This window comes from Bufo bufo, chromosome 2 (genome assembly GCF_905171765.1).
Source record: "Bufo bufo chromosome 2, aBufBuf1.1, whole genome shotgun sequence".
Taxonomy (NCBI): Eukaryota; Metazoa; Chordata; class Amphibia; order Anura; family Bufonidae; genus Bufo; species Bufo bufo.
The window spans coordinates 413,806,762-413,878,850 of record NC_053390.1 but is presented as its reverse complement, the minus strand read 5'-3'; the positions used below and the strand labels follow the sequence as shown (position 1 = coordinate 413,878,850).

Genomic DNA, 72,089 nt, shown 5'->3' with positions numbered 1-72,089 from the left:
ACCACATAAAGTGACATGTCAGATTTGCAAAATTAAAGGGGTTGTCCAAGTTATATTTATTGATGACCTATCCTCAGGATAGGTCATGTCAAGCATTTTTATAAGTGTACAGTCTTATCTGAAGATATTATAGTCTAAATATCAATGCTCATTGCCTTTAAGAATAGAGAAAGACTGAACCAAAGTCTAAGATATTTCTGTAGGATTGAAACAGGCCGAGATGAGTTCATGCTGAGTTCAATTTGGGTAACATGTTTGTAACGGACATAGAGTGTATTGTCTCTTAAAATTATTGTGAGCAGATGTGGTGTATCTGTTAATACTATAATGCAGGGCCGGTACAAGGCAGGGGCCGAAGGAGCGGGTGCCCTGGGCGCTACCATTTGCGGACAGGAGGGGGGCGCAGGTGAAGTGCCAGCAGCAGTGGCGTCGCCAGGGGGGGGCCAGAGGGGGCCACGGCCCCCCCTACATCATGCTGTGCCCCCCCATATGCCCCCCCAACTAAAATGACCCCCCCCCCCCCCAAGTGAGCAGCCGCCGCCGGGCACAGGGAGATGAGCGCTTCCATTGCGCTCATCTCCATTGTAAACTGTCTGTGCCAGCGGAGGTGCAGGGGAGGGAGAGGCGTGTCCCTTCCCTTTCCTCTGATAGGCTGCAGGCAGGCACCGAAGTGGAGGAGAGGCCCCGCCCCCTAATTACTCCTGTTTACCTTTCTAAAGCTAAAGGACCTTTGATGATGTCATCACAGGTCCTGTAAGGGAACTGCACAGTGTAAAGTGTAGTTCCCAGGTTAGAACAGTGCATCTGCCAGGACCTGTGATGACATCATCTTCAACATCACAGGTCCTGCAGAATCTAGCAAAGGAACTGCACCAAAAATGGTGTAGTTCCTAGGTTTCAAAGGTACATCTGCCAGGACCTGTGATGACATCATCACAGGTCCTTCAACCCCTAACAGCAAGTATTAAAAGTTCACCAAGCAGCTCTGTATTGATCCATACAGACTGGAATGGAGAGGTAAGAGGAGGTCCTCCACTTTTCATCATTTACCCCCCCCCCCCTCCATGCCCTGTTTTTACTCATTGCTCACTCATGTATACTACTTCAGACAGTTACCACTACCTCATGTACCTCACAGTGACTATAATGCATAACTGACCACATATTTCTATAAACACTGCATCTACAGTATTATACCTTCTATGTGTCACATCAATACACTGCTCTGTATATATATATATATATATATATATATATACACACACATACATGCACACACACTGCATATATTACACAGTATTATACATGCAATATGTACAGATATATAGTATATACCGCAGTGCACTGATATGTGAGGTATGAGGTATAATAGATGCTGTGTGTACAGATATCAGTACACTTCTGTATATACTATATATGTGAGGTACGAGGTATAATAGATGCAGTGTGTACAGATATATAGTATATACAGCAGTGTACTGATATGTGAGGTACGAGGTGTCAATACACTGCTGTATTTACTATATACCTGTACACACTGCATCTATTATACCTCGTACCTCACATATTACACTACTGTATATACTGTATACACTGCATATATTATACCCCGTACCTCACATATCAGTACACTGCTGTATATACTATATACCTGTACACACTGCATCTATTATACCGCGTACCTCACATAACTGTACACTGCTGTATATAATATACATCTGCATCTATTATACCTCTTTTGTGTGCCAGGGCTGTTTTGTAATCCCATTCCGGCCCTGATGGCATAAATTATAAAACGCAGCAGCAAGAATAGTTCATGGAACAAAGGGAGGGGCTATAAAAGGGGAATGGGGGCCCAATTTCTTGCAATTCCTGCTATGGGGCCCAGTGATTTTTATGTACGCCCCTGGCTGCAGGCACTAGGCCGGCAGCCTATCAGAGGCCGGCGCAATGACGTCATCGTGCCGCCTGAGCCTTACATTACAGCGTGGGACACAGGAAGAGGCTGCATCGCATCGCTGACACTTAGGTAAGTATAAGTGTTTTTTTTTGTTTTTTTTTACAATAGTGTTACTGGCACATTGGGGAGGCTTATTACAAAACTGGCACATGATGATGGGGGGGACTTTATACTGGCACATGATGATGGGGGGGAACTTTATAGTGTCTGTGACTTTCAAAGTCCCACAGTCCTTTGTTCTATTGCTTTAAGTATATTCTTGTTTTGAAACAACATTGATTCTTTCTTAAAAACGGGGGGGGGGGGGGGGGGGGGGGGGGGCGCAGTTTGCCATCTTCGCCCTGGGCACCAAATGGCCTTGTCCCAGCCCTGCTATAATGGGTCCTACAGACATGTATCTGTGAGAGACAACCATTTGAATAGCAATGTATAATTTTACTTCATTACAAAGTCATTAAGGAAGTCTACCTTATAAGAAGCATTGGGTGTGTGAATGTCCCATTCATGTCTTCATAATTATATTCTATATATTCCTGTGTGGTATATTTAAATTTGCAACATATCTTAGCCAATGAATTATATAATATGTAATCTATGTGTAACAGTGTGTCGATATATATGTGTATATATATATATATATATATATATACAGTTGCAAGAAAAAGTATGTGAACCCTTTGGAATTATATGGATTTCTGCACAAATTGGTCATAAAATGTGGTCTGATCTTCATCTAAGTCACAACAATAGACAATCACAGTCTGCTTAACCACCTCAGCTCCCCTAGCTTAAACCCCCTTAATGACCAGACCACTTTTTACAATTCTGCACTACACTACTTTCACGGTTTATTGCTCGGTCCTACAACTTACCACCCAAATGAATTTTACCTCCTTTTCTTCTCACTAATAGAGATTTCATTTGGTGGTATTTCATTGCTGCTGCCATTTTTACTTTTTTTGTTATTAATCGAAATTGACCGAAAGTTTTTCAAAAAAATGTCATTTTTCACTTTCTGTTGTAAATTTTTTCAAACAAAACTATATTCCTATATAAATTTTTCTCTAAATTTATTGTTCTACATGTCTTTGATAAAAAAAAATGCAATAAGTGCATATTTATTGGTTTGCGCAAAAGTTATAGCGTTTACAAACTATGGTACAAAAATTTGAATTTCCGCATTTTGAAGCAGCTCTGACTTTCTGAGCACCTGTCATGTTTCCTGAGGTTCTACAATGCACAGACAGTAGAAACACCCCACAAATGACCCCATTTCGGAAAGTAGACACCCTAAGGTATTCGCTGATGGGCATAGTGAGTTCATGGAAGTTTTTATTTTTTGTCACAAGTTAGCGGAAAATGATTTATTTATTTAAATTTTTATTTTTTTCTTACAAAGTCTCATATTCCACTAACTTGTGACAAAAAATAAAATTTTACATGAACTCACCATACCCCTCACGGAATACCTTGGGGTGTCTTCTTTCCAAAATGGGGTCACTTGTGGGGTATTTATACTGCCCTGGCATTGTAGGGGCCCTAAAGCGTGAGAAGAAGTTTGGAATCCAAATGCGTAAAAAATGCCCTGTGAAATCGTAAAGATACTCTTTGGAATTTGGGCCCCTTTGCGCACCTAGGCTGCAAAAAAGTGTCACACATGTGGTATCGCCGTACTCAGGAGAAGTAGGGCAATGTGTTTTGGGGTGTATTTTTACATATACCCATGCTGGGTGAGATAAATATCTCTGTAAAAGACAACTTTTCCCATTTTTTTATACAAAGTTGTCATTTTACAGAGATATTTCTCTCACCCAGCATAAGTATATGTAAAAAGACACCCCAAAACACATTGCCCTACTTCTTCTGAGTACGGCGATACCACATATGTGACACTTTTTTGCAGCCTAGGTGTGCAAAGGGGCCCAAATTCCAATGGGTACCTTTTAGGAGGGCATTTTTAGGCATTTGGATTCCCGACTTCTTCTCACGCTTTAGGGCCCCTAAAATGCCAGGGCAGTATAAATACCCCACAAGTGACCCCATTTTGGAAAGAAGACACCCCAAGGTATTCCGTGAGGGGCATGGCGAGTTCATAGAAATTTTTTTTTTTTTTTAGCACAAGTTAGCGGAAATTGATTTTTTTTTTTTCTCACAAAGTCTCCCTTTCCAAAAAGTTTAATCTTTCATGGACTCAATATGCCCCTCAGCAAATATTTTGGGGTGTCTACTTTCCCGAAATGGGGTCATTTGTGGGGTGTGTTTACTGTTCTGGCATTTTGGGCGGGGCTAAATTGTGAGCAACCCTGTAAAGCCTAAAGGTACTCGTTGGACTTTCGGCCCCTTTACGCACCTAGGCTGCAAAAAAGTGTCACACATGTGGTATCGCCGTACTCAGGAGAAGTAGGGCAATGTGTTTTGGGGTGTATTTTTACATATACTCATGCTGGGTGAGAGAAATATCTCTGTAAATTGACAACTTTGTATAAAAAAATAATAAAAGTTGTCATTTACAGAGATATTTCTCACACACAGTATGGGTATATGTAAAAATACACTCCAAGACACATTGCCCTACTTCTCCTGAGTACGGCGATACCACATGTGTGACACTTTTTTGCAGCCTAGGTGCGCAAAGGGGCCCAAATTCCAATGAGAATCTTCACGATTTCACAGGGCATTTTTTACGCATTTGGATTCCAAACTACTTCTCACGCTTTAGGGCCCCTAAAATGCCAGGGCAGTATAAATACCCCACAAGTGACCCCATTTTGGAAAGAAGACACCCCAAGGTATTCCGTGAGTGGCATGGCGAGTTCCTAGAATATTTTTTTTTTGGCACAAGTTAGCGGAAAATGATATATATATTTTTTTCTTACATAGTCTCATATTCCACTAACTTGTGACAAAAAATAAAATTTTACATGAACTCGCCATGCCCCTCACGAAATACCTTGGGGCGTCTTCTTTCTAAAATGGGGTCACATGTGGGGTATTTATACTGCCCTGGCATTTTAGGGGCCCTAAAGCGTGAGAAGAAGTCTGGAATATAAATGTAAACATTTTTTTACGCATTTGGATTCCGTGAGGGGTATGGTGAGTTCATGTGATATTTTATTTTTTTGTCACAAGTTAGTGGAATATGAGACTTTGTAAGAAAAAACAAAAAAACTATTTCCGCTAACTTGTGCAAAAAAAAAAAAAATCTATGAACTCGCCATGCCCCTCAAAAGTGATCTTTATAGCGCCGCAGCGATTTTACGGTGTGATTGCAGTGATCAGAAAAAAAATAATTCTGTCACTGCGGTGGGTCGGACTGAACGCAAGTGTGCGCACAAGATCAGGCCTGATCGGGCGAACACTGCGTTTTTTGTAAAGCCTATAGAACATTGCGGACAAGAAAAGGCATTTTCTATATAGTTCTGGCAATGTGCGGATCCGCAAAATGCGGAAAGCACAATGCCGGTGTCCGTGTTTTGCGGATCCGCGGTGTCCGTGTTTTGCGGATCCGCGGATCCGCAAAACACATACGGACGTCTGAATGGAGCCTTATAGGGGGGTGATCAATGACAGGGGGGTGATCAGGGAGTCTTTATGGGGTGATCACCCCCCTGTGATTGATCACCCCCCTGTAAGGCTCCATTCAGACGTCCGCATGTGTTTTGCGGATCCGCGGATCCGCAAAACACATACGGACGTCTGAATGGAGCCTTACAGGGGGGTGATCAATGACAGGGGGGTGATCAGGGAGTCTAATATGGGGTGATCAGGGGTTAATAAGTGATAGGGGGGGTGTAGTGTAGTGGTGTTTAGTGCTACTTACAGAGCTGCCTGTGTCCTCTGGTGGTCGATCCAAGCAAAAGGGACCACCAGAGGACCAGGTAGCAGGTATATTAGACGCTGTTAACAAAACAGCGTCTAATATACCTTTTTGGGGTTAAAAAAATCGCATCTACAGCCTGCCAGCGAATGATCGCCGCTGGCAGGCTGTAGATCCACTCGTTTGCCTCCCGATCCTGCGAACGCGCGCTCCTGTGACGCGCCGATGCGTCCAGGAATAATAACCCGGCCGCCCGCAGGACGCATCCCTGCATTAGGCGGTCGGGAGGTGGTTAAACTAATAACACACAAAGAATTAAATGCTACCATGTTTGTATTGAACACACCATGTAAACATTCACAGTGCAGGTGGAAAAAGTATGTGAACCCTTGGATTTAATAACTGGTTGAATCTCCTTTGGCAGCAATAACTTCAACCAAACGTTTCCTGTAGTTGCAGATCAGACGTGCACAACGGTCAGGAGTAATTCTTGTCCATTCCTCTTTACAGAACTGTTTTGGTTCAGCAATATTCTTGGGATGTCTGGTGTTAATCGCTTTCTTGAGGTCATGCCACAGCATCTCAATCGGGTTGAGGTCAGGACTCTGACTGGGCCACTCCAGAAGGCGTATTTTCTTCTGTTTAAGCCATTCTGTTGTTGATTTACTTTTATGCTTTGGGTCGTTGTCCTGTTGCAACACCCATCTTCTGTTGAGCTTCAGCTGGTGGACAGATGGCCTTAAGTTCTCCTGCAAAATGTCTTGATAAACTTGGGAATTAATTTTTCCTTCGATGATAGCAATCCATCCAGGTCCTGACGCAGCAAAGCAGCCCCAAACCATGATGCCCCACAACCATACTTCACAGTTGGGATGAAGTTTTGATGTTGGTGTGCTGTGCCTCTTTTTCTCCACACATAGTGTTGTGTGTTTCTTCCAAACAACTCAACTTTGGTTTCATCTGTCCACAGAATATTTTGCCAGTACTGCGGTGAACATCCAGATGCTCTTGTGCAAACTGTCAACGTGCCTCAATGTTTCTTTTGGACAGCAGTGGCTTCCTCTGTGGTATCCTCACATGAAATCCATTCTTGTTTAGTGTTTTACGTATCGTAGATTCGCTAACAGGGATGTTAGCATAAGCCAGAGACTTTTGTAAGTCTTTAGCTGACACTCTAGGATTCTTCTTCACCTCATTGAGCAGTCTGTGCTGTGCTCTTACAGTCATCTTTACAGGACGGCCACTCCTAGGCAGAGTATCAGCAGTGCTGAACTTTCTCCATTTATAGACAATTTGTCTTACCGTGGACTGATGAACAGCAAGGCTTTTGGAGATACTTTTATAACCCTTTCCAGCTTTATGAAAGTCAACAATTCTTAATCGTAGGTCTTCTGAGAGCTCTTTTGTGCAAGGCATCATTCACATCAGGCAATGCTTCTTGTGAAAAGCAAACTCAGAACTGGTGTGTGTTTTTTATAGGGCAGGGCAGCTGTAACCAACACCTCCAATCTCATCTCATTGATTGGACTCCAGTTGGCTGACACGTCACTCCAATTAGCTCTTGCAGATGTCATTAGTTTAGGAGTTCACATACTTTTTACACCTGCACTGTGAAAGTTTACATGTTGTGTTCAATAAAAACATGGTAACATTTAATTATTTGTGTGTTATTAGTTTAAGCAGACTGTGATTGTCTATTGTTGTGACTTAGATGAAGATCAGATCACATTTTATGACCAATCTGTGCAGAAATCCATATCATTCCAAAGGGTTCACATACTTTTTCTTGCAACTGTATATACAGGGCCGGTGCAAGGATTTTTGCCGCCCTAGGCAAGATAAAAATTGCCGCCCCCCCCCCCTTATCAGATGATCTACCCATATCATGACATCACATACAGTACAGACCAAAAGTTTGGACACACCTTCTCATTCAAAGAGTTTTCTTTATTTTCATGACTATGAAAATTGTAGATTCACACTGAAGGCATCAAAACTATGAATTAACACATGTGGAATTATATACATAACAAACAAGTGTGAAACAACTGAAAATATGTCATATTCTAGGTTCTTCAAAGTAGCCACCTTTTGCTTTGATTACTGCTTTGCACACACTTGGCATTCTCTTGATGAGCTTCAAGAGGTAGTCCCCTGAAATGGTTTTCACTTAACAGGTGTGCCCTGTCAGGTTTAATAAGTGGGATTTCTTGCCTTATAAATGGGGTTGGGACTATCAGTGGCGTTGAGGAGAAGTCAGGTGGATACACAGCTGATAGTCCTACTGAATAGACTGTTAGAATTTGTATTATGGCAAGAAAAAAGCAGCTAAGTAAAGAAAAACGAGTGGCCATCATTACTTTAAGAAATGAAGGTCAGTCAGTCAGCCGAAAAATTGGGAAAACTTCAAAAGTAAGGGCTATTTGACCATGAAGGAGAGTGATGGGGTGCTGCGCCAGATGACCTGGCCTCCACAGTCACCGGACCTGAACCAAATCGAGATGGTTTGGGGTAAGCTGGACCGCAGAGTGAAGGCAAAAGGGCCAACAAGTGCTAAGCATCTCTGGGAACTCCTTCAAGACTGTTGGAAGACCATTTCAGGGGACTACCTCTTGAAGCTCATCAAGAGAATGCCAAGAGTGTGCAAAGCAGTAATCAAAGCAAAAGGTGGCTACTTTGAAGAACCTAGAATATGACATATTTTCAGTTGTTTCACACTTGTTTGTTATGTATATAATTCCACATGTGTTAATTCATAGTTTTGATGCCTTCATAGTCATGAAAATAAAGAAAACTCTTTGAATGAGAAGGTGTGTCCAAACTTTTGGTCTGTACTATATGTTCCACCCCTTTCTCAGCATTTAAATTAAAAGAACTGCTATGTTTCCCTTAGGGTTAATCAAGCTTCTTGCAGCTGTCTCCCTGACAGCCGCTAGAGGTGCTTCCACGATTCTCACTGTGAAAATTACAGTGGGAAGACGCGGAACATAGTTTTGAATGCGTGCGCATGCACATTCGCAGCTGAGAGGAGGATCGGGGAGAAGAGTTCCCAGTGCCGGCGCTGGAGAAAGGTAAGTGGCTGAAGGGGTTTTAACCCCTTCAGCCCAGTGGGAGGGGGACAGGAGGGTGCCCCACTCCTAACAGCTATATAGTGCCAGGAAAATGAGTTTGTTTTTCTGGCACTATACTGCTCCTTTAACACCAGTACTGCACAGTGTCTTTTCTCTGCAGGAACAGGCTATAGACACCAGTACCACTACATTAAACTGTAGTGGTTCTGGGACTATAGTGTCCTTTTAATGTGAGGTAAATTAGTTTCCAATGTAGTATTAATAACTAAACAATTAAATAATAAACATATTGCATTGTCTACTTACCACCAGGACAATAAGATGATCTGGTCTCTGGCTGCAGTCTGGCTCTGGAGACTCCCTTGTCACTCTCTTCCACCCCCCTCCCTTGTCACTCTCTTCTCCCCCCTCCCTCCCTTGTCACTCTCTTCTCCCCCCCTCCCTCCCTTGTCACTCTCTTCTCCCCCCTCCCTCCCTTGTCATTCTCTTCTCTCCCTCCCTCCCTTGTCACTCTCTTCTCCCTCCTCCCTCCCTTGTCACTCTCTTCTCCCCACTCCCTCTCTTGTCACTCTCTTCTCCCCCCTCCCTCCCTTGTCACTCTCTTCTCCCCTCCTCCCTCCTCCCTTGTCACTCTCTTCTCCCCCTCCCTTGTCACTCTCTTCTCCCCCCTCCCTCCCTTGTCACTCTCTTCTCCCCCCTCCCTCCCTTGTCACTCTCTTATCCCCCCCCCTGGTCACTCTCATTCCCCCCCTCCCTTGTCACTCTCTTCTCCCCCTCCCTTGTCACTCTCTTCTCCCCCCTCCCTCCCTTGTCACTCTCTTCTCCCCCCTCCCTTTTCACTCTTATTTCCCCCCTCCCTTGTCACTTTTTTCCGCCCTCCCTTGTCACTCTTTTCCCCCCTCCTCCCTTGTCACTTACTTCTCCCCCCCTTGTCACTCTCTTCTCCCCCCTCCCTCCCTTGTCACTCTCTTCTCCCCCCTCCCTCCCTTGTCACTCTCTTCTCCCCCTCCCTTGTCACTCTCTTCTCCCCCCTCCCTCCCTTGTCACTCTCTTCTCCCCCTCCCTCCCTTGTCACTCTCTTCTCCCCCTCCCTTGTCACTCTCTTCTCCCCCCTCCCTCCCTTGTCACTCTCTTCTCCCCCCTCCCTCCCTTGTCACTCTCTTATCCCCCCTCCCTTGTCACTCTCTTTCTCCCCCCTCCCTCTTCACTCTCTCCCCCCCTCCCTTGTCACTCTCTCCCCCCTCCCTTGTCACTCTCATTCTCTCCCCTCCCTTGTCACTCTCATTCCCCCCCCCTGGTCACTCTCATCCCCCCCCCCTGGTCACTCTCATTCCCCCCTCCCTTGTCACTCTCATTTCCCCCCTCCCTTGTCACTCTCATCCCCCCCTCCCTTGTCACTCTAATTCCCCCCTCCCTTGTCACTCTCTTCTCCCCCCTCCCTCCCTTGTCACTCTCTTCTCCCCCCTCCCTCCCTTGTCACTCTCATTCCCCCCTCCCTTGTCACTCTCATTCCCCCCTCCCTTGTCACTCTCATTCTCTCCCCTCCCTTGTCACTCTCATTCCCCCCCCCTGGTCACTCTCATTCCCCCCTCCCTAGTCACTCTCTTCTCCCCCTCCCTTGTCACTCTCTTCTCCCCCCTCCCTCCCTTGTCACTCTCTTCTCCCCCCTCCCTCCCTTGTCACTCTCTTCTCCCCCCTCCCTTGTCACTCTCTTCTCCCCCTCCCTTGTCACTCTCTTCTCCCCCTCCCTTGTCACTCTCTTCTCCCCCTCCCTTGTCACTCTCTTCTCCCCCTCCCTTGTCACTCTCTTCTCCCCCCTCCCTCCCTTGTCACTCTCTTATCCCCCCTCCCTTGTCACTCTTATCCCCTCCCTTGTCACTCTCTTTCTCCCCCCTCCCTCTTCACTCTCTCCCCCCTCCCTTGTCACTCTCCCCCCCCTCCCTTGTCACTCTCATTCTCTCCCCTCCCTTGTCACTCTCTCCCCCCTCCCTTGTCACTCTCATTCTCTCCCCTCCCTTGTCACTCTCATTCCCCCCCCCTGGTCACTCTCATTCCCCCCTCCTTTGTCACTCTCATTCCCCCCTCCCTTGTCACTCTCATTCCCCCCTCCCTTGTCACTCTAATTCCCCCCTCCCTTGTCACTCTCATTCCCCCCCCCTGGTCACTCTCATTACCCCCTCCCTTGTCACTCTCTTCTCCCCCATCCCTTGTCACTCTCTTCTCCCCCCTCCCTTGTCACTCTCTTCTCCCCCCTCCCTTGTCACTCTCTTCTCCCCCCTCCCTCCCTTGTCACTCTATCTCACCCCGCCCCTTGTCACTTTCTCCCCCCTCCCTTGTCACTCTCATTCCCCCCCTGGTCACTCTCATTCCCCCCTCCCTTGTCACTCTCATTTCCCCCCCTCCCTTGTCACTCTCATTTCCCCCCTCCCTTGTCACTCTCATTTCCCCCCTCCCTTGTCACTCTAATTCCCCCCTCTCTTGTCACTCTAATTCCCGCCTCTCTTGTCACTCTAATTCCCCCCTCCCTTGTCACTCTCATTCCCCCCTCCCTTGTCACTCTAATTCCCCCCTCCCTGGTCACTCTCATTCCCCCCCCCTGGTCACTCTCATTCCCCCCTCCCGGTCACTCTCATTCCCCCCTCCCTTGTCACTCTCTTCTCCCCCATCCCTTGTCACTCTCTTCTCCCCCCTCCCTTGTCACTCTCTTCTCCCCTCTCCCTTGTCACTCTCTTCTCCCCCCTCCCTTGTCACTCTCTTCTCCCCCCTCCCTCCCTTGTCACTCTATCTCACCCCGCCCCTTGTCACTTTCTCCCCCCTCCCTTGTCACTCTCATTCCCCCCCTGGTCACTCTCATTCCCCCCCTCCCTGGTCCCTCTCATTTTCCCCCCCACTCCCTTGTCACTCTCATTCCCCCCCCACTCCCTTGTCACTTTCATTCCCCCCCCACTCCCTTGTCACTCTCATTCCCCCCCCCCTCCCTTGTCACTCTCATTTCCTCCCCCCACTCCCTTGTCACTCTCATTTCCTCCCCCCCCTCCCTTGTCACTCTCATCCCCCCCCCCTGGTCACTCTCATTCCCCCCTCCCTTGTCACTCTAATTCCCCCCCTCCCTTGTCACTCTTATCCCCCCCCCCTGGTCACTCTCATTCCCCCCTCCCTTGTCACTCTCTTCTCCCCCTCCCTTGTCACTCTCTTCTCCCCCCCTCCCTCCCTCCCTTGTCACTCTCTTCTCCCCCCCCTCCCTCCCTTGTCACTCTCTTCTCCCCCCCTCCCTCTCTTGTCACTCTCTTCTCCCCCCTCCCTCCCTTGTCACTCTCTTCTCCCCCTCCCTTGTCACTCTCTTCTCCCCCCTCCCTCCCTTGTCACTCTCATCCCCTCCCTTGTCACTCTCTTTCTCCCCCCTCCCTCTTCACTCTCTCCCCCCTCCCTTGTCACTCTCATTCTCTCCCCTCCCTTGTCACTCTCATTCCCCCCTCCCTTGTCACTCTCATTTCCCCCCTTCCTTGTGACTCTAATTCCCCCCTCCATTGTCACTCTCATCCCCCCCTCCCTTGTCACTCTCATTCTCTTCCCTCCCTTGTCACTCTCATTCCCCCCCCTGGTCACTCTCATTCCCCCCTCCCTTGTCACTCTAATTCCCCCCTCCCTTGTCACTCTCATTCCCCCCCCCCCTGGTCACTCTCATTCCCCCCCCTGGTCACTCTCATTCCCCCCCTCCCTGGTCCCTCTCATTTTCCCCCCCACTCCCTTGTCACTCTCATTCCCCCCCCCACTCCCTTGTCACTCTCATTCCCCCCCCCCACTCCCTTGTCACTCTCATTTCCTCCCCCCACTCCCTTGTCACTCTCATTTCCCCTCCTCTCTTGTCACTCTCATTCCCCCCCCACTCCCTTGTCACTCTCATTCCCCCCCCCCCCACTCCCTTGTCACTCTCATTCCCCCCCCCCACTCCCTTGTCACTCTCATTCCCCCCCCCCCCACTCCCTTGTCACTCTCATTCCCCCCCCACTCCCTTGTCACTCTCATTTCCTCCCCCCACTCCCTTGTCACTCTCATTTCCTCCCCCCACTCCCTTGTCACTCTCATTTCCTCCCCCCACTCCCTTGTCACTCTCATTTCCCCACCTTGTCCCTCTCATTTCCCCTCCTCTCTTGTCACTCTCATTTCCTCCCGCCTCCCTTGTCACTCTCATCTCCTCCCCCCTCCCTTGTCACTCTCATTCCCTCCCCCCTCCCTTGTCACTCTCATTCCCTCCCCCCTCCCTTGTCACTCTCATTCCCTCCCCCCTCCCTTGTCACTCTCATTCCTCCCCCCCCACTCCCTTTTCACTCTCATTCCCTCCCACCTCTAGTGTAGCGTGGCCGAGCTCTGTTCGGTCCGGAACCAACGCTTTTTTTTTAACCACCTCCGGACCGCCTAACGCAGGATCGCGTTCCGGAGGTGGCAGCCCTGCGCAGAGTCACGCATATATGCGTCATCTCGCGATGGCCGAGATTTCCTGTGAACGCGCGCACACAGGCGCGCGCGCTCACAGGAACGGAAGGTAAGAGAGTTGATCTCCAGCCTGCCAGCGGCGATCGTTCGCTGGCAGGCTGGAGATGTGTTTTTTTTAACCCCTAACAGGTATATTAGACGCTGTTTTGATAACAGCGTCTAATATACCTGCTACCTGGTCCTCTGGTGGTCCCATTTGTTTGGATCGACCACCAGAGGACACAGGTAGCTCAGTAAAGTCCCACCAAGCACCACTACACTACACTACACCCCCCCCCCCCGTCACTTATTAACCCCTTATTAGCCCCTGATCACCCCATATAGACTCCCTGATCACCCCCCCTGTCATTGATTACACCCCTGTCATTGATCAACCCCCTGTAAAGCTCCATTCAGATGTCCGCATGATTTTTACGGATGCACTGATAGATGGATCGGATCCGCAAAACGCATCCGGACGTCTGAATGAAGCCTTACAGGGGCGTGATCAATGACTGTGGTGATCACCCCATATAGACTCCCTGATCACCCCCCTGTCATTGATCAACCCCCCTGTCATTGATCAACCCCCCTGTCATTGATCACCCCTCTGTAAGGCTCCATTCAGATATTTTTTTGGCCCAAGTTAGCGGAATTTATTATTTTTTTTCTTACAAAGTCTCATATTCCACTAACTTGTGTCAAAAAATAAAATCTCACATGAACTCACCATACCCCTCACGGAATCCAAATGCGTAAAATTTTTTAGACATTTATATTCCAGACTTCTTCTCACGTTTTAGGGCCCCTAGAATGCCAGGGCAGTATAAATACCCCACATGTGACCCCATTTCGGAAAGAAGACACCCCCAGGTATTCCGTGAGGGGCATATTGAGTCCATGAAAGATTGAAATTTTTGTCCCAAGTTAGCGGAACGGGAGACTTTGTGAGAAAAAAATTAAAAATATCAATTTCCGCTAACTTGTGCCAAAAAAAAAAAATTTCTATGAACTCGCCATGCCCCTCATTGAATACCTTGGGGTGTCTTCTTTCCAAAATGGAGTCACTTGTGGGGTAGTTATACTGCCCTGGCATTCTAGGGGCCCAAATGTGTGGTAAGGAGTTTGAAATCAAATTCTGTAAAAAATGACCTGTGAAATCCGAAAGGTGCTCTTTTGAATATGGGCCCCTTTGCCCACCTAGGCTGCAAAAAAGTGTCACACATCTGGTATCTCCGTAATCGGGAGAAGTTGGGGAATGTGTTTTGGGGTGTCATTTTACATATACCCATGCTGGGTGAGAGAAATATCTTGGTCAAATGCCAACTTTGTATAAAAAAATGGGAAAAGTTGTCTTTTGCCAAGATATTTCTCTCACCCAGCATGGGTATATGTAAAATGACACCCCAAAACACATTCCCCAACTTCTCCTGAATACGGCGATACCACATGTGTGACACTTTTTTGCAGCCTAGGTGGGCAAAGGGGCCCATATTCCAAAGAGCACCTTTAGGATTTCACAGGTCATTTACCTACTTACCACACATTAGGGCCCCTGGAAAATGCCAGGGCAGTATAACTACCCCACAAGTGACCCCATTTTGGAAAGAAGACACCCCAAGGTATTCCGTGAGGGGCATGGAGAGTTCCTAGAATTTTTTATTTTTTGTCACAAGTTAGTGGAAAATGCTTATTTTTTTTTTTTTTTTTTTTTCATACAAAGTCTCATATTCCACTAACTTGTGACAAAAAATAAAAAGTTCCATGAACTCACTATGCCCATCAGCGAATACCTTGGGGTCTCTTCTTTCCAAAATGGAGTCACTTGTGGGGTAGTTATACTGCCCTGGCATTCTAGGGGCCCAAATGTGTGGTAAGGAGTTTGAAATCAAATTCTGTAAAAAATGACCTGTGAAATCCGAAAGGTGCTCTTTTGAATATGGGCCCCTTTGCCCACCTAGGCTGCAAAAAAGTGTCACACATCTGGTATCTCCGTAATCGGGAGAAGTTGGGGAATGTGTTTTGGGGTGTCATTTTACATATACCCATGCTGGGTGAGAGAAATATCTTGGCAAAAGACAACTTTTCCCATTTTTTTTATACAAAGTTGGCATTTGACCAAGATATTTATCTCACCCAGCATGGGTATATGTAAAAAGACACCCCAAAACACATTCCTCAACTTCTCCTGAATACAGAGATACCAGATGTGTGACACTTTTTTGCAGCCTAGGTGGGCAAAGGGGCCCACATTCCAAAGAGCACCTTTCGGATTTCACAGGTCATTTACCTACTTACCACACATTTGGGCCCCTAGAATGCCAGGGCAGTATAACTACCCCACAAGTGACCCTATTTTGGAAAGAAGAGACCCCAAGGTATTCGCTGATGGGCATAGTGAGTTCATGGAAGTTTTTATTTTTTGTCATAAGTTTGTGGAATATGAGACTTTGTATGAAAAAAAAATAAAAAAAAAAATCATCATTTTCCACTAACTTGTGACAAAAAATAAAAAATTCTAGGAACTCGCCATGCCCCTCACGGAATACCTTGGGGTGTCTTCTTTCCAAAATGGGGTCACTTGTGGGGTAGTTATACTGCCCTGGTATTCTAGGGGCCCAAATGTGTGGTAAGGAGTTTGAAATCAAATTCAGGAAAAAATGAGGAGTGAAATCCGAAAGGTGCTCTTTGGAATATGGGCCCCTTTGCCCACCTAGGCTGCAAAAAAGTGTCACACATCTGGTATCCCCGTACTCAGGAGAAGTTGAGGAATGTGTTTTGGGGTGTCTTTTTACATATACCCATGCTGGGTGAGATAAATATCTTGGTCAAATGACAACTTTGTATAAAAAAATGGGAAAAGTTGTCTTTTGCCAAGATATTTCTCTCACCCAGCATGGGTATATATAAAATGACACCCCAAAACACATTCCCCACCTTCTCCTGAGTACGGAGATACCAGATGTGTGACACTTTTTTGCAGCCTAGGTGGGCAAAGGGGCCCATATTCCAAAGAGCACCTTTCGGATTTCACAGGTCATTTTTTACAGAATTTGATTTCAAACTCCTTACCACACATTTGGGCCCCTAGAATACCAGGGCAGTATAACTACCCCACAAGTGACCCCATTTTGGAAAGAAGAGACCCCAAGGTATTCGCTGATGGGCATAGTGAGTTCATAGAACTTTTTATTTTTTGTCACAAGTTAGTGGAATATGAGACTTTGTAAGAAAAAAAAAAAAAAAAATCATAATTTTCCGCTAACTTGTGACAAAAAATAAAAAGTTCTATGAACTCACTATGCCCATCAGCGAATACCTTAGGGTGTGTACTTTCAGAAATGGGGTCATTTGTGGGGTGTTTGTACTGTCTGGGCATTGTAGAACCTCAGGAAACATGACAGGTGCTCAGAAAGTCAGAGCTGCTTCAAAAAGCGGAAATTCACATTTTTGTACCATAGTTTGTAAACGCTATAACTTTTACCCAAACCATTTTTTTTTTTACCCAAACATTTTTTTTTTTATCAAAGACATGTAGAACTATAAATTTAGAGCAAAATTTCTATATGGATGTCGTTTTTTTTGCAAAATTTTACAACTGAAAGTGAAAAATGTCATTTTTTTGCAAAAAAATCGTTAAATTTCGATTAATAACAAAAAAAGTAAAAATGTCAGCAGCAATGAAATACCACCAAATGAAAGCTCTATTAGTGAGAAGAAAAGGAGGTAAAATTCATTTGGGTGGTAAGTTGCATGACCGAGCAATAAACGGTGAAAGTAGTGTAGGTCAGAAGTGTAAAAAGTGGCCTGGTCTTTCAGGGTGTTTAAGCACTGGGGGCTGAAGTGGTTAAACAACGCCCCCTGCTAAATTGTGCCCTAGGCGGCTGCCTAGGTCGCCTTATAGGTGGCGCCGACCCTGTGTGTATATATATATCGTTTAGAATATATATTTTATGCCATGTGTATCTCACTGACTGGATATAACTTTTTAAGGTTTAGAAAGTATTAAAGTTGTCCTCCTACTAATTGGATTTCATGAGGAGAGCTGAATATTATTAGCCAGTCATGTGTGAAAGTTAATGAATCCGGATGTCAAGTAAAAGGGGCCCATTGTCCCTAAAGAAACAGTAGAGGATAGTGACTCCATCATGTCTAGATTATGGATAAGTAAAATGTCAGGAAGAAACCCTTAATAGTGATGTGTATTGGAGAGGTTAAAAAGGTCATGTGAACATATTATTAGGTTTTTAGAATTAATGTTGAGATTGTCATGTGGTACAACAGTGCCATCTAGAGGTAGATGGATAATAGTATGTCATTTTCACCAATATTTCGGAGTTAAAATGACATCATTATTACCTGCATACAAATACACCCACCTTGTCTGATTGGAGATCCCTAATCTAGAAGGGGGATGAGTTCTTAGATAGCATGGGGTATAAAGTATGCATGTAAAAGTTTAGACAGGAGATCTACACTCTTCAACTGAAACTAACAACTTACTTCAACAACAAAAAAGAAATTTGGATCAATTTTTGTCTACTGGAAGAGTTTTGAGAACTGATCACACCCGAAACCCTGTTCATCCTTGACCCAGTAACGTATATTTGTATTTACTGTTTGTGATATTAATAAGATATTCCTCTCAGCATATAGTCAAGAGTCCCCATACTGAGGGACCATATAGTGTTAAACACCTCCCTAATGCTAGTTGTCCTCTTAGCAAAGATGCATATTGCTAATGGGAGATTGGACATTATCTGAGTAGAGGAAAAAAAACTTTGGGAAATTATATTTCCATAGTATGATTGCCGAGTGGGATATAATATCATATTAATATCATATATATATTTTTGATTGGTCATAAGGAGACAGTGGATCAGTTATGCTTCCAGTATTTGTGTTTATCCTTTTTATATTCAATTGTGTATGAAATATATTTCATTAGTCTTCAAATAATTTTATGCTGGTGAGAAAGCAATAGTGGGTTACACCACCATCTAGTGGTGGTTTGTTGGTACTGCGTCAATTTGCCTATCGATTGATCTTATGTCTGTTTTATATTGGATTTTTACTTATTTATAAATAAATTTTATATTTTTGCATAATTGATTGCCCCTTTGTTTTCACTAATTGCATAAATTAAATTTACAGTATCAAGATAAAAGAAAAGGCGTTTTTATGTCCGCCTAGTGGATTTCCTGAGTTCCATATTTTATTGACATTATATCTCATATAAAATATTTATATTTTATATAAAAGATATAGTTTGACAGTCATCAATATCAGATCGGCGGGGGTCTGACACCCAGCACCCCCACGATCAGCTGTTTGAAGAGAAGGCACGTGCCATCTCCTCTTCACCGTTTACCTTCTCGCCATTGCATCTGCAGCGGTGAGCAGGTGTAATTACACCCAAGCAGTCTCATTCATTTCAATGGTACGGATCGCTCCTATAGTAGTGTATGGGAACAATCCGTCTCATTGAAATGAATGGGACGGCTTAGGTGTAATTACACCTGCTCACCGCTGCAGATGCTTCGGCGAGAAGGTAAATAGTGAAGAGGAGGCGGCGCTGGCACGGCACACGCCTTCTCTTCAAACAGCTGATCGGTGGGGGTGCCAGGTATTGGACCCCAGCCGATCTGATATTGATGACCTATCGTGAGGATAGGTCATCAATAAATATAACTTGGGACAACCCCTTTAAGCCTGTGCACGAAGGTGAAAAATGGCTTGGTCTTGAAAGGGTTAAGAAATTTTCTCTTGCTGTTGCAGAAACCTCTTCACCGTTCTGTATGGGGCTGCGAGAAGTGGCTGGAGCAGGAGCCTCCCCCTGTGCACTTCCTGCAGTAGGACAAAGACCACCAAGCCCCTCCCCCCAGTTAATCACCAGTCAGTACTGGAACATCAGCAAGATTTCTACAAGACTGTTGTAAGAAAGTGCTGCAGACAGTAAGTGCACATTTATCTCCTTAAAGGGAACCTGTCACCAGGATTTTGTGCATAGAGCTGGGGACATGGGCCGCTAGCACATCTGCAATACCCAGTCCCCACAGCTCTCTGCGCTTTTATTGTGTTAAAAAAACGTTTTGATCCATATGCAAATGAACCTGATTTGAGTCCTGTGTCCGGAGATGAGTTAATCGGAAAGGAGCCCAGCACCACCCCCCGAATCTCCTCCTTGCTGGCTGACGTCACAGAGCTGGAGCGCCGAAATCTCGCGATGCGCGAGCTAGCGCATGCGTAGTTCGTTCCCTGTGCTGATGCCAGCACAGGGACTGAACATGATGCCGACACTGCGCATGCGCTAGTGTCATCTTCAAGCGGATCCGTCCCCATTGACTTCCATTGTAAGTCTGGACGGATCCGCTTGCCTCCACACGGCCAGGCGGACACCCGAATGCTGCGTTCGGGGCCGCTTGTGAGCCCCTTCAAACGGAGCTAACAAGCGGACACCCGAACGCAGGTGTGAAAGTAGCCTTACCCAAGTTGTTCTTAATAGCATTTAGAGAGCTTTTTTTGAAAACTGCATTACAACAGCCACATCGGCTATAGACACAATGGTCAGGAGGGGGCCACATTGACTCCTATAGGAGAGTTTTCTAGGCACATTCTGTGACCTGTGCAGAGGTCAGGAGGGAGTAGATAAGTTGTGACAATGATCTACTGCAAATGGTGGATACCGTGATATCTATACACAAAGGCGATACCCGTTTTAATCCTGCTCACACTGATAATTGTAGTAAAGTGGTCTGCACCTATTAGGCCTAGTGGCCAATGTGAAAACTGCAGGACTTTATGGTTTTTATTTAAATATAGAACATTAAAAATAAAAAATAAACATAAATGTGATTTAAACAATAGGTCATTTTTTGATGCCACATTCCCTTTAACACACGAAGACATTCTAAAAATTTTCTAAAACTGCAAAGTATTTTGAACACAAAAATATAGACTAGTTTTAAAAGTGTGCCTAGTATTGACATGAAACAGTATTTTATTGGAACTTCTACCACTATAAATAAAGGACTCCTGTAAGCCGTATTTTATGGAGTGTTCATGTGCTCCCTGTACTTTGGCTGATATTCTCATAGCAAGGCCATCTACAGACATCTGAATAACCGCCACAAGATTAGGATCCTGCAACGTTCCACTGAACAGAGCTCAGTTTAGTTTTGTATAATGTGAATATATACTTTACGTTTACTGTTGGCTTTTTTTTATAAAAATTTCTCTGCAGTATAAAATCCCTAAACTAGAGCGTTGCTAACTGCTCATTATGGAGAGTTCAATGTATTCCAACAGCCTGCACAGCTATGACAACAGAAGGCCTTGGGGGGGCCCTACACAGTGTTAGAAATGTGATTCTAATACAGAGTCCACTATGGGTGCATATATTATATACATTTCATGCTGGAATCACCCGTTATTCAAGATCAGTCCACATCCAATCTGCATTTTATTCAGATTGCACAGGGACCCATTCATTTCCATGCGGCCACAGAAAGTACACAGCCTATGTGAAGGCATACGTAAAAAGGTTATCCAGGATAGGTCATCATTGCACCACCGCCGTTCAGCTCTTTCAGGGAGCCGCCATGCTCACCAGAACGCTGGCGAGTGCAGCCAGTTCCCCAAGCGCAGCAGATGTGCTTGGTATTGCAGTTCAACCCCATTGACTCCAATGCTGTTGCGACGATGAGCATGTGTAATTACAAGAAGTCATCCCTTTCACTTCAATGGGACGGCTCGTTTTTATTCACTTAAATAGACGTCTGTGAGACAGCTCTGTAGTATTCACTTGAATAGGACGGAGCCGTCCTATTGAAGTGAATGGGACGGCCTCTTGTAATTAGCTCACCATTGCTGTTGTGATGGCGAGCAAGTAAACAATGGAGAGAAGGCAGCACTGACACAGTATGCGCCTTCTCTTCAACCAGCTTATTGGTAGGGGGGTCCCGGCTGTTGGACCCCACCAATCTGATATTGATGACCAATCCAGAGGATAGAAAAAGCAATATGAGAGCAGCACTAGTATACCTTCCAGGCCTCCTTAGGAATGCCCAGCCAGTCAGCAATCACGATCCTCTACGGTTGCTCCTTAAATAATCCAAGCATAAAATCGACGGCAGCATGTCCTTCAAGGATTTCTTTAATATTCAAAACCAGTCCATAAAAATGTACAAAAAGTACCAAAGATCGTGCAACTTTTCGACTATAACAGTCTTTCTCAAGCTTGTTTTGAATATTAAAGAAATCCTTGAAGGACATGTTGCCATTGATTAGGTTTGGACTATCCTGAGGATAGGTCATCAATAAAAATAACTTGGACAACCCCTTTAATCAAAGACCCGCTGGCCCCTTCTCCTGCCATGCTCCCTTTTTGCAGAAAGTGGCAAAATCAGTGTACAAATGGCACTTGAGTGAAAAATTTGTTAAGTGTCATTTAAAAAGTCAAACAGCACTTTCGACTTCAATGTCACAAAAGTGTCATGGGTGGAATAATAAATTACCCCTATTCTGCGACAGTTGATACATTTAGAGCTTTTGGCTAAAAATAGAGAGCTGGAGGAGTGTTTCATCCATCTGATACCAACTTAAAAGGAGAGGTCATGTTGCAGGGCTTCTTTGGTACTGGTGAAAGTAGGATATTTTTTTTTACAGATTTTTCCCTGCAATGTCACACCCTCCCCTGTGGCCAGTTCTTAATTGGCGGAAATTATATCGTACTACAGGATTATGATCTGAAGCATACTTCTAAAATATTCCACAACCCTACAAAGCCATGTATAGGTGTACACCTCTGGCAAGAGAACATTTAAAAAAAACTTAAAAATTCTCAAGATTCCAAAATTGTGGAGAGTAGTGTGCACAAACGCAATCCATATATACAGAAAAATAAATACAAAGCACATTACATGATCAAGAGTAATTTACTTCTTATTCAGAAACATACAACTAGGGTTTACCAAATAGTAACATGTTTATTTCACTCAGGTTCTTAAAAATAGTTCATCTGCAATTGTCGCAAAAACTTCCTACTGTAAAAAAATACTGAACTGTTAGGAAAAGAAAGCAAAGCATGAAAAACAGACCCAAACTGTTAAGATTTTATTTACAAAGCTTTTTGTTTTTTTGTTGTACAGAAAGTAAAAATGGTGCTCCGATGTCTATTTAATAGGTAGCCATTGACAATCATGACTCACCAATCAGACACTAAATGGTCTAGTTTGTTAACCCTTAAGAACCCCAATGTAAGTAAAAGCATTGACCCAGTTTGTTTAGCCGAAATTTTATATATATATATATATATATATATATATATATATATATATATATATATTTGCTCTGTATACATATATATTTAATTTTTTATTTTTTTCCTTTTTGAAACTTAATTACAAACCAGGATGCAAGATTCCAGGTAGGGTTTATTGGCTGTAGGAATGTCATAGTAACAACTCTTTGGCTCTTTTTGGGTGTTCAGGGATGGGGCTTGTTTTAATTGTTACATTTCACTTCCAGCTTGCTTTTCAGTAATCCATTGATGGGGCCAGTTTAATCAATACTGTGTAATCCAATACGGTCCTTTTCAATATTTTCTTTCTTTTTTCCTTATACAAATTTAATCATCCTCTTCATCACCTTCATCATCTGTGTCCCTCTTCCGCTTTTCTCCTTTTCCAGCTTCTTCTTCTGCAGAAAAAACATACAAAACACAGATAATGTATTGACCATAGAAAATACCAACATCATTTAGTAAAAAAAACAAAAAATAAAAAAACAAATAAAAAAACTGGGCGATTAATTTGTTCCTCAGCTATTGTTTAACTGTCACTTTCTCACAAAAGCTATTTTCACACCACTTCAGCATATGATGAAGGTGACTAAGACCAGATGCAAGCTAAATGAGGGTTTTTCTAGTATGTGCCAAGCAGTTATATTGTATGGCGGAATGTGCAGTACGGAATGTGCTGTTGTTTTCAAACAAATGCAGTGCTGCAGTTTGTAGGCTGAGCGCGCTTTAAGCCGCAGTGGGTGTCCGCTCTGTTTAACAATGGCAGCGGTTTCTGCCGCAGTATACTCAGGGTATTTTGATAACATTAAAATGCACTGTGTGAACATACCCTTATACAGAAGGCTAAAACGTTTTAGAACAGGGCCTTACAGTCAGTGGCACATGATGGGATTTTGTGCGGAATGCAGGCTCATAATGTGAAATGAACAGAGTCTAACAACCTACTTCAAATCGATAAGCAGACCGTATCCTGTTCTCACTAGCCAAAATGACAAGTGAAAACATGAACCAACGCAGCTATTTTTTTTTTCTTTTGATGCATCTAAACTTGAGAAGTCTCAAATTACGGCACACACCATATTTGCAACGTTTTTGAGCTTCTTGTCACTTCTCTAAACTAGTTAGAAATAGATAGCGCTTACAGGAATCTCCATGGCCTGCCTTGTTTACCATAACCTACACCAGAAGTTGGCATAAGTTACAGCCTAAGTGTACCCTAGCTTTTGTAGATTTGAATTTCTGGAGCACGGGAGACATCTGCCTCTCACTCCAGCGCACAGGAGATCCCGCACGCCAGTCTTTATAAATTCCACCTATTTGTCTAAGTGACCAGCTTAATTGGTCCTGCTGTCTTACTCCATTTCCTCCTCTTCTTGCTAACCTGCACATGCATGGCTGCAGGACCAGACTACACAGGTTCATATAGGTCTTTTTTTTTTTAAATGAAGGCTACTTGTAAAGTTGCTCTTTTTAATTTAAAAGGAATAGAAATCAATGGCCCACTGCAGTGACTGTGCCCAAGTTCTAGCAAAATATAGCACAATGGGGGTCATTTATCAAGATAGCCATAATATCAAGATCGGAGCAGAAATGCCGAAGCCAAGGTCTCAAACTAAGCGCATTCTCCGGCAGTACGTGCGTCTACTCCAGCCTGTAGCTGGTGTAAATTTCAAACAATATTTTTAACGTTGTAACTTTTTAATATAGCTTCTTTTTTTTTTTTTTTACGTGACACATGGGGCTTTTTAAAAAAAAAAAATAACTTTTTTTTTTTGTTTTGCTAAAGGAAAACATTGTTAAAAAGTCTTTCCAAACTAGCCACTGAGGAAGAGGTCGATACCTCAAAACGCGTCTGGTTGTTTCGGGAATTGAAAACTACCCACCTAAAACTTTATACAAACTATCCAACATCACCATCTTCTATTATCTTATTATAAAGACTGAGCCCTAAAAGATCTATTAGAGCGAAAACGTCATCACCTGACTCGCTCTGTACCATGTGGAACATCACATGACATCGCTAAGTTGCTGGGACGCTGAGGTTCATACGATTTTTTTTTTTTCATTATTTATATCGTATTGACTTTTTTTTATTATATATATTGTATTGACATTTCTAATTCTATTCTATTGAGTAAACCAGTTATTTTAACATTCATACCAGATGGTGAGTGCCTGTTTTTATTTTTATTTTGTCTTTTCAAACTATAGCTCCTTATTCTTTAAATATGCAAACGGACACCAAAAAAAAATTAAAAATTAGTTACCTACTTTGTGTTGTCATTTTGATTTATAGTTTCATGTGAACAGGCCTAACTTTTTATAACATATTTTTGCCACATAATTTCACAAGAGGTCATTAAAAAGACCTCTGGGAGACACTGACTTTTTATTTGGACTTTTTTTCTTTTATATAATAAAATATATTTAAAAAAAAAAAAAATATTTTTTAAACATTTTTACCATATGTTACCCAAGAGGTCATTGAAAGACCTGACACTTTTGTATTTGCCACTATTTCCACTGTAACTGGCACATGCAAAGGCCTCATGCACACGAACGTGTGGCAGCCGGGCCCATGCTGTGGACTGTAAATTGCGTTCCGCAATACACAGGCACCGACCGTCGCATGCAGATCCAGGACCCATTCACTTGAACGGGGTCCGCAATCTGCATCCGAATGCTTGCACTACTTTTTTGCGGTGCGGGGCACGGACAGAAAACCCACGTGCTTCTGATCCGTACCTCCGTTTCGCACCGCCCAGATTGCAGACCCTTTTTAAGTGAATGGATCCGCATCCGTGATGCGGGGTGCACACAGCCGCTGCCCGTGTATTGCGGACCTGCTGTTTACCGGTCCACAATACGGCCATGTGCACGAGCCCTAAAGAAACCCTGAAGGGTCTACCCCTGAGACACCCAGCGATCATGTGAACCCTGGGTTCAAGAGAGGAAGCGGCACCACTGACCTGACAGCTGTAGACCCGACCTGCTCCTGCTAGAGTGCAGGACCTCAAATTCAGCACCGTGCAGCGCTCTAATCAGAAACACAGCCGATTTCACAAGCCATTGCTTTACGGGCTGCGAGCTGTTCACCTCTGGTATAAAGTTAGATCCCTGCCGATCAGCTCTTTGAAGGGCACTTGTGCAAACTCTGCTTCAGCTTCAAAATTACCCGAGCATTATCTCGCTTGTAGAGGTGGTGCAGTGTAATTACAACTTCTCATCCCTTTCAAGTAGATGGTCCAAGGAAGAGAACAGTGCAACAGAGACATGTCGTACATCAATACGTCAGTGACATGCACATTGATGTACTAGAATTCAGCATGTCACCGCTAATGTTTGTAAACTAACATCAGGAAGAGAATTGGACCAGTGCCGCAGAAATCGGTGCTGGCAAAAGTGCCAGGCCTCTTCCTAGGCCAGTGATATCCTGTTCAGCGGTAACAGCTTAGGAGCAGCTGAGTCCTATTCAATGAATGGGACTAAGCTGCAATACTAAGTCCAGCCTCTATCCAATGGACAGCTCTCGTCCCCCTCTAACTGCGGAAAGGAGGGGTTTCTGGGTGTCAGACACTTGCTGATTTAAGGATAGGTCATCGTTGTCCAAATATGGGAAAACCCATTTGTTTTGTTCCTGTTTTTTTTTTTTTTTTTTTTGGCTGTTGCCTAAAAGAGGTTACCAGACAGGCATTTCAGAACAAGAATGGTCAAAAACCATATGAACAAACAATATCTGTTAATGGCCATGCAGCTTTAAGAGGCATTAACAAAATTATAGCGAAAAACTGCAGGTTCTGCAAGATTTTGTTAAAACAATATTTCTGTAAGTGAAATGCTGCACATTCTTTTCTCATATGCCACTTTAGAATAATGACTATGTATGATCCATCTATAAGTTTAGCAGCTGCTAAACAGAACTGTATTAAGATGGTAAAAGCATAAACCAGTATGGCTACTACAAATTAGACAAACCTTCATCTTCTTCTTCATCCTCCTCTTCATCATCTACTTCTCCATCATGTCCAAATTCCTCATCCTAGATAAAACATACTGGGGTTAGAACAATAAAGCAGTTTATTTTTACATATAGCCAATACATTAGTAAGGCCATATTCACATTGGTGTTTGCAAACTCCATTCCCTCAAACATCATTATGTAAATGGTTTAAAGCACAAAATGAGAGGGAACCATTTTCAAATGAAATATTTGGAATTGCCGCCTCTCCCCCTGGTTAGGGATAGCATTCTTATTTTTGTCAAATGCAGCCTACTGCTACTTACAGCTTATGCAGACACAGACCTCAGGAAATATTTTGTACAAGTGAAGTGATAAAGAAAGTATAATAATGGCATTTGTGTGTAACCTCTCTTTTCAGTAATTAAGTGTATGTTAAATTTAGTCTAGTTTATTATTTGATAAATAAAAATTAAATCAGCACACATCCAACAAAATATTACGCTCACCTCTTCTTCGCCACTACCGTCCTCTTCTTCATCTTCTTCCCCAACCTCTTCTTCATCTTCATCATCTTCCTCCTCCTCATCTATATCTTCTTCCTCTTCACCTTCCTCCTCTTCGTCATCATCTTCCTCTTCCCCTTCTAGAAATAAACATTTGCAAAGAGTGTACATATGAATATTATGGGATAATATATGCACAAATTATCTGTGTATTAGGAATCTAATGGAAAGTAGTACCAATACTGGAAAATGCAGGGAATGTTTCCGTCATCTATATTAAGTACTTTTATTATTATTATTTTTTTTTCAATCAATGGAAGTGATTTTTCCCCCCAAAAACGCTCTGCATGTATATACAAAAATCTAACATCCAGATACTAAAACTATATTAAAATTAAATCAAAAACGGCAGGTACACTAATGGCAGGTAATGTAATTTTTTACGGAAAGTCTTCTCATCAACATTCCAACTGAGCGCTGAAGATGCCTGTGTGTAACAAGTCAGATAAGCAGGGTGATGGGCAGTGATAGGGCAAATGTATATGACTTGGGTAGTGGCAAGTGGCAGGCTGGAAGCCTCTGTATGTTAGACACAGGCTTCTTTAAATGGCTGTGGACCTATGCTTGAAAAACTGAAATAGCATTTTATAGGATTAAAAGCACAGCGCACCTTCATCTTCCTCCTCCTCATCGACACCATCTCCATCAGCCTCTGCATCAGAGTCTGGTGCTTCCTTATCGTCTCTGTCATATCCATCCAAGTACGTCAGCTGAGGGAGGAGTTTGAATACACTTTCTCTGTAGTCATTTAAGTTTGTTACTTCACAGTTAAACAGGTCAAGACTCTTCAAATGTTCCAATTTTTTCTGAAATATATAAAATTATTTTCAGGTCAGTAGCATATCTAACTAAATGCGTCCACTGTGACACTACTGTGAGATGTCTGGTTGCAGACTAAGGGTCCATTCACACGTCCGCAAAATGGGTCCGCATCCGTTCCGCAATTTTGTGGAACAGGTGCAGACCCATTCATTTTCAATGGGGCTGGAATGTGCTGTCCGCATCCGCAAAAAAATAGAAAATGTCCTATTCTTGTCCGCAATTGCGGACAAGATAAGGCATTTTCTATGAGAGTGCCGGCGATGTGTGGTATGCAAAATGCGGAACACACATTGCCGGTGTCCATGTTTTGCGGATGCGCAAAACACATATGGACGTCTGAATGGACCCTTGAAGGATAAAATTTGTGTGTTCCTGGAAAGACCTCTTACTGGTTTAAATGTCACCCAAGTTCTATAATCACTTTCCAATCACCAACTGTGTTTTGACTACACGATTCAAAAACATAGCATTTGGTATACTGACATGCGTCTACATTTATGAAGGACTATATATTGCCGAACCCCCATCTAACACTGAGCTTGCAATAGAAACATATTTTGTTGAGCTCTTTTCCCAAGTCAGGAGTCATTTAAAACCCAGCACTAATATAATAATGTTGTATGAACACTTGCTAACAGGGTATAAAGATATGACTAAAGGGTTTTCCAGAAGATAGGTCATCAGTATCTGATCGGTTAGGGTCCAACACCCGGGACCCCCGCTGATCAGCTGTTTGAGAAATCAGTGGTGCTTGCAGTAACACTGGTCTTCTCCGTGCTCACCAAGCACAGCTCCGTACATTGTATAGCGGCTGTGCTTGGTGTCACGCTCGGCCCCATTCATTTCCATAGGGTTGAGCTGCGCCTAGGACATATGATCGATGAACGTGTTGTCACTGGCCTAGACTAAGCTAGAGAAAGCAGTGGTGCTACCACAAGCCCTGTTGCCTTCTCAAACAGCTGATCAGTGGGGGTCCCGGGTGTCAGACCCCACAGATCAGATACTGATCACCTATCCTGAGGATAGATCATCAGTATTACAAAACTCAGAAAACCCCTGGAAAGAGTATTGTGATGTATACAGAAACAGCAGGGCTGCTTTTTCAACAGGCAAGGGACACCAAGCAGCACATCCATAACCTACCAGAGGTTCCAATGTGCTAATGTCTTTTAATTTATTTCCACTGAGATTTAGATGTGTGAGGTTGGGAAGTTTCTCTGCTAATACATCCAGACCTCCCGAGATTCTATTGTCACTTAATTCAAGCTGAAAAGACAGACAAAAAAAAAACATTTTTTTTACATGATTTAGGGAAGATGCCAAGTATAGACCATTCGTTACATACACACACATATTCATACATATACATCATGGGCCCACAAGGGCAAGCAATATTGACCAAATATATACACACTTCCAGTGATGTAATGTAACTTTGCTAGTAAAACAATCAAAAAGGTGTGAAAAATAAAAATACATATTAAAAAGGGTTTCATACATCATATTCTCTTTCTAACAAAGAGAACGAGAACTGTACCTCACATGGGTCCAGAGCTCCCCCCATGTATTGCTTTAATTGTTCTGCTAAATTAATTTCAAGCTGGCAGCTCAGGTGGTGTGTACTTTATCAGGGGGGGGGGGGGGTGTCCCACAATATGGACCAGACTAGGACATGTTCTATTAAACTTCCACATAGATATGCAGAAAACACAGTGTGCATGAACCCATATAAAAAAATAAAATGCAGATAGCACATGGATGAAAAATATGGTTGTGTGCATATACTAATATGGCTATATTAAATTTTTGATTTACATGCCCAGAAGTATTCAGATCTTAGTGCTGGTTTGAAAAAAATGTTGAGACAACCCTTTAAAGGGCATCTGACAGCAGATTTGTACATATGGCTGACCTGTTACATGTGCACTTGGCAGCTGAAGACATCAGTGTTGGTCTCATGGTCAGGTTTGCCTGAGAAAAATGAGGTTTTCATATATGCAAATGAGCCTCTAGGAGCAACGGGGGCGTTGTCTTTACACCTAGAGGCTCAGCTCTCTATACAAATGTCACAACCCTTGCACTTTGATTGACAGGATTAGGCGTGATCACGTTTACACTGCCTGGCCCTGTAAATCAAGGTGGAGAGGACACTGAGAAAGCCGAGTGGTCAGTTACCGTATAGAAAACGCTGTGAAAACAAACCCATAAAAAACTGTTTGCATTTTTTTTCCCCCCAATTACATTCCATTTGGATTTTTTTTCCTAGCTTTCCACTACATCACATGTAATATTAAATAGTGCCATTAAAAAGCTTGTCCTACAAAAAACAAGCCCTCATATGACTATGTGAACAAAAAAGTAAAACAAATGCAAAAAAGGGGTTAATAACAGACCATGTACTTTGTCTGGAGAAAGGGGTAATGGAGAATCAGAAATGACCATAAAGCCCCCTGAAGACAGCAGCAGCTACCCCCGGTAAGTGCTCCACAGTACTGGCTGCCAGAGCCCAGACACCTTGTGGAATGTAGAAGCAGCTGAGAGCATATGAGGCGAGGTGCTCCTAGGGTCAGGGGCATATACTATACCGGTTACTGACAACTTTTCCATTGAAGCTGCACTGGGGATGTGCACTGCTGGAATTTCTGCCTGTGTTGTTGGATCAGCCTTTTGGAAATAGCTTCACATGGACAGTACCCTTCCTTGACAAGGACCAGAGGCAATCCCACACATAGAAGATACCACCCAGCTTGTCACTCTTCCTAAACAGCGTGGCTGGGAAGCTTCAATAATACATCTCCAGGCTTTTCTGCTGCACCAAGGCCGAACCCCAAGTCAGGACGCTGTTTGTGCGGACCCACACAAGATTTGGGCTCCAACATCAGGACACTTGTTCTGCCACCCTAAAGCTGAATTTATGGCCTATTATGCCTTGCCTTTACTGTAACTGGCATAATGCACTGTAATCTCTTATTCCTCTGTTCACTGCCCACCGCCTGGTGCTCACTGCAGAGGAGAAAGTGATTTCTATTACCTGCCATGCAGTGGACAGAGGATCACTCTGCAGAGCCCGGTGGTGGGCACAGTGACCAGCAGCACCAGGTGCCAAAATACTATGTAAGTAAGCATCAAACTCTTCACTGGCTTCTCTTAGCATCATGTAAAAGGCAATTATGTTTTATTAGCTCTAAAATGCTTAACACCTGCTGGAACAGCCCTTTTAATGGCTGTGTGGTTCTGCAGGTTAACAGAACCATGCAGCCTAGATCACTACGACATCCCTAAAACTGCATGTCAGCATGGTTTTAGTCTGCACTATGGATGTACCATGGGCTCACCAATAAGATTTCTTGTAGAAGACAATCTGTGATAAAAACTAGGATTCCTGGCTGGTCCTAAAGGTGTGCAGATGTCAGGGCATGGAGGAATTCTAGTACCCCAGGGGAAACGGTGCACATTTAGCTAGATGATTAAAGGGGTTGGTCACTTTCTGGTTACTGTTGATCAATGTGTATACAGGATGACTAGATGGTACTTACAAATATAGTCTTTGGTGATATTCTGCGCCAGTTTCTATATGCCCCCTTGTTGTCAAAGTCTTTTGTGCTGTCCATAAAATGGCTACTGATGGAGGGTCATGTGACCAGGCAGTTCATTCAGTGTTCTCCAGTCAGATACACTGCACCTGCCATCTGCACTTACACAGTTGGGAGTTTAGTGCAGGTATAGGGTGTGTAAATGGAGTCATGTGTCTGGTCACATGAACCTCCCATCAGTGGCCACCTTATGGACAGGACTAACAAGGGGACATGGCTTATAAAATATAGCAATTGGTCAACGGTAGCCAGAAAGTGGCCAACCCCCTTTAAATAAAAAAAAGTCTGAAGGGCCGTCTTTCATAGGAAAGCTAGATTATAATCACCTAGTGGGATAGGATTTTAAAGACAGGCATCCATACAAGTATTGGGGCTGCCCAGATTTACCTGCCTACTTGTGGGTCAGTCTGAGCCTGCAGCAGTTGAATAGGTATTCCCATGTTAGACATTGGGGGCATATTGCAAGGATATGCCCCCAATCTTTGATAGGTGTTGGTCCCACACCTATACTTAGAACAGAGCCCTAAAAGTTCCAGAGGTCACAACACACAAGTGCGGCCACTTTTCATCAATTTCTATGGGAATGCTGAAAATAGCCAAGCGTCGCACTCAACTATTTTTGTAAGTCCCACTGAAATGAATGAGAAGCACAGCATCGAAGCGCGGCCACTGCTTCATTCATTTCTATGGGGCTTGCGGAAATAGCAGAGCCAGGGCACGGCTTTTTTCAGCAGTCCCATAGAAATGAATGGAGGGCGGCTGCGCATGTGCAGTGCACCCTCTGTTCTAAGTATAGGCGTGGTCCCAGGGGTGGGACCCACACCTATCAGACATTGGGGGCATATCCTAGCAATATGCCCCCATTGTCTAAGATGGGAATACACCTTTAAACCATAACATTTCATTCTTCAACTTCATAGTGTTGCTTCTGACCACTCCCCTGCAGGTGCCTCTTCATTTTCAGATTCCCAAAAACTTCCACCTATCAGAAAGTGATGGCATATCCTAGCAATCTATCATTACTTTCTGTGATGGGAAAACTACCTGTAAGAAAGTCACATATCAAACCTGAGACTTACCTTTTTTAACTTGGGTAGTTTTGGAAGGGTTGAAACAGACATCAACATGACATTTATTAGGCTGAGGAACTCTAGATTGACAAACTCTGCTGTTAGACCCTCAATTTTGAATTCTCGTGCTCTGCAGTTGTCAAGTACCAGTTCTCGTACCTACAGAGAAGCAATGCATAACATTACAATGGCGTATAAACCCCCTCAAACAAACAAAACCAATACACATAAGGCAGTAAAATTGTCAATGATGGCCACAGGAAGGTCTCCTGCTCATGATATTGCACTATTACTACCCTGCCACCTTGTAAAACTTCCTTCTGACTGCTGGCACCTTATATTGTGCTGTTCTGAAAATATGTTCAGCGATTTAAAAACAAGATTATTATTATTATTTTAAATTTCCTTTTTAATGAAAGGGTTGATAGAGGTATACAATTTTATTAAAGGGGTACTCACTCTGGTTATAGAACCTTATCCCCTATACACAGGATAGGGGATGACTATGGGAGCGCTGCCATATCTGGCACTCCCATAGAAATAGATTAAGCGGTGGCATGCATTTCCAACCGCTCCGTCTATTTCAGGGAGGCTCCACAGGGTACCAGGCACCTATTCTTGTGATCGGTCGGGGTCCCAGTGGTAGGAACCCCACAGATCTGATTAGCACCTATCCTGCAGATAGGGGGTAACAGTCTATAACCAGAATACCCCTTTAATATTGATGCACCAGTATCTTCCCCTACACAATTAGGCCTCATGCACACGACAACAACAAAAAAAAGCAAAAAAACGGATGCCGCCCGTATGCATTCCGCAATATGCGGAACAAAATGGGCGCCCATAATAGAAATGCCTATTCTTGTCCGCAAAACGGACATGTTCTATTTTTTTGTGGGGCAATGCATGTCCGCATCTTTTGTGCCCCAATAAAGTGAATGGATCCGCATCAGAGCCATAAAAAATGTGGCTCGGATGCAGAACCAAACAATGGTTGTGTGCATGAGACCTTAGGGCAAGGTTTCATAAATTCAGGATTTGGACCAAACACAGTATTTTACTAAAGCTGCTGCTGCTCTGGTCATTTACATTCCAAAGTGTCATCCAGGTATGTGCATTTACTACTATACAGACACTGCTTCATTGAGTCTACTTACTATATAGCAGCAATAAACTTACAATATGGACCCTGCAGCTTCTTACAGTACTGTGTGTTGAATTGTCCACACATTACGTCATTGCCAGGTACCAGAACACAACAGCGACAAAATGATGCCAACATAAAGTATGTGGGGAGATAGATACGAGTCTAATCCAGGATAACGTGGAAATTAGTGGGTTTTTTTCACCCATTGGTGACGCAACTTTTTAGCTCCAACATGAAGCTTTTCTCAAGCTTGAGAAAGGCTTCATGTTGGAGCCGAAACGTTGCGTCACCAATGGGTGAAAAAAACCCACTAATTTCCACGTTATCCTGGAGTGCTGCTCTATTTTTTGGGGTAAGCTTGCCCTTTTGAGCTTGCACCCGCAGTATCACAGTATTGTTTATAGGTTGGTGCTGCCTTACTTTTTCTATTATATTTTTGTATAAAGGTAAAACATTGACCTAACTTTACCACTAACGAGATGTACGTGTTACGAAAAACAGTCTCAAAGGTTTGGATAAGTAAAAGCATTCCAAAATTACCACCACAAAGTGACATGTCAGATTTGCAAAATGACAAGGTGAAAACTGTCTACGTCTGGAAGGGAATAAAGGTTTATCCATTTTTTGTTTACCAGTTTATAAAGTGGTCCCTAAAACTTCCTATTTTTCTAATGAAAGTAGCATCATCACAATGGCCCACACTTGGTAATTCAGTGAAGTACATAAATGAAAGCTACTTTCACATCTGCGCCTTTTATTCTGGTTTTCAGAGGATCTCAAAACCAGAGCAGAACACTTCCGTTTTATCCCCGTGCATTGTTAGGATGCATTCTGTTCCGTCTTGGGAACAGACACAAAACCACTCCAAGCTTTGGTTTTGTGTCCGGTCTGCTGGACCCATTTTCTTCAGACCCGCCACCCATTGACTTTAGTGCTAGATCCGGTTTGTTAAGTTTCTAATTAATACAACTGCATCTGAATGGAACGGATGCATCCAGATGTATTAAAGGGGTTCTGTAGTTTGTTTAAACTGATGATCTATCCTCTGGATAGATCATCAGCATCTAATTAGTGGGGGTTCGACACCCGGGCCCCCGCCGATCAGCTGTTCGAGAAGGCAGTGGCGCTCCAGGAGCACCGTGGCTTTCTAACTGTTTACCACAGGCCCAGTGATGTCACGACTAGTATCAACTGGCCTGGGCGCAGCTAAGCTCTGTTCACTTGAATGGAGCTTAGCCCCGCCCAGGCCATTGATACTAGTCGGACCCCCGCGGATCAGATGCTGATGATCTAACCAGAGGATAGATCATCAGTTTAAACAAACTACAGAACCCTTTTAAATTGAACTGAAGCGCTTTGCTCTGGTTTTGAGATCCTCTGCCGGATCTCAAAACCGGAATACAAAGCAAAGGTGTGAAAGTAGCCTTAGAGAGGGTAGAGAGGAGAATTACTTCTAATTTATTATAAGAAGAATGTTTTTTTTTATAAAAAATTACCTGTCACCACGAAATGCAGTGCAATCTGCAGGCAGCTTGCTATAGAGCAGGAGGAGCTGAGCAGACTGATGTGTAGTTTTGTGGGAGAAGATTCTGTAACATTGAAATCTCTGCTAAAAACACCCGCCGAACACAGACTGCACAGCTAGCTAACTTATTTTCTGGTTCAGCAGCAAAGTGAGTGAAGGAAAGGATCCCATAGCTAAGCAAGGCAGACACTAGAGGGCATCATAAAACCCCTGTTAAACAACACTCCACACAAACTAGTATGTGAAATGCAATCCTTCTGGACAGTCTCAAAGGTGAATCTGGCAAATCACAAGGTAAACAAGTGTAAAAGTCACAACAAGCACTGCAAGAGAGACGCTCATTACTGATCAGGTACTTATATATCGTGGATTTTTGGAATGAAGCATTTTTATTTTGGTTTCGGTCAACTTACCTTTCAATGATGACATGGGAAATAAGGAAAACAGATTGTACAACTTACAAGAAAGCAGGGGTCTTCACCACAATTATGTACATATAAAACATCATAACTAGCTATGTTCTTTGGTAAACAATTGCATTATGCAGAATGCCATAGAAAATAATGGGTTGTGTCAAAGCAGAATTCCCTCTCCATGGATGCCACTCTGCTCAGCTGCTAATAACGGCATATTACACACTGGAGATCATTTATCAAGACAGGCATTTTCCATGTAGTTCTTGATATCCCCCTGCGTCTCAAAATGATGCATCTAATTTATCTATTATAATTTTAGGTGCATACCTTGTCATAAATAAATAAGTGTTTTCTTCTATCTTGATGACCTGTCCTTGAGGATAGGTCATTAATATGCAACTGGTGGGGGTCCTGATCCTGGCACCTCAGGAGATAAACTGTTTGAAAAGGTCAACCACTCCAGTGAGTGCTGGGGCCTCCTCGCAGCTCAGCTGAGCTGCAATACCAAGCACAGCCGCTATACAATGGACGACACTTTTACAGCTCAGGCCCATTCACTTGAATGGGAATGAGATGCAACTAGACCATATGACCAATGAAGGTGACATAGGAAGAGGCTGTGGCGTTTACTTTTTTATAATGTTTTTTTCTGATACATAGTTTATGGAGAGGGGAGGGGAAGGAGCGAGTTAACAAATCTGCCTTTTCAGCTCAGAAAATGTTAGTATGGGGAAGAGGATGAGCGTAAAAGAGGAGAATTAGCCATTTTGTTCTCATATGTTTTTTTTGTTTATTTTACCCTGTACAATTTACCGGTATGTAAATCTGTGTGAAAAGTTAGTGACCATTTCAAGGGTTCAATGGCTTTCAGTGGGGGAAGGCGGCTTGTCAAGTGTCAGAAGATTTCTGCGGTCCTTTCAGGACACTAACTAATGTCCTTGAAAATACATTTTTTGGAAATTGTTTTAGGCCCCTTTCACACGGGCGAGTATTCTGCACGGGATGCGATGCGCGAGTTGAACGCATTGCACCCGCACTGAATACCGACCCATTCATTTCTATGGGGCTGTTCACATGAGCAGTGATTTTCGCGCATTACTTATGCGTTGCGTGAAAATCACAGCATGCTCTATATTCTGCGTTTTTCACGCAACACAGGCCCCATAGAAGTGAATGGGGTTGTGTGAAAATCGCAAGCATCCGCAAGCAAGTGCGGATGCGGTGCGATTTTCACGCACAGTTGCTAGGAGACGATTGGGATGGAGACCCGATCATTATTATTTTCCCTTATAACATGGTTATAAGGGAAAATAATAGCATTCTGAATACAGAATGCATAGTAAAATAGCGCTGGAGGGGTTAAAAAAATAAAATAAAATTATTTAACTCACCTTAGTCCACTTGATCGTGAAGCCCGGCTTCTCGTCTGTCTCCTTTGTTGAACAGGACCTGTGGTGAGCATTAATTACAGGAACAGGACCTGTGATAACGTCACTCCGGTCATCACATGATCTTTTACCATGGTGATGGATCATGTGATGACCGGAGTGACGTCACCACAGGTCCTTTTCCTGTAATTAATGCTCACCACAGGTCCTGTTCGACAAAGGAGACAGACGAGAACCCGATCAAGTGGACTAAGGCGAGTTAAATAATTTTTTATTTTTTTTTAACCCCTCCAGCGCTATTTTACTATGCATTCTGTATTCCTAATGCTATTATTTTCCCTTATAACCATGTTATAAGGGAAAATAATACAATCTACAGAACACCGATCCCAAGCCCGAACTTCTGTGAAGTTCGGGTACCAAACATGCACGATTTTTCTCATGCGAGTGCAAAACGCATTACAATGTTTTGCACTTACGCGGAAAAATCGCGGGTGTTCCCGTAACACACCCGCACATTTTCCCACAACGCCCATGTGAAAGAGGCCTTAAAAAATTTTTTAAAAAATCAACCACCTGACAAGAAAAATCTACAAGTCGATCAATATGCATTAAAAATTTATTTGCAAATATAGGAATTTATTACTATAGTTTTAATCTTTCAGCATAACCCCTGTAGACATCAGAAGGAATCAACATTCACTACTGAAATACGATAAGGCTTGGTAACATTTCATAGAGATGGACCATCAAATTGTTTCTAGGATATAACAGCTGAGCAACGCGAGTGTGGTGTTCATAGACAGTAGGGATCGACCGATTATCAGAGTTGGCGATATTCATGATTTTTAAAGTTATCGGTATCTGCATCTAACTTTGCCGATAATGTATCCAGCATGCTATTACAGAACATGAGTGCCCTACATTCAGCGTGCTCCTGTTTCCTCAGCAGCACAGGGGAGAAGGAGTCACTCTCTCCCTCCCCCCTGTGCCGCGCTGCCAATGAGGAGAGACGAGAGGAGGAGGGGCGGGCACACTGCGCCACAATGATAATTAACGTCTAATACAAATGTGAAGTCCTATTCACCCTAATAGAGCTCTATCAGGGTGAATAGGACAAGGGATTAAAAGATCCCAGATTCTAGCCCCTAAGGGGAGAAATAGTTATTAAATAAAAAGGAAAAACGAATATTAATAAATCACACCAAAATATTAAGTATAAATCACCCCCTTTCCCAATTTTACATATAAAATATATAAACAATAAATAAACATATCACATATTGCCATGTCCGAAAAGTCCAAACTATAAAAATATTATATTGAACGCGTAACAGAAAAATGCACAGAATATCGGTATAAGTTATCCTGAAAGTTCACATGTTACCGGTATCTGCTCTAAAAAAAAAAAAAAAAAAAAACTATAATCGGTCAATCCCTAATAGACAACTGCCATCAGCGATCCTGCATGTGAAAATGCTCTTTCTTCTTTACGATTCACAAAGAAAGGAAACACGGCTAATAATGGGAAAGTCTTAGTGGCCCTTTAAGATGGCCCTGCTTAAAGTAGTGGGTCCCAACAACATTTAATTATGATGCCAACATAAGAAGAGTACCCAGCTAACAGCTGTGTGGAAATATTAGACTTGGCACCTAAATGCAATGAACATCTGAATTTAAAGGCATCAAACCTGTTCAGGAATATAGTTCATAGGAATGTATTGGATCCACTAATCATTTTGTGAGCTAAAGAGACCCTCTCACCAAGATCTATACATCCCAAGGATGGGATCAGGCTCCACATCCACTAATGGCGTTTCTTCCAGAGCTGCATCTTCAAAAAGAAAGAAAACTTGGTAGGCCATAGCTTTGGGGAGTTTAATTTTAAAGGGGTTTTCTAGGAATAACTTAAGTGATCCATGCCTCCACTACTGAAAGTTTGATACTGCTCCCCACCTCTCTGGTCATGCGTATTGCCTCACATGTGTCCACCCTCCAGTCCAGCATGGTCACCTGCTGCGCTGCAACCAAAGACTGGCTTCAGCTGTGAGGTGTCCAAAAGAAACACGTTACTGCTGAAGCCAACATAAATAGAAAGGGTGTAAACCTGCCACTGGAAGACAAAAGTCTATAACTGGTCTTAGAGCAGGTGTTTCAGGCAGAGCCAACCCAGATCAGAACGGATGCATAAGCCACATATTTTTGTTATCAAACCTGAATGGTTAGTAAGACCTGCCAAACGTAAAACCACTCAAATTTCTGTAACAGAAAAGATTCTGACAAGAAAAGATAGCAGATATGGGATTTACCTTGAAAAAGGAAATTCTCTTTATAAAAAGACTTTATAAGTACACTTTGCGGTGTGCTCGCCACTTGGGAGTGGCAGGGACCAGGGCATAGAACCCGACACAGCTACCATATTTTAATGCTTAAAGGGCTTCTGTCACCCCACTAAAGTGATTTTTTTTTTTGGGCTAGTTAAATTACTTATATTGCGATATATGAAAATAAAATGGTGTTACTTACTTTGATCCAGCAGTTTCTTCCAAAAACGAAGTTTTATAATATGTAAATCCGGTCTCTACCAGCAAGTAGGGCGGCTACTTGCTGGTAGCTGCTGCAGAAAACCGCCCCCTCATCGTGTTGATCGACAGGGCCAGCCGGGATCTCCTCCTCTGGCCAGCCCTGTCGGCATTTCAAAAATCGCGCGCCTGTGTTCATTCTGCGCAGGCGCTCTGAGATGAGGAGGCTCGCCTCCTCAGAACTCCATCAATGCGCCTGCGCCGATGACATCTTCTATTTCGGTGATGTCATCGGCGCAGGCGCACTGAGTGAGTTCTGAGGAGACAAGCCTCCTCATCTCAGAGCGCCTGCGCCGAATGAACACAGGCGCGCGATTTTTAAAATGCCGACAGGGCTGGCCGGAGGAGGAGATCCCGGCTGGCCCTGTCAATCAACACGATGAGGGGGCGGTTTTCTGCAGCTACCACCAGCAAGTAGCCGCCCTACTTGCTGGTAGAGACCGGATTTACATATTATAAAAGTTCGTTTTTAGAAGAAACTGCTGGATCAAAGTAACACCATTATATTTTCATAGATCGCAGGAGAAGTAATTTAGCCCAAAAAAATTAAAAAAAATCACTTTAGTGGGGTGACAGAAGCCCTTTAAAAACAAGCAACAGGGGGGAAACAAAGGTCAGTGTCAAACACCAGTCTTAGATGACCCCCAATGTCTCAACCCACCAATAGGGCTGCCTGTGGGATAACAGAGATTAATTATATATCTACAAGCATTACAACAAATGAAGAGGGGAGTGAGCTCCCTATGTTCTATGAAAGGGGCATTGAAGGAAAATGAAGCCCCCTCTCTTAAAAAGACTGGAAACCTTTGGTTTTACCATGCAAGGAATATGTTATACAAACATATGTTACTGCTTAACCCCTTCTACGGGCCAGTTTTCGCTCTTCTGCCCAGGCCATTTTTTGCAAATCTGACATGTGTCACTTTATGTGGTAATAGCTTTGGAACACTTTTACTTATCCAAGCCATTCTGAGATTGTGTCACGAGAAAACATTGTACTTCATAAATTTGAGTCAATATATTTTACCTTTATTTGTGAAAAAAATCCCAAATTAACCAAAAATCTTGAAAAATTAAATTTCTCTACTTTCAGAATAAATAGTGATACCTCATAATAGTTATTACTTTACATTCCCTATATGTCTACTTTATGTTTGGATCATTTTGAAAGTGACTATTTTTTGGGGATGTTACAAGGCTTAGAAGTTTAGAAGTAAATCTTGAAATTTTTCAGAAAATTTCCAAAACTCACTTTTTAAAGACCAGTTCAGGTCTGAAGTCACTTTGTGAGGCTTGCATAATAGAAACCACCCAAAAATGACCCCATTTTTTAAACTACAGCCATCAAGGTATTCAAAACTGATTTTACTAACTTTGTTAACCCTTTAGGTGTTCCACAAGAATTAATGGAAAATGGAGATTAAATTTCAGAATCTCTCTTTTTTGGCAGATTTTAAATTTTAATCGAATTTTTTCCAGTAGCAAAGCAAGGGTTAACAGCCAAACAAAACTCAATATTTATTACCCTGATTCTGCGGTTTACGTAAACACCCCATATGTGGCCGTAAACTGGTGTATGGCCACACGGCAGGGCGCAGTAGTAGTGTTGAGCGAACTTGTGTTTTAAATTCTGAGTCCAAAGTTCGGGTTATCGAAGAATCCAGTTATGGATTCCAAATTCCGTTATGGTCTGTGGTAACGGAATCCATAACGGGATTCTTCGATAACCCGAACCCGAATTTTGGACGCAGAACTTAAAACACAAGTTCGCTCAACACTACACAGTAGGAAAGGAACGACATATGGTTTTTGGAAGGCAGATTTAGCTGAATTAGTTTTTAGATGCCATGTCCCATTTGAAGCCCCCCTGATGCACCCTTACAGTAGAAACTCAAAAAAAAAAAGTGACCACATTTTGGAAACTACGGGATAAGGCCTCATGCACACGACCGTATTTTTTTGCGGTCCGCAAAAACGGGTTCCATTTTTCCGTGACCGTTTTTTCGTCCGTGGGTCTTCCTTGATTTTTGGAGGATCCACGGACAAAAAAAAAAAGTCGTTTTGGTGTCCGCCTGGCCGTGCGGAGCCAAACGGATCCGTCCTGAATTACAATGCAAGTCAATGGGGACGGATCCGTTTGACGTTGACACAATATGGTGCAATTTCAAACGGATCCGTCCCCCATTGACTTTCAATGTAAAAAGTCAGGAGTTAATATACCATAGGATCAGAGTTTTCTCCAATCCGATGGTATATTTTAACTTGAAGCGTCCCCATCACCATGGGAACGCTTCTATGTTAGAATATACTGTCGGATATGAGTTAGATCGTGAAACTCAAATCCGACAGTATATTCTAACACAGAGGCGTTCCCATGGTGATGGGGACGCTTCAGGTTAGAATATACTAAAAGAACTGTGTACATGACTGCCCCCTGCTGCCTGGCAGGTGCTGCCAGGCAGCAGGGGGCAGACCCCCCCCCACCCTGTTTTTAACTCATTGGTGGCCAGTGCGGCCGGCCCCCCTCCCCCCTGTAGTTAACTCTTTGTTGTCCAGTGCGGCCGGCCCCCCCTCCCTCCCCTGTAGTTAACTCGTTGCTGGCCAGTGGGCCCTCCCCACTCCTAATTAAAATCTCCCCCCCTATCATTGGTGGCAGCGGAGAGTACCGATCGGAGTCCCAGTTTAATCGCTGGGGCTCCGATCGGTAACCATGGCAACCAGGACGCTACTGCAGTCCCGGTTGCCATGGTTACTTAGTAATTTGTAGAAGCATTATACTTACCTGCGATGTCTGTGTCCGGCCGGGAGCTCCTCCTACTGGCAAGTGACAGGTCTGTGCGGCGCATTGCTTAATGACCTGTCACTTACCAGTAGGAGGAGCTCCCGGCCGGACACAGACATCGCAGCTCGCAGGTAAGTATAATGCTTCTACAAATTACTAAGTAACCATGGCAACCGGGACTGCAGTAGCGTCCCGGTTGCCATGGTTACCGATCGGAGCCCCAGCGATTAAACTGGGACTCCGATCGGTACTCTCCGCTGCCACCAATGATAGGGGGGGGGGGAGATCCCACTGGCCACAAACGAGTTAACTACAGGGGAGGGAGGGGGGCCCACTGGCCATCAACGAGTTAACTACAGGGGGGGGGGGGGCGGCCGCACTGGCCACCAATGTGTTAACTACGGCCACGGATGCCAATCTTGTTTGCATCCGTGTTCTTTCACGGACCCATTGACTTGAATGGGTCCGTGAACCGTTGTCCGTCAAAAAAAATAGGACAGGTCATATTTTTTTGACGGACAACGGTTCACGGTCTCTGCTGCAAAACGGTGCATTTTCCGATTTTTCCACGGACCCATTGAAAGTCAATGGGTCCGCGAAAAAAAACGGAAAACGGCACAACGGCCACGGATGCACACAACGGTCGTGTGCATGAGGCCTAAGGTGCCAGTTTAGTTGGTACTATTTTGGGGTACATATGATTTTTAATTGCTCTATATTACGTTTTTTGTGAGGCAAGGTAACCCAAAAAATCTATGTTTTGGCACAGTTATTTTTAATAACATTCATCTGACAGGTAAGATCATGTGCTATTTTTATAGAACAGGTTGTTACGGACGCAATGATATCAAATAGGTCTACTTTCTAATGATATTTTAGTGTATTCATAGTCTGAGAGCCATAGCTTTTTATTTTTTAACCAATTGTCTTAGGTAAGGACTCATTTTTTGCGGGATGAGGTGACGGTTTGATTGGTACTATTTTGGGGGGTATATGCCTTTTTGATCGCTTGGTGTTGCAATTTTTGTGATGTAAGTTGACAAAAATGTCTTTTTTTTTTACAGTTTTTTTTATTCAGTGTTCACCGGAGGGGTTAGGTCATGTGATATTTTTATAGAGCTGGTTGTTACGGACGTGGCGATACCTAATATGTATACTTTTTATTTCTTTATTTCACTTTAGCACAATAATAGCAGTTTTGAAATAAAAAAAAAATTGTGTTTTACTGTCTATATTCTGAGAGCTGTATTTTTTTTTTATTTTTGGGCGATTGTCTTAGGTAGGGCTCATTTTTTGCGGGATGAGAGGACGGTTTTATCGATACCATTTTGTGGGACATACGTCTTTTTGATGGCTTGGTGTTGCACTTTTTGTGATATTCGGACAGGGTGGATCATGTGATATATTTATAGAGCCGGTCAGGGATGTGGAGTCTGAGTCTGAGGCAATTTTGGGTACCTGGAGTCTGAGTCGGCAAAAAATGAACCGACCCCCGACTCCTACTAAATTTAAATTGGAATAAAAAAAATAAAAAATAAAAAGCAAGTTTAAATGTCCCAATTCACAAAAAGTTATAGTTAATTACCGTATTTTTCGCCCTATAAGACGCACCTAGGTTTTTGAGGAGGAAAATAAGAAAAAAATTTTTTTAACCAAAAGGTGTGCTTTTGAACTAATGGGGGCATCAGTGGATGGCACCGTTATGGGGGCATCAGTGGATGGCACCGTTATGGGGGATCATTGTGGGGGCATCTGTGGATGACACATATATAGCATCTTATCTTATGTGTCATCCACAGATCCCCTATAACAGTGTCCCTGTGTAGTGAATGGGGGCCGGCATCTGTTTCTGTAATGGCAGCGGGGCCCGATGCAGTCATTGTATTCTACTACACCGGGCCCCGCTCACTGTAGTATACGGCAATCATATCTAACTTGTGGGTATTGTTAAAGTATTCCAATCATCTTAAATCTAGCGCTGTACTACTTACTACTAACTTCTTGGCAGTCAGGAGGGCGGGTGGCGGCGCTCGTAGCGTAGCTCACTACGTCAGGCGTCTGCGCCATTCAAAAAGTGGGAGGAGCAGCCCGCAATAACAATACCCACAAGTTAGATATGATTACCGTATACTACAGTGAGCGGGGCCCGGTCTAGTAGAATACAGTGACTGCACTGGGCTCCGCTGCCATTACAGAAACCGGCCCCCAGCCCCTCCTCCCTCTCAGCCTATTTACCGGACGGTCACAGCATTCGCCCCATCAGACGCACTGCTATTTCCCCCCCACTTTTGGGGGGGGGGGGAAAGTGCGTCTTATAGGGCGAAAAATACGATACTTCTCTACTGTAAGAATAAAGGCCAATGCATGCAGTGTGTCACATTACTGCAAAACGAACACGTTAAGTGACCGTGAAGAAGCATGCTTTTCATATGCTTCACTATATGGCATGCAACGCACAGTTAAGGAGCGGCAATACTTATACTTTCCATTGTGTTGTGTTACGCTGTTACAGGGAACGCAACGCCCATGGTTAACCTAGCCTCTCACTGATAAATATGTTTTTTGCAGGACTAGACACTTGTATAAGTGAAGGGAATGGATAGTCAATAGCTCAAGACTGAAGCTGTAAACCATTTGAAAAACTGCTGTCATTCAGCTAAGGCTATAAAAACTTGTAAACTCAGATTGTTAGCTTAAACTTTAAACATGACTATGGGATTCTACTAGGGAAATCAGGTTTTAAAATAAATGCCCCTTCCTGGATCCTCCCACTGCCCTATCTTCAGCAGAAGATCAGCACACAAAAGGAGAAGGCAGCAGCTTCCTAGCCAGTAGTTCTGTGGTAATGACATGTATGTTGCCTTTCTTTCCTTCAAGGAATGTATAAAATACATTCGCATATTAACCACCTCAGCCCCCAGTGCTTAAACACCCTGAAAGACCAGGCCACTTTTTACACTTCTGACCTACACTACTTTCACCGTTTATTGCTCGGTCATGCAACTTACCACCCAAAAGAATTTTACCTCCTTTTCTTCTCACTAATAGAGCTTTCATTTGGTGGTATTTCATTGCTGCTGACATTTTTACTTTTTTTGTTATTAATCGAAATTTAACGATTTTTTTTGCAAAAAAATGACATTTTTTCACTTTCAGTTGTAAAATTTTGCAAAAAAAACGACATCCATATAGAAATTTTGCTCTAAATTTATAGTTCTACATGTCTTTGATAAAAAAAAAATGTTTGGGTAAAAAAAAAATGGTTTGGGTAAAAGTTATAGCGTTTACAAACTATGGTACAAAAATGTGAATTTCCGCTTTTTGAAGCAGCTCTGACTTTCTGAGCACCTGTCATGTTTCCTGAGGTTCTACAATGCCCAGACAGTACAAACACCCCACAAATGACCCCATTTCTGAAAGTACACACCCTAAGGTATTCGCTGATGGGCATAGTGAGTTCATAGAACTTTTTATTTTTTGTCACAAGTTAGCGGAAAATGATGATTTTTTTTTTTTTTTTTTTTTTCCTTACAAAGTCTCATATTCCACTAACTTGTGACAAAAAATAAAAACTTCTATGAACTCACTATGCCCATCAGCGAATACCTTGGGGTCTCTTCTTTCCAAAATGGGGTCACTTGTGGGGTAGTTATACTGCCCTGGCATTCTAGGGGCCCAAATGTGTGGTAAGGAGTTTGAAATCAAATTCTGTAAAAAATGACCTGTGAAATCCGAAAGGTGCTCTTTGGAATATGGGCCCCTTTGCCCACCTAGGCTGCAAAAAAGTGTCACACATCTGGTATCTCCGTACTCAGGAGAAGGTGGGGAATGTGTTTTGGGGTGTCATTTTATATATACCCATGCTGGGTGAGAGAAATATCTTGGCAAAAGACAACTTTTCCCATTTTTTTATACAAAGTTGTCATTTGACCAAGATATTTATCTCACCCAGCATGGGTATATGTAAAAAGACACCCCAAAACACATTCCTCAACTTCTCCTGAGTACGGGGATACCAGATGTGTGACACTTTTTTGCAGCCTAGGTGGGCAAAGGGGCCCATATTCCAAAGAGCACCTTTCGGATTTCACTCCTCATTTTTTCCTGAATTTGATTTCAAACTCCTTACCACACATTTGGGCCCCTAGAATACCAGGGCAGTATAACTACCCCACAAGTGACCCCATTTTGGAAAGAAGACACCCCAAGGTATTCGCTGAGGGGCATGGCGAGTTCCTAGAAGTTTTTATTTTTTGTCACAAGTTAGTGGAAAATGATGATTTTTTTTTTTTTTTTTTTTTTTTTCATACAAAGTCTCATATTCCACAAACTTGTGACAAAAAATAAAAACTTCCATGAACTCACTATGCCCATCAGCGAATACCTTGGGGTCTCTTCTTTCCAAAATGGGGTCACTTGTGTGGTAGTTATACTGCCCTGGCATTCTAGGGGCCCAAATGTGTGGTAAGTAGGTAAATGACCTGTGAAATCCGAAAGGTGCTCTTTGGAATGTGGGCCCCTTTGCCCACCTAGGCTGCAAAAAAGTGTCACACATCTGGTATCCCCGTATTCAGGAGAAGTTGAGGAATGTGTTTTGGGGTGTCTTTTTACATATACCCATGCTGGGTGAGATAAATATCTTGGTCAAATGCCAACTTTGTATAAAAAAAATGGGAAAAGTTGTCTTTTGCCAAGATATTTCTCTCACCCAGCATGGGTATATGTAAAATGACACCCCAAAACACATTCCTCAACTTCTCCTGAGTACGGGGATACCAGATGTGTGACACTTTTTTGCAGCCGAGGTGGGCAAAGGGGCCCATATTCAAAAGAGCACCTTTCGGATTTCACAGGTCATTTTTTACAGAATTTGATTTCAAACTCCTTACCACACATTTGGGCCCCTAGAATGCCAGGGCAGTATAACTACCCCACAAGTGACCCCATTTTGGAAAGAAGAGACCCCAAGGTATTCGCTGATGGGCAAAGTGAGTTCATGGAAGTTTTTATTTTTTGTCACAAGTTAGTGGAATATGAGACTTTGTATGAAAAAAAAAAAAAAAAAAAAAATAAGCATTTTCCACTAACTTGTGACAAAAAATTAAAAATTCTAGGAACTCGCCATGCCCCTCACAGAATACCTTGGGGTGTCTTCTTTCCAAAATGGGGTCACTTGTGGGGTAGTTATACTGCCCTGGCATTTTCCAGGGGCCCTAATGTGTGGTAAGTAGGTAAATGACCTGTGAAATCCTAAAGGTGCTCTTTGGAATATGGGCCCCTTTGCCCACCTAGGCTGCAAAAAAGTGTCACACATCTGGTATCGCCGTATTCAGGAGAAGTTGGGGAATGTGTTTTGGGGTGTCATTTTACATATACCCATGCTGGGTGAGAGAAATATCTTGGCAAAAGACAACTTTTCCCATTTTTTTATACAAAGTTGGCATTTGACCAAGATATTTCTCTCACCCAGCATGGGTATATGTAAAATGACACCCCAAAACACATTCCCCAACTTCTCCTGAGTACGGCGATACCAGATGTGTGACACTTTTTTGCAGCCTAGATGCGCAAAGGTGCCCAAATTCCTTTTAGGAGGGCATTTTTAGACATTTGGATACCAGACTTCTTCTCACGCTTTGGGGCCCCTAGAATGCCAGGGCAGTATAAATACCCCACATGTGACCCCATTTTGGAAAGAAGACACCCCAAGGTATTCAATGAGGGGCATGGCGAGTTCATAGAAATTTTTTTTTTTTTGGCACAAGTTAGCGGAAATTGATATTTTTAATTTTTTTCTCACAAAGTCTCCCGTTCCGCTAACTTGGGACAAAAATTTCAATTTTCATGGACTCAATATGCCCCTCACGGAATACCTGGGGGTGTCTTCTTTCCGAAATGGGGTCACATGTGGGGTATTTATACTGCCCTGGCATTCTAGGGGCCCTAAAGCGTGAGAAGAAGTCTGGAATATAAATGTCTAAAAAATTTTACGCATTTGGATTCCGTGAGGGGTATGGTGAGTTCATGTGAGATTTTATTTTTTGACACAAGTTAGTGGAATATGAGACTTTGTAAGAAAAAAAAAATAAAATTCTGCTAACTTGGGCCAAAAAAATATCTGAATGGAGCCTTACAGAGGGGTGCTAAATGACAGGGGGGTGATCAATGACAGGGGGGTGATCAATGACAGGGGGGTGATCAATGACAGGGGGGTGATCAATGACAGGGGGGTGATCAATGACAGGGGGGTGATCAGGGAGTCTATATGGGGTGATAACCACAGTCATTGATCACGCCCGTGTAAGGCTTCATTCAGACGTCCGGATGCGTTTTGCGGATCCGATCCATCTATCAGTGCATCCGTAAAAATCATGCGGACATCTGAATGGAGCTTTACAGGGGGGTAATCAATGACAGGGGGGTGATCAGGGAGTCTATATGGGGTGATCACCACAGTCATTGATCATGCCCCTGTAAGGCTTCATTCAGACGTCCGGATGCGTTTTGCGGATCGGATCCATCTATCAGTGCATCCGTAAAAATCATGCGGACATCTGAATGGAGCTTTACAGGGGGGTAATCAATGACAGGGGGGTGATCAATGACAGGGGGGTGATCAGGGAGTCTATATGGGGTGATCACCACAGTCATTGATCATGCCCTGTAAGGCTTCATTCAGACGTCCGGATGCGTTTTGCGGATCGGATCCATCTATCAGTGCATCCGTAAAAATCATGCAGACATCTGAATGGAGCTTTACAGGGGGGTAATCAATGACAGGGGGGTGATCACCACAGTCATTGATCATGCCCCTGTAAGGCTTCATTCAGACGACCGGATGCGTTTTGCGGATCCGATCCATGTATCAGTGCATCCGTAAAAATCATGCGGACATCTGAATGGAGCTTTACAGGGGGTGATCAATGACAGGGGTGTAATCAATGACAGGGGGGTGATCAGGGAGTCTATATGGGGTGATAACCACAGTCATTGATCATGCCCCTGTAAGGCTTCATTCAGACGTCCGGATGCGTTTTGCGGATCCGATCCATCTATCAGTGCATCCGTAAAAATCATGCGGACATCTGAATGGAGCTTTACAGGGGGGTAATCAATGACAGGGGGGTAATCAATGACAGGGGGGGTGATCAGGGAGTCTATATGGGGTGATCACCACAGTCATTGATCATGCCCCTGTAAGGCTTCATTCAGACGACCGGATGCGTTTTGCGGATCCGATCCATGTATCAGTGCATCCGTAAAAATCATGCGGACATCTGAATGGAGCTTTACAGGGGGGTAATCAATGACAGGGGGGTAATCAATGACAGGGGGGTGATCAGGGAGTCTATATGGGGTGATCACCACAGTCATTGATCATGCCCCTGTAAGGCTTCATTCAGACGTCCGGATGCGTTTTGCGGATCCGATCCATCTATCAGTGGATCCGTAAAAATCATGCGGACGTCTGAATGGAGCTTTACAGGGGGTTGATCAATGACAGGGGGGTAATCAATGACAGGGGGGTGATCAGGGAGTCTATATGGGGTGATCAGGGGTGATTAGGGGTGATCAGGGGCTAATAAGGGGTTAATAAGTGATGGGGGGGGGGGTGTAGTGTAGTGTAGTGGTGCTTGGTGCTACTTTACTGAGCTACCTGTGTCCTCTGGTGGTCGATCCAAACAAAGGGGACCACCAGAGGACCAGGTAGCAGGTATATTAGACGCTGTTATCAAAACAGCGTCTAATATACCTGTTAGGGGTTAAAAAAAACACATCTCCAGCCTGCCAGCGAACGATCGCCGCTGGCAGGCTGGAGATCAACTCTCTTACCTTCCGTTCCTGTGAGCGCGCGCGCCTGTGTGCGCGCGTTCACAGGAAATCTCGCGTCTCGCGAGATGACGCGTATATGCGTGACTGTGCGCAGCGCTGCCACCTCCGGAACGCGATCCTGCGTTAGGCGGTCCGGAGGTGGTTAAATACAGAGGAGTCGGAAGTACCAAAAACTGAGGAGTCGGAGCATTTATCTACCAACTCCCCAGCCCTGGAGCCGGTCATTACGGACGCAGCGATACCTAATATGTGTTTGTTTTTTTTTATAAAATAAAGGGAAATGGGGCGTTTTTTTTTTCTTTTTTGATTTTATTAAAAACACTTTTTTACTTTTATTTCTTTAGTTTATTTCTGATGTTCACTTTTGGGGGTCTGATCCCCTCTGCAATGCATTACAATACATCTGTATTGTAATGCATTGCCTGTTCGTGTACTACGGTGAGTAGTACACGAACAGGTTGCCTAGGAGACCCAGCCTGAGGCTGGATCTCCCCGGCACCCGTAGAAGGCAGGTCCCGATCGGGCTGCCTTGTCACGCATCGGGTCCCCGCCACAGCAGCTCGGGGACTCCATGACGTATTAGTACGTCATGCGTCGGAAACACAGAAGGTGAACACAGTTCAGCTCTGCAGGTCATAGATAAAGTAAAGCCATTATATACACTATAAATGAACAGATATTAGAGACTGATATATACAAAACAATTGGAATTTTTATATTTTCATCCTCTGAAGTAACCACTTTGTGAATTGAAGAATTATTCAGAAAACATTGCCATAAGAAAATATCAAGGATAACCATATTAGTCCAAAAAATTCTGGCTTGTTGCATACAGCTGGAAAGTCTGGTCCCAAAACAGTTATAACGCAGGAGGTCTCAGACCCTAAACTGTGGTCACTGATTACAACTCTGCTCTATCGTAGCACAGTAAAAAAGTATACAAGGAGTAGGAGCTAAAGAAAGCAAATCCCACTCTGTAGGTACTTAGGTTTCATTTTTCAGCTCCTGACTGAAGCAGCCGTTCAATAAAAGCAATAAACTTTTCATGTTTCCATGGTAACAGACTACAAACAAGCTATGTGTAGTCTAGGGCTGTTGCGATACCAAAATTTTGATTCGATTTCGATACCATAAAAAAAGTATTGCGATACTTGATACCATGCAAAAATAATAACACCAAAAAAGCCGCGTGCATTCCGCATTTTATGGAACGTCCATCCCATAATCAAACAGTTTTTTTCTGTTACGGCGTTTACCGCATAGGAGATATATTTTTTTATATTTTAATAGTTCACACTTTTTAGGGCGTGGCGATATGTAATATAAAATTTATAAATAATAAATAAACATATGTAAAATTGGGAAAGGGGCCGATATAAACTAAATTTTTGGTGTTCCCTGCTGCCCTGTGCATAATAAAAACAGCAGCAGGGAGATTACCATGGCAGCCAGGGCTTCAGTAGCGTCCTGGCTGCCATGGTAACCGATCGTAGCCCCAGGATTACACTGCTGGGGCTCCGATCAGAAGCTGCTACTGCCGCGAATGAGGAGGAGGGGAGGGGTCCCTGTGGCCACTGCCACCAATGCCTAATACAGGGAGGGTTGGGGGCGCACTGTGCCACCAATGTTTTTAGTACCCGCGGGAAGGGGGGGGACGCACTGTGCCACCAATAAAGATAAGTAACCTTTTAATACAAACACAGGAGGCGGGTGCCAGCGGCAGAATCACATAGCTGGCACCTGACATGAAAGGGCGCTTCGATCCGTGGCAGTTAACACCTCAGATGCCACACCTGAGGGGTTAACGGCTGCGGATTGCAGCACCCTGTCATGGAGGTGCCGGCTATGTGATTCTGCCACCGGCACTCGCCTCCTGTATTTGTATTAATGGGTGAGGCACAACCGAGACATCAGGATAGGAGGCTAGTTGGAGGAAAAGCAGCGCAGGTTGATCACAGTATACCAAATGTTAGTGAAATCAATTGTGGACCGAGTAAACATCTCACTAACACAATATGTGTGCATGAAATATGAACTAACCGCAAACTGGCGCAGTAACTCATCTAAGGATATGGACACATTGTAGCAGACCACGAGGACGTGTTACCACTCATTAAGAGTATTAAGCAATCCAGCTAACAAAACTAAATACAAACTGACACTACTAACCACACGCCCAAAACAAAGAAATTATAAGGAAACCATAAAAAAAAATATATATATATATATATATATATATATATATATATATATATATGCTCCGCAGTTAAAGAGACCGTGTTCATAAAATAGATATGACCTTTGTTTTTTAGTCATTTATGTAAATGTAAAGGCTGTTTATGCATTGGATTTTATATTATGTATAAGATTTAGTAAAAGTACATGCAAATTACTGTGAGCCAGCGATTTTTTCATTATTTGGGTTTGTACTAACACTGAAGGGTGGTCAGTGGGCTGGGCTCCAGAGTAACTGGTGAGCATACTCTAACCAGGGATGCTTAACCTGCGGCCCTCCAACTGTTGGTTGTAAAACTACAACTCCCATCATGCCCTGCTGTAGGCTGATAGCTGTAGGCTGTCTGGACGTTGTAGTTTTGCAACAGCTGGAGGGCCGCAGGTTGGGCATCCCTGCTCTAGACTGTCAGTTTTGTAAAATTGCAATTTGCGCCTGGGGGTGCAGAGTTTGCTCTTCTAGGCCAGGAAATGAATTGCTAAATACTGGCTTAGACCCCTGCCCCCTTCTAGGGTTGAATTTTTAAACAGAAGGGATGAGATTCTTCGTCTGGAAAAAGGAGTATATATTAAAAGGCAGTGCTTGGCCAAGTTCACAAAAATGCGGGACAAGTGGGTATCTTATAGGATTATGTGGCATAGTTAAGCTTATGATTGCCTTGGATGTGATGGGAGGAGTGGCCTTGGAGCTGCGCGTGGTTTGCACATATGAGACCAGGATTTGGAATGAGCCCTTATCCAGGGTGACTGTTCTATTTTCAACGTGTGTGTGTGTGTGTGTGTGTATATAAAGTAAAAAGTCTTGACAATTTTCTGAATGCCAAACTTGATTGTCTATACTCATCTGTATCATCAATATAAAACCCCTGTACAATTTTTAATGGCACCATTTTAGGTCTCTACCATAGCTCCTTGCCACGATACCTTAGCATCCTAGGGGCTGGATTACGCATGTGCTAACATTCAACGCTACTGACAGAATGAGCTAATCGCAGCTCCCTGGCAGAGGCAGGGTGCCGTCTATGCGATTCTGCCGCCGCACCCGCCTCCTGCATCTGTATTAGAGGTTAATTATCATTGGTGGCGCAGTGCATCCCCCCCGTATTAAAAACATTGGTGCGCCCTCAACCCCCCTCCCCCAGTATTAGAGTAATTGGTGGCACAGTGCGCCCCCCCCCCAGGATTAAAATCATTGGTGGCAGTGGCCACAGGGTCCCCTCCATTGGTGGTGCAGTGGCAGCTTCAGTAGTGTAATCGTGGGGCTCCGATCGGTTACCATGGCAGCCAGGACGCTACTGAAGCCCTGGTACTCTCCCTGCTGCCCTGTGCATAGTGCAAAGTCCTATTCACCCTAATAGAGCTCTATAGGGCTAATGTGGTGAACGCCGTAAATGGGGAAAAAAATAAGAGAAAAGAAAAACTGCGTGATTCGCCTTTTTTTTTTTTGTCACCTTGTCCCCCCAAAAAATAGGATGGGACTGTTTGATTATGGGCCGGACGTTCTATAAAATGCGGAATGCACGCGGCTTTTGGTATTTTTTTCACGTGGTATCAAATGGTATTGAGTATCTCAATACTTTTTTATGGCATCGAAACCGAATCAAAATTTTAGTATCGCAACAACCCTAGTTGGGGGGTATTGAATTTTTTAAAACTTTTTTTTGCCCCCACTTTTTTATAGTCCTCTTAGAGAGTTGAACATATAGTCTTATCGCTATAAATTACCATTGCAGCCTCTAGGAGAATCATTATGTTCCTATGGAGCCGTGCTACGGAGAAGTCTCCTGAAAATGTTAAATTATGTGCCCCTCCCCAAGAGGTTGTACAAGGCTGGTGAACCTCACTGCAGAGCTGATCTGGGTCTAAGACCTAGCTGCACATGCCGTTTCCCAGCAATCACATGATTGATGGGACCAGAGGAGAAAGTGCCACTGCTGCTACCATATCTGTACACAGCTCACTGAGCACCATGCATAAAGCAATGGGGAAGGCAGGGATGTTCAAAAAATGTCTCTACTTTTTCTATGGGGGGGGGGGGGGCAGCTGTCACTGGTAATGTGGTCCCCACTCCCACATCTGCACATTCTCCACGTAGCTACAGACCCTGGAAGGAAGTTCAGAAATGTACCTGCAGAGTTAAATGTGGACTGCCCAGACACACAATCTATGGGTGGTCTGCAACTGGTTAAGCAGAATTCAAAGGGGTTCTCCGGGAATGATTTTAAATGGCCGCCAGCAACCTGTCCCACAAGGAATGGTTGTCACCACTTACAGTAGAGGGGTGAGGGGACAGGCCTGACCACACATTACACGGCTGTAACCAATATGTGAGTGCCAGGAGGACATGCCAGCTCTGCAAGTGGGGGCAACCAGTACTGCTCAAAGTCAACAATCAACTTGTCTGTGAAAGGATTTAGTAGCAGAAGAGCCTCTAAGGGTACTTTCACACTTGCGGCACAGTGATCTGCCAATCTGCATGCAAACGGACAGCATTTGTAGACTGATTCGGACCCGTCTCACAAATGCATTGCAAGAACGGATCCGTCTGTCTGTTTGTCATACAGACAAACGGATCCATTTCCATTTTTTTTTCACATTTTTTTCGGTCTGCACATGGAACGGATCCGGCACTAATACATTCCTATGGAAAAAATAAGTTCCGTTTTTTTGGCTGGAGATAAAACCGTAGCATGCTGCAGTTATATCTTTGTCCTGAACAGTCAAAAAGACTGAACTGAAGACATCCTGAACGGATTCATCTCCATTCAGAATGCATGGGGATAAATTGATCAGTTCTTTTCCGGTATTGAGCCCCGAGGAAGGAACTCTATGCCGGAAAAGAATAACGCTAGTGTGAAAGTACCCTAAGAATATCAGTGAAACGTGTCTGGTGGAGGGGCAAATTACATTTCTCTATCTGGAAGTCTGACAGATGAGTCTGGGTTTGCCAAATACCAGGAGAACAGTACCTGCCTGACTGCATTGTGCCAACTAGGGTTGTCACTAGGGATCGACCGATTATCGGTTTGGCCGATATTATCGGCCGATATTGAGGATTTTGAACGTTATCGGTATCGGCATCTATTTTGCCGATATACCGATAACGTATTGGGAACACAGAACGCGCTGCTGACAGCGCTCTCTGTGTTCCCTCCGCAGCACAGGGGAGAAGGAAGCAGCGTCTCCTCCCCCTGTGCTGCTGCTGCCGCCAATGAGAGGATTGAACATAAGAGGAGGGGAGGGGCTGTGGCCAGCGCTCCACCAATGAAGATAAGCCTTTCATTCATTCATATACAGGAGGCGGGAGCTGGCTGCAGAATCACATAGCCGGCTCCCGACCTCTATGAACTGTAGCTGCGATCTGCGGCAGTTAACTCCTCAGGTGCCGCGGATCGCAGCTACCGCTCATAGAGGTCGGGAGCCGGCTATGTGATTCTGCAGCCAGCTCCCGCCTCCTGTATATGAATGATTGAGAGACTTATCTTCATTGGTGGCGCAGTGCGCCCCCCCAAGCCCCCCAGTATTAATCATTGGTGGCGCAGTGCGCCCCCCCCCCCCATACCAATCCCAATAGTAAAAACATTGGTGGCGCAGTGCGCCCCCCCACCCAGTATTACTCATTGGTAGCAGTGGCCACAGGGTACCCTCTCCCCTGCTCCTCCGATCGGAGCCCCAGCTGTGTAAGCCTGGGGCTCCGATCGGTTACCATGGCAGCCAGGACGCTATTGAAGCCCTGGCTGCCATGGTAAGCTCTATGCTGCTGTGTGCACAGAGCACAGGGCAGCAGGGACAGTGTGAGCTCCTATTCACCCTGATAGAGATCTATCAGGGGGAATAGGACAAGGGTTCTAGTCCCTAAGGGGGCTAAAAGTTAGTAAAAAAAAAAAAAAAAAAACACTAAAATATTAAGCATAAATGAAAAAGATTTAAAAAAACAAAAATAAATACACATTAACAATAAACAAAAAAAAATACACATTAACAATAAACATTAATTTTCAGCAGATTTGTGTAGGAAATTTTTTTCCTCAAAAATTAAAATTCCCAGAATATCGGTATAAATTATCGGCTATCGGCCTGAAAGTTCACAAATTATCGGTATCGGCCCTAAAAAATCTATATCGGTCGATCCCTATACCAAAATTTTGATTTGATTTCAATACATGAAAAAGGTATTGCGTTACTCGATACCATGCGGGGAAAAAAAAAAGAAAAAAAAAATCTGCGTTCATTCCATATTTTTTTTGGGGGGGGGGGGGGGGGGGGGACGACGACGACAAGGTGACTTAAAAATGTCGAATTGCGCGTTTTTTTTTTCTTTTTTTACCTGTTACGGTGTTCACCACATAGGAGATATTTTTTAAGATTTTAATAGTTTGGACTTTTTCCAGACGTGGCGATGTGTAATATGTTTATTTTTATTGTTTATATATTTTATATGTAAAATTGACAAAAGGGGCGATTTAAACTTAATATTGGTGTTTTTTTTTTTAAATAACTATTAGCCCTCTTAGGGGCTAGGACCCTTATCCTATTCAGCCTAATAGAGCTATATCAGGGTGAATAGGACCTCACACTCTCCCTGCTGTCCTGTGCATAGTACACACAGCAGCAGGGAGATTACCATGGCGGCCAGGGCTTCAGTAGCGTCCTGGCTGCCATGGTAACCGACCGGAGCCCCAGGATTACACTGCTGGGGCTCCGATTAGAAGCTGCTACTGCCACCAATGAGGAGGAGAGGGGACCCAGTGATCATTGCCACCAATGAAAATAATACTGGGGGGTTAGGTGGGGTAGCCAAGTATCGTTAAGTAGCAAATCCAGGTATCGAATTGATCCGGGTCTAAAAGTATCGATTGGGTATCGATACCCAGTGCAATTCTAGTGCCAACTGGAAAGTTTTAGTGGTGGAGGGAAAATGCTATGGGGTTGTTATTCTGGGGTGGCCTAGGCCCCTTAATTCCAGTGAAGGGCAATCTTAATGCAGTAAAATAGCATGATATTTGGGACAATTCTATGATTCTAACTTTGTGGGAACAGTTTGGGGAACGCCCTTTTCTGTTCCAGTATGACTATACCACAGCAGACAAAGTAAAGTCCATAAAGACAAGGTTGAGGGAACAGCCAGCAGGGTCTCTCTGGATCCAGCATTGCCAGAAGCCACTGTGTTCCTGTCAGGCCCCATTATCAGGGACCGGTGGATATCCGGCCACAACCTAGCAAACATGGCGAGAATTAACCAAGCTGTGAAATTGAAAAAAAAAAAAAAAAAGCAATTCCGCCAAGGGTTTTTGGGCGTTTGCTACTTTGAAAAAAATAAAAACTTTGAAGAACTTTTCTCCTTGCATCACCATTTTTTTCTGGCTACAAAACTGTACGAGGGCTTGTTTTTGCAGGAGCCAGTGGGCACCCAACTTTCCAGCAGTCAATGAAGTTTATTGAATAAATGAGTTTAATTTTTTACCACTTAATAGTCCCACAAGGGGACTATAAGAGACAGCTTTTTGATTGCTTTTAAAATGCAATGCATTATTCCTATAGTGCATTGCAGTTTAATGGTAATACTATTTTAATATTGGCCAGAGAGGCGCAGCCTGCTGGAAATTACTGAAGGCTTGTCTGGGGCCTACATCAGACCCCAGGCAGCCTTCACACACATCGGCACCCCACGATCGAATTTGTGGGGTGCTGACGGGAGACAGAGTCCACTCCCTCTGTCAGCATTTTACATGCGGCTGGCGCCATTAAACAGTGTGTTAAACAGCCCGGATTAGCACTCCTGCCGGGCTGTTAGAGCAGGGCCGCGGCTCTCATGTGAGAGCCGGGCTCCCGCTCCACGGGGGGACCCGTGCATCGCTTAGACTGGGCCGCTGTGAAAAAGCAGCAGGCCAGCCTAAGGCCCCTTAGTGACCGCCGTAAAAACACGTATGGGTGGTCACTAAGTTTTTTTTTTTTTTACGAAATTGTAATATTGATGATCTTTTTTCGAGATAGGTCTGACACCCCAACTGATCAGCTGCTTGAGAAGGCAGCAGTGCTCTCAGCTTTTCCTAGGCCAGTGAAGCCATGTTTATGTGTCACATGGCCTACGTACAGATCCGCCCCATAGAAGTGAATGAGGCTGAGCACAATACCAAGCATAGCCACTATACAATATACAGCGCTGTGCTTGGTAATCTGTGAGGAGGCCGTGCCCATGCATTCCCAAACAGCTGATTGGCGGGGTCCCAGGCCCCCCACAGATCAGATACTGAAGAGCAGTTCAGAGGATAGGCCATCAGTATCAAACTCTTAGCAAAACCCTCTTAACTACAGGAGGGCAATTTCACCATTTTCGCATATAAAAACATAGGGCCAGATTTATCATCACACTTACATCTTAGGCTGCTTTCACACTAGCGGCACGGACCTCCAGCAGGCTATTCCGTCGGGTGTGAACAGCTGGCGGGTCCGTCCTGCCGCTCCATCCCCATTGACTATAATGGTTGGGCGGTGCGGAGTTCCGGCGAGAGGCTGCCACAATAAATGTCGGATATGTCGTGGTTTTATTCTGGCAGCCTCTCGCCGGAACTCCGCCCCATTAGTCAATGGGGACGGAGCAGCAGTCCAGGGGCACAAGGTCACTAGCGGCAGGACAGATCCGTCGGGTGAACAACCTGCCGGAGGTCCGTGCCGCTAGTGTGAAAGTAGCCTTACTCCACTTTTACATATGTCCAAAGTCACTTTTGGCTAAGTCAGATTTATGATCGGTCCTATAATACTGTGATAAATGTGGTTGACGGAAGCAGTTATCCTTCAGTAAGTGGCTTTACGAAAAAGTTTCACTTTCTATTAAAAAGTCGCATAAGATAAGCATGGGTCCTCACTGGAGTGAAATTGCGCAATTCTTTGCGACATTTTAAATTGTCGCAATAGTAAAATCTGTCTAGAGATTCATTACATGAGAAAACACTCCCACTTTCAGAAAACTGGCGAGCATAGCGCGAGAGCCAATAAAAGTCACAACAATCTGCGACTTTTTCCACTCCATTTATTGACTTAAGCCAATGAGAATCTGGCCCATAGTGCTCCAGCCACACCTGACACGGGTGTCGGTGCGGTGTTTAGGACACATTTCCCCTCACAACTCATGCACTAAACCTCCATTTTTAATTCCCTACGTTGGCACTTTTCTACATTAGAAGGTAAGGCATGACGCCTTCACCTATTTGTAAATGAGCTGGCAAAATTGTAAAGTGATGCCAACCTTTAGGGCCAAGTTCACAGGACGGATTTTGAAATACACGCTTAAAACAATCAGCACGGAAAAAAGTGTTCACTTCAATAACAAAGCTGAATTTCAGCTTGATGTTTTTGAAGCAGATCTTTACATAAAACGTGTGGAAAATTCACAAGAAAAACCAGGCATGGACTTCCAGGGAACTGTACTTTAATGGGAGATTCAGAGCCTCTTCCTGATTTGGCAATGCTGCTGCTTCTTTACAACGTTGTAATGAATGGGAGGCTGTTTTGAGGCAGTCCAAAATCAGCAGCAAAAAAAAACTGTGAACTGGCACTTAAAGTGTGGCATAGCATCTCCTCTGGCACGGGTGAAGGCCACCTATACAGCGGGCTATTATATAAGTATCGTATCTGACCGCCCTCAGACAACCATCCCGGGGCACATGTACATATCACTAAGGTGGGCACATGGGGGGAGACGACCCCTCTAACACGAGGGCACAGCAGACAAAGGCGCTGAGGGGGAGGGAAGCAGCAGCCAAAATGCCCGGGGAACATCGCCATGCCAGGGATACAGTCATACACTGAACGACGGGGCAAAATGGAGGGTGGAAGGCGGGCACTGCAGCTGTCACCAGAGAAGGAAGCCATGAGGACAACATGGCGATGTCTCCTCCTCTGACATTGCCGGGCTGGAGGGAGAGCGGATAAGGCGCAGTAACGGCCGGAGCCGCGTCTGTCTGGGCGGGGACGGGCTCTCCTCATGGACACGGCTATGGCTTTCTCCTCCATGGCCGCGGACATGTGTGAGAAGAGCTTTCACATTCTCCTCCCCCTCTGCTCGCGGCGCTTTCCCGCCCGACTAGCTGAGAGGGGGGAGGAGGGGAACATGTCGCCCGGGACTCTCGTGGCTTACACCTCAATGGGAGCGGGGGCCAAGCGCGGCATGTTGGGCAGGACCGCGGGGCACTGCCAGTGTGCACGGGGCCACACAATGGGAGCGTCCTGCCGGGGAAGTTCTCCTGGAAACATGCTGCCCATACAGTATTACCTCCCAGAGACAATAATGCCCTCCGCTCCGGCCGTTGCCCACGTGACGCCCGCTAGAGATCCGTCTGGTAACGGCAGCAACTTTCCAGCGGACTTTCCGTCCACCCCTGGGTGCGGGCACAGCAGCCTCCATGATACGCAGGGCACATGTATGCTATTCAGAAGGGGCATAGACACCACGAGGGGCATGTGGAGCAGCAGCAGCTCTCCTCACAACTCCACGCCATTCAATCCCTGCCATTCACTAGAGCGTGGGGCGGTCAGGTAAATGCCTGTGTGCTCAACATGGCTACCGCTCTGTCAGCCGGAGTAGGGGGTAAAACGAGAGCACACTTAAAAGTCGGAAAACCAATGAAAGCATCCATCTAAATCGAATTTCCCCTAACGCCATCCCTCCCTCCTCCCTACAAACCGCACTCATTCACCTTCCCTGCGATAAAGGGACATCACACAGGCGCAAAGTTACCGGGCAATGGAAAGTGGCGAGTACAGGCAGGTGTGACTAAGGTGGCCGACCATGACAAGCATGCACTCACATCAGACGGCGTCCTGTTCCTCAGCTCCAGGTGAATTCGCTTTTTCATGTCCATCTTGGTTTTCTCTCGAGTCGCTCGTCCGCCGCTCTCTCGTCTGTGGCTCTACGATAGATAGCTGTCTCCCCCCGCCCTGGCCGCTTTTCTAGGTGATCCAGCCGAGAAATAAAAGTTGGGGTGGGAGGCTTCACAGCAAAAAAAAAAAAAAAAGCAGTTCGAGGTGCCCTTAATGGAGGGAGAGAATGTGAGCGCTGTCCGTATAGGAAACGTGTGGAAGCTGCTGAGACCGAACGCCAAGTTACTCACAAGAGCGAGGAGGAGAAACCATGGAGGGAAAAAAAAAAGAAAGACGTGGACGCTGCTGCCTCTGGTGGCCACGGGGCGGTACTGCAGCCTGAGCAAGCAAATGCTGCAGCAAACAGCAGAAAGCGACACCACACAAAAAAAAAAAAAAACAACAACCTAGGCTTGCATAAGAAAGCTACAGTAGCCACGGCTGATCCAGAGGACGGTCACACTGCGAGCTTCTGGGCTCTGGCTGTATCCTCTGCTCTTGGGAGCTGAGGGGAGTGGCCTGGAGGGCTTAGGCCGCAGTTCTGTCTGTTTCAGGTTTTCCTGGATCTGTGTGATGTCATTATGAATATGCCCTTCGTGGGACTACTTTACAGTACATATTTCTGTTAAACTTTTTTTATTTTTTAAAATTTTGGGTGTTTATTTTTTTTATTTTTCCATGCCTGTCTATATAATTTCTTTTTAATTATAAAAACCTGCCGTTTTTTAAACTGGACATCTTTTGAGAGCAGCTACATGGGCCTTACACACAATGGCCAGGGGTGAGCCTAGGCTTTCTACTGCCTGAGGCAAAAATTGAAATGAACCCTCCCACCCCCTGTGCCAAATGCTTAACCCTCCCCCCAACCTACTGCTAAAGACCTATATAGATAGACATTACGTACAGGGTAATACAGCACTGCATATCCCTTAGGCCTCTATCACACCAACAGATTTTCTGACCAATCATTGGTCAGATGGCCAATTACACACCAACTATTGGTCAAATTGGTCAGATAATCTGTTGGCGTAATACAGCCCTTACATCCTATGACGTCTCCTCTGATGTAGATGTAACAGTGCCATACAGGTGGTCTCCCCCATACTAATAGTGCTCCCAGACTGCTTTAAATAGTAATAATGCCCCCTACAGTACACCCAATAGCAAGAATACTCCCCAACAGTGCCCCTATTAGTAGTAATGCCCCAAGTATTTAATATACACCTTGTAGTAGCCCCAGTATTTATAAAGCCCCTGTAGTTCCCCCCTGTGTCCCACTCCATGCCGCCATTTGAGATGCATACCCGGAGCCCTCATAGGCCACAAGGCCGAAAGCCTGTGTGGTAGTAGAATGGCACAGTAGGTTGCGATTACATCACCGCGACCTACTGCACTGGGTCTCGGGCGGTGCAAAGACATTGTCATGAACACTCATAGGCCGAAAGCCTGTGTGGTAGTAGAATGGCACAGTAGGTTGCGATTACATCACCGCGACCTACTGCACTGGGTCTCGGGCGGTGCAAAGACGTTGTCATGAACACTCATAGGCCACAAGGCCGAAAGCCTGTGTGGTAGTAGAATGGCACAGTAGGTTGCGATTACATCACCGCGACCTACTGCACTGGGTCTCGGGCGGTGCAAAGACGTCATGAACACTTCCGTCAGGACGCGGGTGTTTGTGACCATGTCATCGTGCCACTTGAGACGTCGTACTGCCACACAGGCTGCATCCACTGCAGAATCAGTTTGCCAGTGAACTGAATGGAGATATTCTCACACGGAAAATCCACAAAATACAACATTTTCTACATTCTGCAGCAGAACACAATGCAGGGATAGACAATTTTCAGGCCCATAGGCTAGGTAAGGTTTTCTGACACTTTCTAACTGATGACTTATCGGTATCTGAATTTGAGGGTCCGACATATGTGACTCCCACGATTGTCTGTTTGAGAATGCACCGGCGCTCCTGTGAGCGCTGCAGCCTTGTCATAGCTTACCAAGTACCGCACCGTACATTGTATAGCGGCTGTGCTTTGTATCACAGCTAAGACCCATTCACTTCTGTGGAGCTAAGATGCGCCTAGGCCATGAGATGGGTGAATGTGTCATCACTTGGCCTAGAGTAAGTTGCAAGAAGGCCGGTGCCATCTCTAACAACTGATCAGTTGGGCTCCCCCTCTAAGGTGCATTTACAAGGAATGATCATTGGGAATGAACATTGGTTAGTGAGCCAACAGCTATCTCTCCAGGCTTCCCTATGTAAGTTTGTCTCAGTCAAACGTGTATGTGTATTCAATGGAGAGAGCAGAGAAGGCTGCTGCCAGACACTTCTGACGGTGCCTTATCTCCTGGGAGAACAAAAGGTTTAAGAGAAAATATTCATTTCACCCGATCCTTGTCTCCCCTAACATCATTTGTTTGGGGAGTCGGGAGCTCCCCGCAGACATTAGTCAGTTAGCAAAACCCGCCATTTTCGGCTGGTTCAGTCAACAAAAGATTACTGTGTATAGCTAGACTAATCCTCACCTGTCGCATTTGCAATTTCTGTAAGGTGTGACTCTCTGGGTTAGAGGGGGTGTTACATTTCTGACTTGCCTCTTCACCGAAAGTTTGCTACTCCTGTGAGGAAATGGGGAGCAATGTTATTTACATAGGAAAGTATGTTGGAGGCGGCTGGGAGACGGGAGTGATATTGCTTTACATGGTACTTAAGGGAGGGGAATGATGTTATTTAGAAGGGACTGTATGTTGGAGGGACTGGGGGATTACAATTTCTTGGGGCACTACAAGAGGAGCATTATAACGGTAATGGGCATTATAAATACTGGGGCCACTGCAGGGGGCATTATAACAATACCGAGGATACTACAGGATGCATTATAACTACTGGGTGCACTGCAGAGGGACATTTTAAATACCGGGGGCAGAACAACTGGGGTCACTACAGGGATCATTATAAATATTAGGGCACTGTAAGGGGCATTACAACTACTGGGGACACTATAAGGGGCCTTATTACTACTGGGGGCTCGATAGGAGTGCCTTATAGATTGGCCTTATTTCTACTGAAGGTGCCTTATTACCACTGTAGGCTCTGTGGGGGCATTATTACTACTGGGGGTACTGTGGGGACATTAGCATTATTATTATTAGACACAATATGGAGGGCCCTTTTACTAACGGAGGTACTCTTGGGGAGCATTATCACTGTAGGTGGCACTATTACTAATAAAGGCACTCTGGGAGAGAATTACTACTATTATTTTTTATATATAAAGTGCCATTAATTGCATGGCACTGTATATCTAAGGTAAGGGGTTACAAATACATAGTATAAAAACACAAGTACAATAGGCACTTAGTAATGGGGGAGAGGATGCTGCCCAAGAGAGCTTGCAATCTACAAGGGGAAGGACACAATAGTTGTGAAAAGCTGCTGATCTGTTTGTGTGTTGGTGCAACTTTGGGGAGCACGATTATTATGGGGGGGCTGTCTGTATGGTAGTATAATTTCTTCAGTATAGTATTTGGGGACACAGCGGGCACAGTATTGGGGTAGCAGCAGGATAACTGTTGGGGAACCAGAAGGAGGAGAATGATAGAAAAGTGAGGAATCTAAGATGTCTATGTGGTAAACTCTGCAGAGACGAGGCTGAAAAAAGTCATCATGATGAGAAACAAGAAAGTCTACATCAGAGGAGGGGACATCACTGAATGTAAGGTATTTAGTGCTCACTTTTCCTGTATATTTTGTTGCTCTGTATGTATGTCATCTATATGTCTTTAGCAGTAGGGGGGTGGATTGAGAAATTGACTGGGCGCCATTACATTTTTGATTTAGGCAGCAGAAAACCTAGAATCTGCCTCATGGTGTGTAAAAATTGAAAATCAGACATCAAACAGTACATGACAATCTCTTTCTAACAAAGCCAGAACCAGCCCTGTACCTCACATGGATCCAGAGATCTCCCCATTCATTGTTCTGCACCCCCAGACGAGGACTCGCCGAAACGCGCGTCGGGGTTGGCGCCATCCTGGAGGAGACACAATATGGGTAACTGATTTTGTTCTTTGTACAGACTTTTGCTACTTTTTGCACTTTCACTTTACTTATGTTTTTACTTTTCGGACTATTATGAATTGTTGCCAATGTGTCTTCCTCCGGTTGATGTTGCCATTTCCCTGCACTTGTTTTTAAACACTTTATTCATGTGAATTTCGTAAATAAAGATTATTATTAATTTCATGCAGTCTGGCAGTTTCTTAAAGGTGTTTAGATTTATATCAAGCTGGCAGCTCAGGGGGAGTGTCTTTTCTGCTGCAGATAAGGCGGCGTGTCCATGGTCTCCCTATCACAGCTCAGGAGGCAGTTGAAGGATGAAACTGAGCATGTGCGGCCTTCTCAGTGAGCAGGACAAATAAATAATAAATAAAAATCAGCAGATGGCGCTATACAAATACATTTTATTAAATAACTCACTGACTATGCAAAATTTTTAATTACATGCAATTACAAAAGTAAAATGTAAAAGCTTGTAAACTAGAACATTTTTCGTGGGACAAACCCTTTAAGAATGCATAATTATAGGGGAGTTGGGAGGAATAGCTGACAGACTAGGGATCGTTTGGCTATAAACTATCCAAATTGCGTATGGATATCAATGAGAAGGGGCAGCAGTAAGGTGTCTAGGGAAGCATGAACCCTAATTATGGCCGAGCGCCATCAGCTGCATGGTAGCCCAGAAGGGGTTAATCAGAAGAGAAGAGAGTACACCCAACAGGGGAGCAGGCTGGACATGTCTGTCTTGAGCTCCTCACACATGGGGTGTACAGTACCTTCTATAAATTTCTTCAATGCCAACAAGAAGCATCTACCTGGGGCAAGATTGCCTTACTTGCTCCCAGAAGCCCGACTCCCGGGGACCAGGATTGGGAGAAGATGACCTGGGCATATGGAACATTCAGCCAGTCCTCTTTTCCTGATTTGGCATCTGCTGTCATAGCTGCTGAAGAGGTAATGCATGGGACAGAAAACTGATCCCTGTCGCCATAAGTTGCTTCCCTGAGGACTTCCAATTCTGTCAATTTACAGTATGTCAATTATGAGTACGTCTGGGAGCCGTTACTGCCATCATTGTGTCCTACAGCCACACTTGCCATGCCGCTGATACACTATTTAAGGGGCCATGCACCATACATGCTGTTGTTGCCCAAGGCAACATACAATCCAAGTTTGCCACCACTAATTCTGAACTGTGAAACTAAGAGAGTATGGATGAAAATTTGTTTGGCGTGCTGTTTTGTCAGCCTGATGTGGATGTTTACTTATGTGGACAGTGAGGGGTTGGGGAGTAACTGCTTGCAGGAAGCCTTACATGAAAGGACTATTACCCATGCAGAGAACCTGCAGGGTCTGTGCATAGCGGGCATCAGGCACGCTGCCTCACTAAACCTATCTGCTATGACTGAACTGATTGTGACACAACGTATGCTATGTGGACACCCTGCACAAGTGCCTATGACCACTAGACCCAAGAGATTACACACTCCGAGGAAATCCACCACATGGCCATAGTCATCATGACTGCAGTTGGAACCCTGGGGCCTACTTACTGTACAGCCTGAATCTGTCAAACTGCACAGTGGGGGCCAGCGAGACTAAGGCTACTTTCACATCTGCTTTTTCAATTCTGCTATTGAGATCCGTCAGGATCTCAATAGTGGAAGAAAACGCTTCAGTTTTGTTCCCATTCATTGTCAATGGGGAAAAAACTGATCTGAACGAAACGGAATGCACCAAAATGCATTCCGTTCCCTTTGGTTGCTTCCCCATCGCGGACAGAATAACGCTGCAAGCAGTGTTTTTCTGTCTGCGATGTGGTGCGGAGCAAGACGGATCCGTCTCGAACACCATTAAAAGTCAATGGGGGACGGATCAGTTTTCTGTTGTCAGAGAAAACGGATCCGTCCCCATTGACTTACTATGTGTGTCAGGACGGATCCGTTTTCTCCGACAATAGAAAACGGATCAGTCCCCCATTGACTTTCAATGGTGTTCAAGACGGATCCGTCATGGCTATAGAAGACATAATACAACCGGATTCGTTCATGACGGATGCATGCGGTTGTATTAATTAACGGAAGCGTTTTTGCAGGATCCATGACGGATCTGCAAAGAAACGCTGGTGTGAAAGTAGCCTTAGCAATCAAAGTTCTATGCCACAACTGGATTATCGATTAAGAATCATGAGAGAAAAACTCACTGACTCCAAAATGTACCATAAGAAGAGAAACCTAACACACTGAGGAACTTGTGAGATGTCACAATGTCAAGTAGGAGCCCTGAGGGCACAGATAGGGTGAGAGACTGGCACCTGTTTCTTTTGTTTATGTGTTTTTCTTGCCCCAAATAGCCACTCTACTGCCTCTCTTTTAATGGGACTCCACCACAGAATAGATCCCTGTTGTGCACGTTGCACCTTCCCCTTCCCTTCTCAGGTTAAGCACAAACACCTGAGATATTATGCAACACTTAAAGTCATACACCCAAAGAAAGACTCTGGCGTTACTAGAGCTCTTTGTGCCTGTGCTTCTCAATGCTTCTGCACCGTACTAATCTACCTTAAAGGGGTATTCCCATCTCCCACTTTGGCATTTTCTTCAACTGCCTTTCTGCTCCTGCTCCCAGTGCTGTGCTTTTTATGTGGGTGGAGCTATGTCATCACATGACGCTATGCAGATCTTTGGGTGCACCACCCTAATGCTGCTCCAGTAAAGTATCTAGTATCAGTAGTGTGCAAAGTATGATAGCAGGGGCAAAACACAGAGACCCTGAGTGACATTGCTGAGTATACACTTCTAAGCCCCAGAGAATCTTTCATATCTATTTAACACTGTACCTTCCAAGATCTTATCCTCCTGAGTTCATCTTCAGAAAAGCCACTTCATCCAGCCATTTGTGCCATCCAGACCTACAAGAGAACTTGCTGCCTGCATAGTATTCCACTTCATACACAACCCGCTCCTGACAGCTATGTATAACTCCAGGCTTGAGAAGTCAGCCCTCTCTGCCTCATGACACACAGAGTGATGTTCTGGTCAATTTTGCCTATTTGCCATCTATTTAACACTGCTTGCTCACATCCAGGTACATAAGCCAGCAGCTGTACATATATCACAAGTAGGTCAGCTGCCTGGTGAGCACTGACATACAGTTCCAGTGCAGGGAGCAGGATGTGAGAGTCTATACTGGTTACTGTGTGTGTGTGAAAGGCTCCCTTCCCCCATACAGTAGTCAGCAGAGAGGAAAGAAGAGCATTGCTCTATATCATCTTTCCATCTCTCCTTCGAAGCGCACACTGAAAGCTGTTTAGGGACAGAGATAACAGTGTGATCACATCAAAGCACACTGACAGTCCTGATAACCGCTGTGCTTTTCTTATTTCTTTTAGCTAACTGTCAAGCAGAGCTCAAAAAGATGCCTCAGAAGCTACTGAGCATGCTCCATACTTTTGAACTCTAGAGATGCAGAGAGGTGGCCAGGAGCTACTGCGCATGATCAAACCAGGCACTCTCTTAACAACCTGGCCAGTTTTATCAGAATACTCAGAGACCAATGTGCAAGCGTGGCCACCACCGCAGGTTGGCACAGGTGGCTGTGTTCCATGAAAAACAATTATAAATAACCCAATGAACAATGGAGAGAAATAAAGAAAATGGTGCAGAAAAGAAAAATGAAGGTATTTGCATATTTAAATAACTTTACATACGGGACTATGTGAGATACGATTATTAAAATGGGAATACCTCTTTAAACTTTTTGCCTTGCAGCTAAAGTACAAGGGAAGGGAGACAGCGGCAGCTAGTACTTGTGAGCTGTCTATGAGCTCATGGATCCTGCTATTAATGGTAACACAAGCACCAACTCAAGGATAGATTTTTTTTCAATAGGGGGGTGTGCAGTACCCCAGAGCAAGGGGTATCTGCAAAAAGTTCATTTCTTTATGTTATGTGATGTTATGTCGTGCTATGTATTGGACCCAGTATAACCATGTATGGATGGCACAGCCTAGGTTAACAATCCTGGCTTTAGCCCTTGTAGGAGGTTAGGTGTGGACTGGATCCACTTCTTAGCTCTAGTCACTGATAGGGAGAGTTAGGAAGAGAGCGATAACTGTGACTTGTGCTCCCACTTCTAAGGCACAAGCTACAGAGACTCACTGATCTCTGCATGATCTATAATAAAAGTAAGGGTACTTTCACACTAGCGTTTTTCTTTTCCGGCGCTGAGTTCCGTCCTAGGGGCTCAAATCCGGAAAAGAACTGATCAGTTTTATCCTAATGCATTCTGAATGGAGAGTCAGTCCTTCAGGATGCATCAGGATGTCTTCAGTTCAGTCTTTTTGACTGATCAGGCTTTTCAGAAAAACGTAGCATGCAGTATTTTTACCTCCGGCCAAAAAGCCTGAACACTTTGACTGAACGCCGGATCAGGCCTTTTTCCCATTGACTTGCATTAACGCCGGATCTGGCACTGTGTGTTCAGTCAAAACGGATCCGGCTTTTGCATGTTAAACCCGAAAAATGTGAAAAAAAAGTTAAAGTCCATAAATGGCGGATCCGTTTTTTCCAATGCATTTTTTCATTGTGATCAAAATCCTGATCAGGATTCAAATGTAATCCGTTTATACACGTTTTTCCGGATCCGGCGGGCAGTTCCAGTGTCGGAATTGAACGCCGGATTAAAACAACGCTAGTGTGAAAGTAGCCTAAGACAAAAGAGAGAACCTAGAGTCTGCATGGCCGAGTATTGGAGTAACTTGCTACCAAAAGCTATTAATACTTTACTACAGCGTGGAACACTATTAAGACACCCTTCACATCTGAACATGACCTGGCAAGTCGTATCTCTAAAACCCTATATCCCTCAGTGGATATTACAGCCACCACTGTAAGAGTACAATTACCTGCCATTGATTCTGCAGATAGAGAGGGAAGAAGCCCATAACTCCCACCCTTGCCTAAATCCATACATCGTTATCTGGGAGGAATTGCACTGTGTACTGTTGGAACTGTGTTTGCTATGGTTGGATTACTACAATTCCTATTTTGCACTTCAGTAAAGTGACATTTGTTTTTCTTCATCTGGCCGGGTTAATGACTCCTGCATCATTCGCCGGCCATTGCACTCTACAAGCCCTGCCTTGCACCCATACAAAGACTTAACATCACGGGCACCTTGACTATCATCAGGCAGGAGCCCTAACATCATGTGCCCTGCTGCACGGCCTTACAGAGCAACGTTGTCAGGAAAGCCACTGTAACTGTAACAGACAGAGCCACTACCACTCCCATCCTCCGCTCCTCCTGCTGGGCTTGCTGCACATTTGTCTACAACTTTAATCCCCCAAAATTTTATATCCCAATGATTTTGATTGTGTTCATATTTGAAATGTACTGAAGCACTATGATTTTCTTTTCCCACTATAATGTTTCTACAATGCTCTATAGTATTGGTTTTAAGTTTATGACTGGTTTTACCTACATACCTACATAATCCACATTCGAATGCATAGATGACCCCTCTAGAGTCGCAAGTAATACATTGATCAATAGTGTAATCTCTCACCTTGACAGTGTAATTTATTTTTCTTTATAACCTATCTCTATGATTGCCTTTCAAACTTCACAACTAAAAAAATCATTTGGTGCAAAACTGCTAATTCCATTTAACACCTTTTATCCCTTTAAATTGTGGTATATATGTATACAAGGATAGCACATCACAAGACACTAATAGAGCTGAGGTTACTCTATTACTTGTGAGTCTCTTAACCCCTCCCTGGAACGTGCTGTACATGTACGGCACTGCGGAAAGTGAGTTCCTGATAAGTTCCTTTCCCCTCATTAAGCAATTTCAAATTGATAAAAACTAATACAAAATAAAAAAATAGACGTACTAGGTATCGACCCATCTGTAACAACTAGCTTTCTTGTCAGATGAATGCTGTAAAAAAAAATAAAAACTGTGCTAGAACCACAATTTTTGGGCTACCTTGTCTCACAAAAAGCATAATATGAAGCAATCTAAAAAGTCATTGGTACCCCAAAATGGTACCAATAAAAATGTCACCCCCCAAAAAAAACAGCCCTCACACAAGATCGTCACCAGAAAAATAAAAAGAAATATGGCTTTCAGGAAATGGTGACACAAAAACATGATTTTTTCCCCCCAATACTTTGTATAAAAAGTTGTAAAATATAAAAAGAACTAAAGAACTATAAAATTAGTATCTCTGTAATCATACTGACCAGCAGAATAAAGATAACATGTCATTAATTTCTCCCCCCATGTTAAATAACTGGAGGAGTGTAGTTTGCAAAACACCTTGTGGGGTCAAAATGCTCACTACACCCCTTAGTAAATTCTTTGATGGGTGTGGTTTTGAAAATGAGGTCACTTCCTGGGGGTTTCTTTTTTTTTTTTTTTTAATCTCAGAGCGTCTGCAGTTATCAGCCAGTGTCGGATAAATCACCAAACTAGGCCTCAAATGCACATTGTGTTCTTTCTCTTCTGAACCCTTCAGTGTGCTCAAACAGCAGTTTACAACCCCACCTAGGCTGTTGCTACAGTCAGGAGAAAATAAGTAACAAATGTTGGGGTCCTTTTTCCAGTTAACCCTTGTGAAAAG

The 72,089-nt window shown here is 44.1% G+C and overlaps 1 protein-coding gene and 1 long non-coding RNA gene across 3 annotated transcripts; one reads left to right on the top strand and one right to left on the bottom strand.

The window, feature by feature from the left end:
* Nucleotides 1-22,810: 22,810 nt before the first annotated feature.
* ANP32B (acidic nuclear phosphoprotein 32 family member B) lies at nt 22,811-61,862 on the bottom strand. 2 transcript variants are annotated; one of them, XM_040417296.1, is made up of 7 exons: nt 61,344-61,862; nt 32,641-32,790; nt 29,112-29,234; nt 27,757-27,952; nt 27,090-27,226; nt 26,598-26,661; nt 22,811-23,020 (listed from the first exon to the last, which is right to left on the bottom strand). In XM_040417296.1, the coding sequence occupies exons 1-7, from the start codon at nt 61,395-61,397 to the stop codon at nt 22,950-22,952; spliced, it is 795 nt and encodes a 264-aa protein (XP_040273230.1). In that variant the 5' UTR covers nt 61,398-61,862; the 3' UTR covers nt 22,811-22,949. The 2 variants fall into 2 exon arrangements, with proteins under 2 accessions (XP_040273230.1, XP_040273229.1); XM_040417295.1 differs by having other exon boundaries at nt 22,811-23,023; nt 61,344-61,830.
* LOC120989294 lies at nt 35,614-69,632 on the top strand. The gene is made up of 4 exons (XR_005776249.1): nt 35,614-35,655; nt 37,773-37,832; nt 68,850-69,137; nt 69,229-69,632. It is a non-coding gene; the product is annotated as an uncharacterized LOC120989294 (long non-coding RNA).
* Nucleotides 69,633-72,089: the final 2,457 nt, after the last annotated feature.

Bases quoted from the DNA above. Each gene is read 5' to 3' on its own strand.
- ANP32B (XM_040417295.1), bottom strand. From the start codon at position 61,397: ATGGACATGAAAAAGCGAATTCACCTGGAGCTGAGGAACAGGACGCCG. The intron at 27,953-29,111 runs GTAGGTTATGGA...TATATATTTCAG, and splicing joins TTAGCACATTGGAACCTCTG to AAAAAATTGGAACATTTGAA. The intron at 23,024-26,597 runs GTTTGTCTAATT...ATGTTTTTTCTG, and splicing joins GGATGAAGAAGAAGATGAAG to CAGAAGAAGAAGCTGGAAAA.